The sequence below is a fragment of the Eublepharis macularius genome, chromosome 14 (assembly GCF_028583425.1).
Source record: "Eublepharis macularius isolate TG4126 chromosome 14, MPM_Emac_v1.0, whole genome shotgun sequence".
Taxonomy (NCBI): domain Eukaryota; kingdom Metazoa; phylum Chordata; class Lepidosauria; order Squamata; family Eublepharidae; genus Eublepharis; species Eublepharis macularius.
In genome coordinates, this window is record NC_072803.1 from 3,382,112 (window position 1) to 3,443,059 (window position 60,948).

Below are 60,948 nucleotides of genomic sequence, written 5' to 3' on the forward strand. Positions count from 1 at the left end.
CTCTGAGCCTCCTTCGTGGGGAGAAAGGACTACAAATCCAATAAATGAAATGAAATGAATGCTTGTCTGGGAATTGGATTCTGTGCACCCACCCTTGGTCTTCCAGTGAGGCATTGGGCTCAGGCAGAAATCTCACAAGTGCAGCTTCTCCAAACACTGCCTCAATTAAACAGCCTTCTCACCAAATGAATGTGGTTTCAATGTATTTCACCCTGAGGGAACCCAGTACACAGTTAGATGTGCCATTGAAGCCAAATCTACTAAATCAGGAGCACAAAGTCCTATCAAACTACTCTGTACCCTTGGAAAAGGGCAGAGTAACTCCAGAAGTAACTCAGAGACTTAACCTGCTGCACAGAATCGGGAGTCAAAACTGGACGTTTCCATGGGGACAGCGATGCTCAATGGAGTTAATGATGGTGCTAAAAATAGGCCTAATAAAGATCAATTGTAGGCTGTGGTGCAATATGATTTCAGGCTCCCTGCCCACCTGTGCCCATTGTGGCTCCCATGAAGGAACATGATGCTTCTGGGCTCTATTCCAACAAGAAGAACTGTGGAAACGAACGACATGTCGGCTAATGCTGGGGAGGACAGAGACGGAGCTCATCATGAGCAGCTGCGTATATTTCTTTCTGCACCCTAGAATCCTTGCAATCGAGAAAGACGTCTCAAATTCAACTGTCATGGCGCTAAATAGACAGACTTTAAAATAGCAATGTCATTGAAGATAACGCCCATCCTAGATTACGCAGGGAACAGATTGTGCTTCAAACCTGCAAATCGTTTTTGAATATTGATTTACTTAATCCAACATTCACATTCCTATCCGTATCCTTGGAAGATTTTGAGAAACTTTCTAAATTTGAGAACCTTGTGAACTTTCCATTTGTTTCGATGGGGCTTCAGAGTGCCCTAAAGAAAGGTCCCTGGAAGTGTGCCAGGGCATGCAGGGTGGAGTCGGACAGCTCAGGCAGGGTCCCACTCCATCAATTAGCAGGAGTATCTCTAGCCTGTGTCAGTCATCATGCTCAACAATGCATGTGAGGAGAACAAGTTGCACACAATCTTCCTGATACATGCAATTGCCATTTTGTCTGAAAAGCAGGGCCGGATCTAGGGTTGCTGGCGCCCAGGGCAACCCAAGTTTGTTCCCTTGCGCGTGCTCCCGGCGCTGCGTGATGATATCACTTCTGTGATGTCATCACGCAGGGCGGAGCATGCTACCCGTACGGCAAGCTGGATGCCCTGGCGCGCCGCGGAGTTGGCGGAGGCAGCACGGGGGGCTGGGAAGCCGCCCGCATCATTCACCTGCCCTGCAGCCCCCTGTCCTGCAGGGCAGGCGAATGGCACGGGCGGCCTCCCAGCCCCCGCGCTGCCTTTCGCCTGCCCTGCAGGACAGGGGTCGCGTGGCAAGCTGACCGCCCCCTGTCCTGCGGGGCAGGCGAAAGGCAGCGTGAGAGGCTGGGAGGCTGCCCATGCTGCCACCCGCACACTCCCGGCAGCTGGCAGCTGTGCCTGGTGCCCCCTCCTTGGTGGCGCTGGGGGCAGACTACCCCCTGACCCCCCCTTCAATCCAGCCCTGCTGAAAAGGGCAACATGTGTGTTTTCCAGCTTTGGAACTTGCACACCAAAAACCTCATATTCCACAACTGTGATACACATGTACCGAGGCTGAGTGTATGCACATTGTCTCTTTCAGACAAAAAGGAGGGGACATGTGCAGCCTGTTCTCTCCATACACATGATTGCAGGCTTTCGATAGGTGTGACCAAAAGGACTTCTGAGTGTGTTCTGTTAAAGAAATCTTAGCTTCACAAGTTGTTGAATTCTGTGTCTAATACTAGATGCCTCTGTTTCTTTGCACTTGCCCAGACTTATGGGTTACACACACAGCCTATTACACCCCCAGTGGGTATCCCTTCTTGAATGGTACGAACCATCTGTACTCTGTACCTAATATAATAATATAAACTGCTGTGGGAATTTATATTAGCTAAAAGTCAGAGTGTCAATATTTTAAATAAATTAAATTAAACAATGCTCAAGCAGCTTAAGAACACAAAGAATGTATTTATTTTGGGCGCAACTAGACATGATGACGGCACATCCAAGAATGGATCTCCTGTTGAAACGGTAAATAACCGTTAAGGGGAGGTGGGTGATTTAGATTGATGCATTGGAAAGTGGTCTTTAATCCTTTCCTCCATAGCAGGTTAATGAGCATAATGTCCTTTCCGGAATGCCTCCCTGGAACAATTGAAATTGCAACAATGGCCTAAGGAAAAGGTTAGATGTTCTGTGCCATCGTCCTGGTTCAAAGCACGGGCGCCCACGGGCTCTCCTGTAATCTAGTTGGCCTTTAATGACAGCAACGTCAAGTGCAAGCAAACAGCCAACATGAATACCAGGGAGAGAGTTTTCATACCAGCTTAAGTAACACATGTTCTGCTGAAAGTCAAACTAACAGGCATGTGTAAATCTGTCCAACTGTCTTACCTTTCCCTCTTCTCTTTTGGATGTCTCTCCTATTGTTGAAATTCCATTATAAACTCTCCAGGCCAAAGACTTGCCTCTTCCCTCTGCAAAGTGCCAGTAGATAGATGATGCTGTGTAAATAGTAATATCTGAACTCTTACCTGAAATAAAAATGAGAAGTGATTTTAGCATAGCTGCCAACTGATCACTTATGGAATCTGAATTTGTCCAGAAGAGGATCGCTTATCTGGCATCTTGTCAAACAAGGTAATTCTCAAGAGGGCAATGCCCCCCTTCCTTCCTCCCTGTTTCTCTGTTATACAGTGTGACTCTCTTGAAATGTCCAACACTGTCTGCAGCAAGAACATCCACCATTCTCTAAACACTGCTGAGCTCCCGCGAGATCTAATGCCAACAGATTGTAGATAGCGTGGCTTTTTTTCTGGGAAAAGAGGTGGTGGAACTCAGTGGGTTGCCAGCATAGGGGGCAACTCTTGGCAGGAGGTGGTGCCCCTGGTACCACATGCACATGCACAAAGTGCGCGCACGCTCCCAGGACCGCACAATGATGTCACTTTGGGTCATCTGGAACAAGGGGGGAGTTTTTTAAAGTTTACATTGCCCTCGGCGAAAATGGTCACATGGCTGGTGGCCCCGCCCCCTGATCTCCAGACAGAGGGGAGTTTAGATTGCCCTCTGCATCACTCAGCAGCATGGCAGGCAATCTAAACTCTCCTCTGTCTGGAGATCAGGGGGCGGGGCTACCGGCCATGTGACCATTTTTAAGGCTGCTGGAACTCCATTCCACCATGTTCCAGCTGAGAAAAAGCCCTGCTACATAGGGTTTTAATTTCACTGATGTGTTAAGTAGCTAATGGACTTCAAGGTAATAGCTCTGGGGATGGAAGGTTGTGTTGGTGGGCAGGATAATATGATTTCCTTTGGCACTTTTACTTGAAAGACCAGACTTCTTATATTCTCACATTATGATATTTGGAATAATATTTACAACGCAAATGGATTCTGTCAGTCATTAAGAGATGCTAACCATACTCTCTCATATTACTTTGGGTAACAGAAACTTTCAGTTGTCTAATGGAGGACAATCACCAGCAGTGTATGTCAGAAATGCCTGTTAGAAGATTCAGCCGGCACGGTCATTTTTCTGTCTCTACTCCCTTTAATTAAAAGGTATGTCATGCCATGATTAATGGCAGTGCTCTGGTAGGCTGTGCCTTGGCACATTTCAGAAGGGAAACGAAACAGCCCCCTTTCCAGTATGAATATTCTAATGGACCTATCCATTACTAGATTGAAGACACTGGGGGGCAGCTACTTTTTAAACAGAGAACACACTTTGGACGGAGCAAAAATTGGCAGACTGAGCAAAAATTGACGGCTTTACCAACTCTCCCTCATGCAGAACAACAACTAGACAGAGATTCAATCAGGGCTTTTTTTCAGCTGGAACGTGGTGGAACAGAGTTCCAGCACCTCTTGAAAATGGTCACATGGCTGGTGGCCCCACCCCCTGATCTCCAGACAGAGCGGAGTTTAGATTGCCCTCTGTGCCAATGGCGCGGAGGGCAATCTAAACTCCCCTCTGTCTGGAGATCAGGGGGTGGGGCCACTGGCCATGTGACCATTTTCGCCAAGGGCAATTTAAGCTTTACAAAACTCCCCCCTTGTTCCAGCTGACCTAAAGTGACATCATTATGCAGTCTTGAGTTCCACCACTGAGTTACACCACCTCTTTTCCCAGAAAAAAAGCCCTGGACTCGATAACTTCTTTACACTTCTGCAAACAGCAACAGAGGCCTTGAGAGAGAACCTTGTGGCCAATCATTTTACTGATGGATCTGAGCCACAGCCAAGGGTGAAATGGCAAGTGAGAAGGGGAGAATTCTGTCCAAGCCTATCCAGAGAAGAAGGGCTTGCTGAAGAGGCTTTTGACTGCCTTATCTTTCACAAAAGAAAGAATCTGAGGAACTTAATAAAAGGTGGGGCATGTTGTTGGTTCTGAGGAATATATGGGGGGGGCAGATGGGAAGCTATGTGAATTAGACTGATGCCTTATCAGTTGCCCAGTCCTATACAAGGCATTTGGTGAGCATTTCAGAGAATTATAATTTGTGTCAAAACCTGTCCAAAGGGAATATTGCCCAGGGACTAGCATCCAACTGCATGATCAGGTTGAATCATAGGGCCTGGCTGTTTGAAAGAAGCTGAGCTTGGCAACTGAAGAACCCATTCTGGTTCTGAACTGTAGCCTGCCATAATTCTATATAATTCTGGCACATGCTTGTATTGTTCTTACTAAGGCTCACCATCAACAATGCTGCAAGGTCCATTAACAAAGAGAGAGGATCTAGGAAATTGGTTTGATGAATCCAAGAAGCTGGCTAAGCTCGTAACAGGGTGAGATGTACAGAATGAGGTGGCCGAATTGGTCCCAAATGGCAAGGCATTGATTGGCTTGCTTGTGGAATTGGGCGCTGATGTTTGAGCCATTTCTGCTCAAAACATAGACCAAGAGAAGCTAAATGGAGCAACTGGTCCCAGTTACAAAAAATAGAAATGAGTGTGCAAAAATAAATATTTAATTGTCAAGTCAAGTTTATTATTACAGTCTGCGACCAACACATATAAAATCATTTGCAAATCAGTTTAAAAACAGTTGAGACTGGATACAGGAGAAGAACGATGAATAAATGTAAGAATAGAAAAATAAGATCATCATAAATTAATTGTTTAAAAGGTTAAAATACATTCAGTCTGCCTTATGCGATTTACGTTGCTTGTAGACCTGGGCACAGAATCTTGCTACTTGACGTGTTGTCTGGTGATTCCGATCAGACAAAAGTTAATCAAGTTTGATTTTATTTGAACTTCCAGGGAATCTTTCTACTAATGGACTGTTGGTTTCCACTCTAATTTTACTGTGACTTGGGCAGTTAAAGAAGATGTGCTCCATTGAGTCAATTTCTCTTAGGGGACAGGAGCAAAGCCTGTCCCCTAAGAGAATTGACTCAATATTTAATTGAAATTCAGATCTGGCATGTGAAATTTTAGATCTGAAATTGTACATTTTCTTCACAGGATTATAAGTGTTCTGGGATACATCTTTCAGAGCATCAACATGTCGTGGGCTGAGACAAGAAGTCATGTTGCATTTGGGATTTGAACTCAGGTCTTTGAAAGAGAGGTCTTTGTTTGTTGGTTTCTGTCATTTATAGTCCACTTTTTTCACTGAGACTCAAGGTGGATTACACAGTGTTAAGATTAGTACAGTCAATATTAGGAACATTACCACAAACAATGTCATAGGGTAAATAGATACAAGTTCACAAAGACTTTAGCAGGAATCCAATACAAAACAGTGGTGAAGCCTATAATGGTGAAAATCTGACTATTATTATCCGCCCTGAGCCCACTTGGTTGGGGAGGGCGGACTATAAATCTAAGTAAATAAATAAATAATAAATAAATATTTTTGATTTGTTCAGCTGGCAACGGTAATTGTAGGCAGATAAAAGCCTCATCCAAATCTTAGAAGTTGGTGAAAGATTGACATTAAATCAAAGGCTGAAATTAAATCAAAAAAGTTTTCAGTTAAATATCAGAAAGAGCTTCCTGATAGTTAGAGTGGTCCCTCAGTAGAACAGGCTTCCTCGGGAGGTGGTGGGCTCTCATCCTTTGGAGGTTTTAAAGCAGAGGCTGGATGGCCATCTGACAGCACTGCTGATTCTGTGGACCTGGGCAGATCACGAGAGGGAGGGCAGGAAGGGTTGCATCAGTGCTTAGTTCTTGTGGCCCCTTCTTATATGCCCAGGGCAAGGCTGATCGCCACTTTGGCGTCAGGAAGCAATTTTCCCCAGGCCAGTTTGGTTAGGGATCCTGATGGTGTTTTGCCATCTTCTGGGCCTGGAGCAGGGGTCACTGGATGTGTGTGTGTGTGTGTGGGGGGGGGAAGTAGTTGTGAATTCCCTGCACTGTGCAGGGGGTTGGACTAGATAATCCTAGAGGTCCCTTCCAACCCTATGATTCTATGAGTTGGTGCTATTGGGAGCATGAGTAGATCTGGGATGATTCCTTCCCACCCCTTCTAGAATCTTGTCAGTTAAAGTCCCTGGGGCTCAGGCATGGATAGTACCGTCCCTCTTTCCCACTCCTCTTGTCTGTGCTCTGCTGCAGCCCACCCCCAACACAGAAATATAGCCATGGCCCCTCCAGAATGGTCGTCTGAATTATCGGGATGGTGAAAGGTTTATTATGCAAACATAATAAATGTAATAAGGGACGTGTTTATTATGCAAACAGCAACTGAGTTATGTGTCCTTTAAGACTACTAAATAGTTTTTAATTACTGCTATATCAGTAAATCCCATAAATATGCAAATGCAATTAGTTCACAAAATAGGCCCTAAATATCTTTATTCCTCTCCAACAAAGTTCTTTGAAGTTAATCGCCAGCTTCTTTTGTTCACTCCCTTGGCAGTAGAGCCGAAAATGATTGGAATTATGACAGATGTACAAATTCAGGGGGAGAAGCAGGATTTCCCCCCCCCTCATCCAAGCACCACATCTGGAGAGGCAAAGATGTGGTGTGTAGGAGGGAAAGAGGAATCCCAAATGAAGCACCTCCTCCTCCCAAATATCAAGCTGTATTGTTTTGCCTCCAACAACAACCAGTGTGCTTTGTGGCTGTACATGACAAACATATCAAAGGGTCTTTTTCTCATAATTTATAGCTTGGGTTCTGTGGACATTTGGATTTTAAAAAAAGTTCTCGGTAGAGTGCTCCACTACTGGGTTAGGACAGGTTGAACAAAGACAAAATATACTCAGTGGGTCAGGCCATGCTCCTTAGTAGATGATTTTAAAAGCGCCGTTCAGAAGGTAGATGGTGTTGCCAGACTTTGCATTCTCTCCAAAGAACCACCAGGAGAAGCTTCTTTGGGAATTTAATTTGGTCCACTCTATGAAGATGTGTTCTCTTGTTCCCATCAGCAGGAGAGAGATAAGGCTTATCACAGCTCACAGAATCTGGGATGTCTTCAAGGAATTCTACAACACTAGCTATAAGGGAATGCCTTTTTATTTCCTTTATTTATTTATTTATTTATTTATTTATTTATTTATTTATTTATTTATTTATTTATTTATTTATTTATTTATTTATTACCCATCTGATCTTAGTGCTATCAAAATAGCACCACTTCACTTGGAAAGAAAAAATGTTTACACTGTCAGGGAGAAGGGCTAGGATACAAAAAAAAAAGAGGCTTGGGAACTTGTGCATGGAAGGGGACAGTTGCTTAAATGTTGACAGAAAAATTAACGGTAAATGATTCTTTACCATCCAGTCTTGTAAACATTTCATAATTCACTGTGACACTGAGAGATCTCTGCCTTTTGGTGCTACACCTCTGAAGATGCCAGCCACAGCTGCTGGCGAAACGTCAGGAACTACAATGCCAAGACCACGGCTATACAGCCCAGAAAACCCACAACAACCATCGTTCTCCGGCCGTGAAAGCCTTCGACAATACATCACACAGGAAAGTTTGACGTTGTCTACTCTTATATTTAAATCAAGTCTGATAGGAAGCCAAAAGACATTTTTCTCCTTTTTGCATCTCAGTTGCTCAATTCCATTCACACTGTGAGTCTCTGAGCAGCTGTGTAAAGAGAGAATTCTACCGAAATATGTGTTGACACCGGAAAGGAGGAAGATAAAAGAACATCCTCTGCATATAAACCATGATATGGCCTTTTTAGAACTTGATCAGTTCGAAATAAGTTCAAAATCCTGTTTGCATCTGGTAACTGGAAAGCTCTCACAAACTTTTTGTAAAAGTGTGGCTATAGCATGCATCTTATATGGTCAGAGTGCCACCTGGGGGCCAATGCAGATATTCTCGACTAGATAGAATTCTGATCAATGTTGAAGGAAAACATTATGGTTCCTTTAATATAATGCTGTTAGCAATTGGGTTTGGACATAATTTCAGGCTGCGTTTCTATGCATTGGCTGGGGTGTCAAAGGTGCATCTGTGACCCAACAAGAGAATGCTGAGAAGATTCATGCAAGATGAGCAAGATGATAGGTGGGCAGCCCTAGGCCTGGCAGTCAAAAACTGTGTCATGTTCTCCCTTTGACGGATCGCAACATTTTGGCAAATTGAGCCAAATTTATTTTGTGGTCAGCTCAGGATGTCTCGGCAGAACTAATGCAGGTTTGGGTGGTGCCGGAGTTGCAAAAATTCACAGGTTGCATTGCACACTAGGGTTGCCAGCTCCAGGGTGGGAAATTCCCAGAGATTTTGGGGGTAGATTTGGGGGGCATTCTTGATAGCCAAAGCTTCCATAAGCCAGAGAACCCCCTGACTGAGGACTGAGGCCTCCCAGGAGTTTGTCACTATGAATGGACTTGACAGCTCAGTTGATTCAAAGTATTTCTGCACTGATTTTTTTGTTTCAAAGCACTTTGCGCTGCCGAAATATAAAGGGTGAGGGTTGCACTGCTGGATTAGGATGAGGGAGACCAGAGGACAGATTCTTGCCTGCCATTTGGGTCCAAGTGTTCTTTCTTAGCCTAGCCTACTTCACAGGGTTGCTGCAAGGATAAAATGGAGGGAAAACCAGGTAAGTTGTCCTGAGCTCCTTGGGGGAAAGGGAGGGATAGAAACACACCAAATAAATACTAGAAGCTTTTATAAAGAGTCCTTTGGACTATAAAGCAAAAAAGGTCTCTTTCAGCACAATCCTAAGCAGAATTACTCCAGTCTAAGCACTCTGAAATCAATGTGCTTTTATGGGAGTACCTCTGTTTAGGATGCCACTGTTTGTCTGCTAGTGGCTCTCTCTCATATATCCAGGTGCCTCGTCCACTAAATAGGTTTGTTGTTGAAGATCCTATAAGATACTTTATCATCCCTTCCATTTAGCAACCAAGTGGATCACAAAAAGGCATAATGTTGTATGTATGCACATAAAACCACATTGAAAAGGTGTGAGGAGAACACGGGGTGAACCTTGTGAGCCATCCTCCAGTCCTGGGATGACGCCCCCCAGAATGAAATGATGACCTGTGGGACCAGAGAACCTGCTCTTGGGGCCACCATCTTACTCCCCAGCGCCAAGATCCCCAAAGTCCACCCCAGCCTCCACAAAGAGCAAACGGGAGAGGTGTCTGGCCTTGAAGAGGAAGAACTTCTGAGATCCCACAGCCTTGCTCCATATTCCACTCCCCACATGTAGTGGACTTCTGCCTGGTTTATCAGATGCCAGAAGAGCTGTCGGAGAGTGCAAGTCCTCTATGGAACCTGCAAACCAGTAGACACACACAAGTGACGCTCCAGGTCCCACCCTGCTGCCTGCCGTGAACTTGAAGGAGGGAGGGAAGCTGGCAAGGGCCGTAGCCTCCAAGATTCCATTGGGCACCTGCTCCTTTGGGCAGCAGAGCCACACAAAGGCACGGAGTCACCTGGAGCCTCCTCAGAACCACCCCACCTGTCGCAGAGTCAGAGACCATTCACATAGCCACAGCACAGGCCCTGTTGGGAGTACAATTTAGGGTAAATAAACACAAGTTTACAAAGAGGTAACATTATCAAGAATCCAATAGAGAGTTGAAGAAATGCTGAAACAGAACATAAGTAATTCTAGCAATACATCGTTGAAGAACATGCTGGAGAAAAACTACAGTAAAGTTCATGCAGAATTATTTAGAATACATAAGTATCACTAAGTATCATGTGCTCTAAACTATATTTCTGTGACGCCCTCCCTTGAGGGTGTGTGAACTTAAGTATTTTGGAAAATATAAAAGTGAAACAAAATATAAATGCATTGCACAATGTGTGAGTGTACATATACAAACTTTAAAAATTGTATTGGATAATACTGCAAAGCATGAGTACAGAGAAAGCTGCTTTCACTGCTATCATTGCGGAGAGCTGCTTGTAGGTCAAAACAACCTGGCAGGCTGTCTTCATGCAGAGCGCACCTGATTCCCTTGGCTTTCGATTCTGCTTTCGTTCAGTATGGATGAATCCACGTGTCAGCAGTGAGTATATGTATCACTCCTCTCCGAATAGTCAGTAAGATCTTACTGTAATACAAACATTTTAAATGCTTGGAGCCACGCTTCTGTTATGGGTTCAAGACTTCTCTGGGAAACTGATCTTCCAAGGCTAAAACTTAATTACAAAGTCAAAACAAGAGAAAATGTTTACAGTTGAACTTTCTCACCTCACTGCAGTTTAGGCCGTTTTCACACAACTGTAAACGCCTCAGGAAAATTATGCAAAACTCGTGGCATAGCGCGATTTCCCGTTTAATGGCACGATGACATCAGAAATCGCGCCATTAAATGGGAAACTGCGCTATGAAGATGCCGTTGTGCCACAAGTTTTGCGCAATTTTCCAGAGGTTTTAGGCATGTGAAAATGACCTTAATCTCTCAAGTGAGGGAGAGAGGGAATCTGCCTAACAGGCAAATTTGCCTCTTGTATGGGTGTCTTGAGAGAATGAATGCTCACATATGGGATTTTTGAGGAGGGTCTCTAAAAAACCTTTAACAGATGCCCCCCTTTGAGCATCATTCGAGCTCATAAAGTATAAAGGTCATGATCCCCTGGAACTTCCAAAGTCAGAAACATCTCTGCAATTTTCTACACAACGTAGATGAACAACAAATGAAACACCGAAGACCCTTAAGGCAGGCCATGGCTCACCTAGGAAGATCAGGAAGCCATGATCAAAGCAAATTATCCCATGTTGGATTTTCTCCATTGTCAGTGTGTGTAGTGGAAATCATGTGTTTGGTGTCATTTCCCACTAACTCACTAGTGTCGTCAACATGGACACAGCATTCGGATCCAAGCAAAGCACGTACACCCCCTTTGCAGCTAGAATAAAGTCTACGGCAAGCTGATTCTGGTACACCATTAGTCTTATCTGAGAGCGGTATTGATTTAATTGGTATCCCAGGCTTTAATGCTTCCCACTGTTTTTTGCGGTACTAGCATTTCTTTAGTGCCTGTTCCGTGGTGTTCTGGGATCGTTCTGGCAGGGAAAACGTTAATAAAAGCATGATATTTCCATGTTTTCTTTTCTAAAAACTTGTTCTCCCATGTCTTTAACACACCCCTCTACTTTCCGATACAACTATTTGTTTAATGTCTGTTCTGGCCCGTTCCAGCTTTTGCCCTGTCCCATCTTGAAAGTGCCACACGACACTGGGAGGTTATTTGGGAGGCTCCCCTTCTAGGGTTCGTCTGCATTTTTATTTTATTTTATTTCTCACTGAGAGATCCCCCTCAATCCCATCCCGCCTGCCTCGCCTCGCGCTGGGTGACCTTGGGTCAGTCGCAGACTTTCAACCTGGCCTGCCTCACAGGGTGGTTGTGTGAGGATCAAGTGGAGTAGCAGAGAATGGTGTAAACCTCTTTAGAAAGATGGGAATGAAGTAAAACAAATGTAACATGTTTTTATTAATAAAGTGAGATTTAAAATAGTGGGTCTTATTAACTGGTCTGGACGTGACTTTGTGTTTGGACCATCATCAAAAGGTGCCACACAACACTCTGGTTATTTGGGAGGCTCCCCTTCTAGGGTGCGAGCTTTTGTGAGCCACAGCTCACTTCTTCAGATACCAGTATCTGAAGGAGGGAGCTGTGGCTCAGGAAAGCTCAGGCCCCGGCACACATTTTATGGCTTATAGGTGCTCCTGGACTCTTGCCCTTTTCTCTTGGTCCATCTCCCTCGGGTTTGTCTGCGCGCTGGTCTCATTTCTCACTGAGCGCCCACCCTCGCCTGCCTCCCTCAGGCGGGCTCCGGGCAGGGCGGAGGAAAACACGCTCCCCTCAGAGCGCGCGCCAAACACCCGCGCGGGGAGGGGCGAGAGAAACAGGTGGGCGGGGCGGGGCGCGCGATTGCATTTAACGGCCGCCCGCCCGCTCGCGTGGCGCGCGTGATCGGCGGAAAGCCGCCGGGGCTGCGAGGGGGCGTGGCGAAGCGAGACAGGCGGGGGGCGTGGTGCCGCTGCGGCCCTCGTGCGGTGGGCGGGGCCTCGCGGGCGGCCGTTGAGGGGCCTCGGGCGGGCGGTCGCCGAGCGGGACGGGGCGCCATGACGGCCGAGCTGCAGCAGCAGGCCCAGGAGGGGGGCGCCGCCGCCAGCGCCGCCGCCGAGAGCCGGGCGAGGGTGAGGGACCAGGGCGGGGCCTTGACTGCGCTCCCCTGCTTGTGGGGAGGGGTCCTTTGGGGGAGGGGCCGGAGGAGTCGAGACCCCTCGTCCGCTTTTGCCCCTCTTTCCCGGAGGGGGGGGGTCCTGAAGTCTCTCCTAAAAAGGGGGGGGACTCTCCCCTACAACAGCAAAAAAAGACCCTCTTTCGTCTTTTGCCAGAGGCTTGCCAACTCCAGGTTGGGAAATTCCTGTAGATTTGTGGGTAGAGGCGGGGGGGCAGGCTTGGGGAGGGGAGAGACGTTACGTGAGTATCATGTCAAACTGCTCCTCACTCCCCCCCCCCCGCAGAGCTGCCATTAGTCTGGGAATAATGTTCAATTCCGGGAGATCTCCAGCCACCACCTGGAGGTTGGCAACTGTGGCGAGAGTGAGCTTTCGGGCCTCTGAGGTTCAGAAGATTTATCTCGGCGAAACTCTTTGGAGCCCTTAAAGCACTCTGAGATTTTTGCAGCAGCTGACTCAACAGAGCTGGGATGTTTCTTGGATTGGGGGGTGGGGGTGAGGAGTACACAGCGGATTCTGCCACCTTTTTATAAAGGCCCCTTTTAACGGTTCTCTGCGCCCCCGCCCAAAGCAGGGCCCCACTTCATGGCAGTGCCCCCTCACAGTTCTGCCCCGGTCTTTAGGGGTAGATTCTGACCTGCTGCTTTCCATGTGGAGGGTGTGAGTTAAACAGAAAAGAAGTACCTTTTTGTGCGAGTGCGTGTTTCGGCTTGGTTTGGTGTAGTGGTTAACAGCACTGGACTCTGATCTGGAGAACTGGGTTTGATTCCTCACTTCTCCACTTGAAGCCAGCTGGGTGACCTTGGGGCAGTCACAGCTTCTAGCTCTCTCATACTTTGTAAATCGCTCTGAGTGGCTGTTAAGTCATCCTGAAGGACGGTGTATAAATCAAATGTTATTATTATTATTTCAGGAAGGGGGGGCGTGATGCTGTTACTTCCCGGATACATCTGTGCCTCTTGGTTTTGTTAGAACATGTGTCGGATGTGAACATGCAAAAACTTTGTCGTTCAAGAGCTCTTTCCCTCTCTGTGATGCCAGTGCAGTTTTCTGTTGGGTTTGAGGAAGGTCATAGGTTATGAAATCTTTTTTGGTTTGGGCAGTTATTGATGGCTTCTGCCTTTTGGGCAACAGGGCATGAGAGGCAGTGAGTTAATTTCACGGAGGTGATGTAATCTGAGTCCAGGTTGTACTCCTACAGCGAGAGGGAAAAACAGGACTTTCCTGGATTTTGGGAATATTCACTTTAAAATCTTGCTGTCATTTTGCAACTCCTATCCTTCTGTCTGTCGTGTGTGTGTGTGGGGGGGGGGGGGCTGCACAGATCCATACAGGGAAACTTTATTCTAAGTCTGTATGGTGTCGTGGTTACGAGCACGGGACTCTAATCTGAAGAGCTGGGTTTGATTCCCCACTCCTCCTCTTGAAGCCAGCTTGGGCTAGTCACAGCTCTCTGGAGCTCTCTTAGCCCCACCCACCTCACAGGGTGTTTTGTTGTGGGGATAATGATAACATACTTGGTAAACCACTCTGAGTAGGCATTAAGTTGTCCTGAAGGGCGATATATAAGTCGAATGTTGTTATTATATGTGACAATTGGGCTTGCTCTCCTTGTCTCTTAGGTTTCACATTTCTTTCATGCATTTGACCATGTAGACAGCCTCAGCAGGTTGTGGACCCACCAGTTGTTTGTTGTGGTCCAGAGTCCCCCCTTCTCTTTCCTGCAATGCTGAAACCATTTCTATGCTGTAGGGATGTATTGAACTGCATATGCTAATTTCAGCTGTCTTGTTTTAAGTCCTAGGACGTGAAACTAGGGAAACGGGGGGGGGGGGGGCTTTGTTTTTCTGAGTTGTAAGTGCACTGCAAATCTATCCTTCCTGATTTTTAGTTTCAGTGAATCTATTGGCAAAATAACATCCTCTATTTGTACACTGAATGCACTTCTGATTTTAGCAGTCTTGTTTTTAAGAAACATTTTATTTCAGAATGTAGCAAAATGTGCAAATTGTATTTCCTTAACTATGCTCAGTCCAGCCCTCTCTTACCCCTCAACTTTGTTTAAGCACTTGCATGTCTAAAACAGCCAAGAGAAGGTGCGAAGTGTGGAACAGTTTTTAATCTCCTGTGCATTCTGCAAATCTTAATTAATTGACCTAAGAGGTAACAAGGCAATTAGCCTAAGGCACCAACCCAGCAAAAGAGAGATTCTGTTCTTCCCACTAGTAATTATTGAGGTACTTCTGGTACTGTGGTAAAACTAAGCCTACTTGGATCAGAATGTTTGCAACTGGTGTTGCTCATCCTCAACATCTTTTGGGGGGAGGGGTTGCCCTGAGCACCTGTATTCACCTGGATGGTTCTGATAAGCAAGAATCCTTTCCAGGCGAATAGGCAGAAAAGTGCCATCTGGGAAACAGCTGGTTTGTTGATGGCTTCTTGCAGTTGGTTCCCCACACTGTGCTCTGGCAGCTGCAGCACTCTTACTCAGTGCAAAAAAAGTGAATTAGCCGCTTCTAATAGGGGCAAAACTACTACCATGAGTAGATTGATTCCCTGAGTGAAACTGCAAAAGAGTGGGGCTCAGATGAACTACAGTTAATAGTTGAAGATGTCCATGAAGCATAAGGTGGTGGTGTGGGTTGTGGTGGTGCTTTGGGTGGTCTGTTCTTTGATAAAATGTCATCAGATTGAACTGTTTCCAGAGAACTGTCTTCCTGTGTGGTGACCTCCCTGTCCATTAAGATGAGCAGGTTTCTTGTTCCCTCTACTCAGAAGTAGAATTGGTATCCTACTATATATGATTCCCTTAGTGTCTTTCCGATGACGCACATTTATGCTGGTGTGCCTGCGCGGGCGCACCAGGATAAAAGGGTGCCGTGGAACACCACTTCCAGAGGGCGCCGCTAGCAGTGGAGGGCCGGGCGAATGGGCCAGTTGGAGGCGAGTGGGGGAGAAGCACCCACGGCTTGCCACTCTCTAACCCCCGCTGGAGCCAAGTTGCGCTGCTTTCGGCAGGGATGGGGCGAGGGTGAAGCGCTTGCTGCCACGTCAGCCCTGCCAGAGCCGGGCGCTCTGCTCTCCACGGACCCAGGGCGAGGGGGCGCGAGTGGAGCACCGCTGCCCTACGAGGCCCGCTGGAGCAGCAGCGCGCCGCTCTCCATGGACCCAGGGCAAGGGGGCGCAAGCCAAAGAGCGAGCCCGCCAGCCCGCCCTCCCTGGCTCCACACCCCGCCTGCCAGCCATCCCCACACACCCCTTGACCCCCACCTGCCAGCCACCCCAGACCCCTCCTGCCTCTCCACCCTCCCTAAACCTGCATTGCCTCCCTACCTGCCATCCCTCCCCAGACCCCTCCTGCCTCTCAGCCCTTCCAAGACCCCCCTTCCCCCTCTACCTGCCAATCCCATGCCAGCCCTACCCCCCCCCCCCAGCCCTCTCCAGCCCCAGCTTTCTAGATCCTGTTGTATTTATTTGCACAATGGGCACTGTTTCTAGTAGATCATGAGCTGGTTCTTTCTTGATGGTAGAAACCCACTTGTGGAACTGGCATTAAAAAGTCTGTCCGAGAAATGAACATAAAGACATTTTTTGGAGAAATAATGCATAACTGAAAGCTTTTTAAAAATGAACTGATGTTATGGGTTTGAGGTACTTGGGTGGGAAACATGTTTATAAAAGGGAAGTGCATAATGTGTTAAGTATGAGCCTTTTATGTTCTGAACATCGTGATCTGGTTTTCATGTACGCATCACTTTTTAAAAAAATGACTTGCCACACTATTTCTGTGTTGTGACCAGCCAGTAATGAAGTTCTTTGAATGGTTCTGTATACCCAATTATGTGTCACTTTTAATCTTATTTAAGATGACTAATATCATGCCATACCACTGTATAGTGAAAATCCATTTTGACTGGCTTGTTTCTGTGAGTGGTAAGCATGGTCCAGTACTAATTTTAAATATGCCATTCAAGATGAGATCAAATGATTTCCTGAGGAGCGGAAAACTTTTTGGCAGATCGAAAGCATCATTGAGGAATGATTGTGTTCCTATTATTATGGAAATGCATACAGGTTATGATGATACTTACATGTTGCTTTTGGTGTCAGACTCCCATAATTCTGTTTAGATTTGTGAAGGGAAAAAGGGGTTCCCTCCTTTATTTTTCCAACATGAACAGATTGAAAATTAGGGAGAGTGATGAAGAACAAAACAAAAACTTTTAATAAGTGCTGGTATGGGGGTGCTTAACTTTTAATAAGCCATCTGGGGACGGCTGGTAGGTGGGGGGAAGGGGTGTTTGGGGACGGCTGGCAGCGGGATGTGGAGCCAGGGAGGCCGGGCAGGTGGGTCGCTTTTCCTGCCGCATCTCCAGCTCCCGCGGGCCTCGCAGGGCGGCAGGCGCATCGCTTGAGCCCCCTCATCCCCTGTCTGCGGAGAGCGGCGTACCTGGCTCCGGTGGGGCTGACGCGGCAGTGAGCGCTTCGCCTTTGCCCTGTCACCCCATCTCTGCCAAAAGCAGCGCAGCTCAGCTCTGGCGGGGGTCAGAGGACAGTGGGCCGCGGGTGCTTCTCCCCCGCTGCAGCTCCCCCAGGACTTGCAGGTGTGCCACCCTTCCTGCACTGCTGCCACTGCCGCCGCCCTCCTCCTCCTCCAGCTGGGCTATGAAACCCGGCGCCAGCAGGCTGGGCCTACTCACCTGGTCCTCTGCCGCTAGCGGCGCCCTCCGTAAGCAGCGTTCCACGGCGCCCTTTTATCCTGGTGCGCCGTGCAGGCGCACCAGCATAAATGTAAATCGTCAGAAGGGAATTATATATAGTAAGGGAATTATATATAGTAGGATATGTAGTATGAATTTTTTAATGTAAGACAATCTGCAGCATTTGATAATGCTAATTCCTTTGGATATAGTATAGATGTGTAAATTTTAGCAACCATTAATATGTTATAATGTGCTTAATGGAAATACATTATTAAAGAGTTCAATGTTTATATGAGGCTGCTAAGTGAGAGTTTCAGGGCTCGGTGTCATCAATAAGCAGGCTACACTAAGCTCTATATATCATTATCCAAGCCTCTAGATGTACCTGTCTTGGCTGTGAATGGGTGCTTTGAGGCTGTAGCTGAAGCAGGACAAGCTGAAACTGAATCCAGATGAATCGGGGGTGATGCTGGTCAGGAAGGCTGACATTTTAGAGGGACTGGACCTAGTAGTGGCTGGAGCAGAGTAGGCATTTGCAGAGCAGGTTAAGTGCTGGTATGGGGGTGCTTATGGACCCAGCCTTGCTATTTGTGAGCTGCCTCCTGGTCCATGCTTCTGTAACCTCTCAGCTGGGTTACTTCAATGTGCTTTGGGCGGCCCTTGAAGACCACCGAGAATCAGCAGCTTGTTCAGAATGCAGCAGCCTGATCATTTTCAGACACTAGCTGATGCGATCTCGTTCATACATTCTTGCTCACTGTGAAACAGCTAGATGCAGTTCCAATTCAGGGCCCTGCTTTTGGCCTTCAAAGGCCTTTACAGTCTAGGACCTACATAATCTAAGGAACCATCGACCATGTGCATTGTTCAAGCTGCTTGTCAGTGGCTATCCCCCAGCTTAAGGTAGACCACTTCGCATTAACCAGAGCTCAGACTGTCTCCACTGTCGCTACCACAAGGTTCCTGTGTATGGGAGGGGAGCGCTGTCCGTTTTCAAGAGGCAGTGCAATCTTGTTTTATTTGCTGGAGTTTTTAATGGGGTATAAAGCACAGGCATTTTTTCAGGGGCATTATTTAGGATTTTGTTGGTATTAAATTATGTCTTAAGTATGATTTGTAAGCTGCCTTCAGCCATGAGGAAAAGTGAAGACATTACACTATATGCTTTCTTCATTTTTCTAAAAACAATTGTTGGCCATTCTCTTTTTAAAACCTTGGGAATTAATGGGACCTAGTTGCTGCCCTGAGGGGAACTTTATGCATAAATGGAATAAAATCTTGGTAGCAGCTGCTTGAAATAAGTTTTCATGTTTGTTGCAAAATGGCTTTGATTCTGCTGTACCATAAAACTCCCCTTTCTGTCTACTTTGTGGAATTGTAAAATGATCACAAAAAGACAATCATAGTGACACTAACCAGGTGGTTGTCAGGCCGCTTGGTGGAGTTGGTTGGGAGTGCTGTGCATATCTAGCACCTTGTTGTAAGTGAGAAATGACAAACTGAGATGGCATGTGCCGTCCGCTTAAAATAGCTCTTCTTCAAGCCCCTGCAAATTCCATGAGCTCCTTATATGTCTTATTGCATGTGCTGCTGCTCCTGGGTGAAAATAAACACACGGGTCGCTAGCCTGCTGCCCTTACTCCCTTTAGCTTTAGCAGTGTGGCATTTGAAATATTCTGTCTCAGGCTTGGCCCAGCTTTTCTCTTTAAAGAGTGCTCAGTACTGTTAGAATATTGTTAGTTGGGTAAAAGTGAGAGTCACAAGGCCCAGCATGGAACACGTGGGATTTTTAAAAATCATCTTTACGTGCTGAAGCATACAAGCTTTTGAGCTGGGCGGAACTCTTGGTCCAGAGGAGGTGTATAGTGTTCATGCGGACAGCATGGCCATGAGGACATGTGTGCTTGGCAACTCTCACACTCTCAATAAACTTTTAGGACTGAGGTGGGGAGACAGTGGAGTATAGCTCTGGTGGAGCTCCTACACTTCCAAATTCCTACATGCCACATTGTAAGGAGGACTTTTTTATTTTAAAAGTTCATTTGTACAAGAGATCCTTTGTAGGCATTTGCCTGAACATGGTATTTCTTGTCGATTGGGAGTGGGATGGTGTGGTTGTGTACAACAGTGGGTGAATAGGACAGAAATAAAATGCACAATGCTGAGCAGCACTTACTGAGAGTTAGTAGCTTTAATGTGGACTTGTAATAAAGGAGAACTTTTTCATTTAAACATATGAAATGCGACCCCCCCTCCCCCATTCTTCTGAAACTTAAACAAAAATTAGGAGTTATAAGAGGCCAACAGCAACATGATCTTTATTAGGTCTTGTTTCACTATTGAGCTGTTCATATTATCTTTTTGACATGTTCTTCTTTATGTGTTCCTGTTCTGCCGTAGTGTGCCAGTGTGCTTTTAAACCAGCTGAGAGAGATCACAGGAATTCAAGATCCTGCAGTTCTCCATGCAACCCTGAAGGTGAGTATTCTGCTGATGTGCATGTTAGTTACTGGGATAGAAACAACCTTGTGTAGTCACAAATAAGTCGGACTGCCAACTTGTTTGGATATCACATTATACTTTATAACAATAAAAACAATTGACTCTTTAATGTATCATCAGACCCATTATGACTTCTTTTTTAAATGGATTTTTAAGGGCTTGTTTTTATACTGTAGTTTTTAATTGGAAGCTACCTCAAGCAGTACTCTGAAGAGGTGGCATAGAAATATTCTGAATAAATTATAGCACATTAATTGCTACCAAAATTATTTACATATCAACAATAAACATTCAAACCCATCATAGGAATAATTATTGAATGCTGTAGGTTGTTTTGCGTAAATTTCTTCATGTTACTCGTCTTGAGTGTAAATAAATATTCAGCTGAACAGCTGATGTGCTGTAACCTGAAATACATGTTGTATGGCATGGTACAGATATTTTATTATTTTAGGGATGTAAATTATGAAAGATGTATTGTCGAAGGCTTTCACGGCCGGAGAACGATGGTTGTTGTGGGTTTTCCGGGCTGTATTGCCGTGGTCTTGGCATTGTAGTTCCTGACGTTTCGCCAGCAGCTGTGGCTGGCATCTTCAGAGGTGTAGCACCGAAAGACAGAGATCTCTCAGTGTCACAGTGAATTATGAAACGTTTACAAGACTGGATGGTAAAGAATCATTTACCGTTAATTTTTCTGTCAACATTTAAGCAACTGTCCCCTTCCATGCACAACCTGTGAGTGCCATGGAAATGGACAGCGGCATTGCCCAGCAGGTCACCTCACTGGCTTGGATTCCCAGGTTGATCTCTGTGGCAGGAGCTGCAGCTGCGGTGGAGGATCTCCAGCATGAGCTGGCAGCCTGTTCCTCCTTGGACATATTACCCCCTCTCAGGTTCCTGCTCCACCTTTGGCTCTGCCCTGAAATATTTCTCTGGGCCATCCTGTTCCCCTGCTGGCGTAAAGGAAAGCCTCTTGTCTCCCTGCAGCATGCCCGGGTGGCTGCTAGGAGGAGAGTGAGGTGGCCGAGGCGGAGACTAGGCCCCCTCCAGCAGCCTCCCTTGGACCATGGCACGGGAAGGGGGGAGGGAACGCCTTCACTTTCTTCGGGCTCCGTAGGCAAGTGAGCTGGGAGGTCCGCCGTCACTGCCATCACTCTCCACTGAGCTTAACTTGTTCTCGGTGAAACACCAGGATGGTTCTTTTTTTCCTTTTATGTTTATTTCTGAATAAATTAAGACATACAACTCTCGTTTCTCTGTGAATCAAGCAGATTATAAACAAATGAATCGATTCTGTGTACAATTCAGTGAGAAGTTGTCTGTTAATGAAACTGTACATTACATTTAAAAGATTCAGCAAGACAAGCTGACTATAAATGTATACCAAATAATTGAGCAATATACGCACTCAAAGATTTGCTCTCTTTGAATCATACCAAAGATGGTAGAATGATTATATTCAAAGAAGAGCTAAACAGCATCAGCCTTACATACGGTTTGCCTTTTGCATTTTATTTTATCAGGATGCTTCTCCCTGAATTTTGTCAAGATGCTTCTCCCTTTCTAAACAATGCTTACTTTCCTAATTTGTTCCTTCTGTCATTAGGCTGCTGATGGTGACTTAATGCAGGCTGTTGAAATTCTCACTGAGAGTCATGCGGAAGAGTCAGGCCAGGAACCATCTGACTGTGCTGCAGAACCATCTGACTGTGAAGGGAGTGCTGTTGGTAAAGAGCAGACAACTAGTGGGCAGGGTGGATAAAAACCAATGATTTTTTTTAAAAAAAATTAAAAATCATTTTTTTAAAATTCAAATCTAATTTTTTAAATTTAAATCGGATCTTTTAAAATAAAATGTTTTTGAGGAAAAATCTAAAGATAGTTTTCTATTTAAGATACATTATAGTTCATCATGAAAGAAGGATTAGTATTTAATTATGTAGCATGAGGCTATATATTCATGCAGTGTTTAAATTTGTTGGTAAATGCAGGTATTTTTTTCTGGGGAAAAAGGTGGTGGATCTCTCTATTATCACATGTCCGTACGCAAAGTGCGTGTGCGCTGCCGGAAACACACAACGTCACTTCTGGGAAGTGATGTCACTTCCCGGAAGCGAGGTCGTCGCGCAGGGCGCAGCCACCCCCCAAAACAATGTCTACTTTGTGACATTGACTTCTTGACTCTGATATGATAATACCGCTTGGCTAAGTAAGAAATATTTTCCAAGTGTATGTGCAGGCCCACTTCAATAGCACTCATAATAATGAAAAATTACAAAATTCCTTAAGAGTTCCCCCCTTTGAGGGTCTGTTGACGCTCTCAGGCAAAGATGTCACGGTCCCATGGAGCACCCAGTGATCGCGGGGAGCAGCTGTGCAGAATCCCATATAAGAAACGAGAACAGCTAATAAGAAAACAAAACCCCAGAGAAAGAAGTAATAGGCAGCCACTGATAACTAGGCCCTTTAGACAGACCCGGGCCCAGGCAGAAAAGTCAGGCAACCAGGACCAAAGCAGTTCATCCCAACTGGGCCTAATTCCATTAGCTGAATGAGAAGTGGTGGTCGTCATGCGTTTTGCCAGATTTTTTTGTTATCCCATCGGTGTCAGTAACATGCGCACAGCATTCTGATCCAACCAAAGCGCACGCACACACACCCCTTTTCAGCTAGGATGAAATCTAAAGCATAACGGTGCTGTTGGACCATCAGTCGGATCTGTGACTGTTCTGAGCACAGGGCCAGTAATGCAGCAGCAGAATCATTTGTGACAATTTCAAAAATGGCTTGGAGCCTCAAAAGGAAAAGGCCAGGGAAGAGGCCAGTTAAGCAGGCAGCCTGGGAGAAGCTCCACCCAGAGAGATAACCCATGGGTCTTTGGGTACTGGGGGCATTGCCACCAGTCACGTGATCCTTTTTCAGAGGTTGCCCATATATAAATGATTAACCTATTAAACTGGAGATAGATAATTATGAAATTATTGCAAGGTGAACTATCTGTGATGTGTTTCTAATAGTATAATCAAATCAGTAATTTTTTGATACAACTGTAAAACTAATCTGAAGTTATTCTAAAGATGAAACCTTCATCTGGTTGTAAATATTAAGATTATACGAGCAAGAATGAGTCTTTATGTAGAAAACCATGATTTAAATCTACTCTTACTGACTGGTGATTTAAATCGATCTGATTTAAATCAAATCCACCCTGCCAGTAGGTGACCATCTTTTCTGGGCTTCTTTTTTATCTTTCACCTGGAGTGTTTTTATCATTGTTAGCTGCATTTTTTCCTGGAAGGTTAGATGCAGGTTGTAAAAACCCATAATCAGAGACTCGGTTCTGTTATGCAAAGAGAGGACTCTGGAGTTAATTGAAAACAAATAAAGATCTATATATTGTTTCTGAAATGATTAATGGATTATTTGTATTGCCTTACACTGTGTAATCCTTGAATCTCAGTGCGAAATAACATAAACAGACACAAGTGTAATATTGGCAAAGAACCTCAGAATTGCCATATTTTGTCATACAGTCATGTGGACCAAAGGAGTTGTATTAAATGAGGAAATGACCTTTCATGTGCATGAATACACGTTAGTTACTTTATTAGCTGCACTCAAGGTTCCAGTCCAACAGTCCAGACATTCAAGCATGCCCACGGGCTTCCCAAGAGCTTCCCTTGGCTAATTTTGTGAGAGAGCGGAGCAGCTTGGAAAGAGTTATAGAGCAAATTGTTGTTCAACTGCAGTTTCCCTCTATGAAAATCAATGCTAGGGAAAGGGTGTGTTTGCTTTGAAAGAGCGCCTTTATTCCCCCTAGATTCTGATAGTTGCATTTGTTTCCAGGTACGATTGATTCAATACCACATAACAAAGCTGATCTGCAGAAAGCCATCCCATTGAGAATCGAGGAGTTTCCATCTGTTCAAGCCATGCAGAAAGATCCTAACACAACAGTGAATGTGTATGCTGTATTTTTTTATTATCTCCATACACTTCAGTGAAGGCCCTTCAGATTATAGACCAATTATATTTACTGTCTGGACAAATCATCTTCTTTTTCCCAAGTTATGTTTGTGTCAACAGTCTGTTCACTTCTAATGTATCTTCTATACAACCTGGTCTTAGAACAGCTAACTCTACCCCTTTACATGTAATAATTGCACATTACTGCAACAGATACTTTCCAGTGAGTACATACAATGGGTGACCCAAGCAGAGTGAACACGGATGCTTTTCTCCCCACTTTCCCCTCACATACTCATTCAGACTTTGGCAGCCTGAGAGCTTAACATAGTTGGTTTCCTGTCCTAAGTGCAGGAAGTAGAGGGAGCTATTTTTACCAGAGATGCTCCTGCATTTCCAGATATTTGGCAACATCCTTTAAAGAGCAAGGGAAGCAAACTGAGTTCGGACCCCTTGCTAATGCAGTACAATTTCTTTGTTTTGTTGTGCGGTGTTTCCTGCAGAGCTCATGAGTCAAGTGTAGCAGAAAGTAAAAATCGCACCAAAAGAAAACGATGTGAAGTTTGGGGGGAAAACGTCGGCCAAAATGGGTGGAGGAGAACTGATGAATGGCCTGTAGGGATGAAGAACATTGGAAATACTTGCTGGTTCAGTGCCGTCATACAGGTATATTTGCACTAAGGTTTTGGGGGAGTTTATGGGTTTGTAGCAATATTTAGCCTGTGCTTTTTAAATTTCTCTTTGAGTGTTTCTGTTAGAGTGAATAGAAGTGTGTAAAAATAGTACCTGGTATTATGGCTCCTAGTTACAATTTGCGTATGAGCTCCATATGTCACCCATATATAATAAATAAGGGCCAGTGTTGAAAAGTTCTGTCCAGACTTTAGCACCAGCCAAAGTATCATTAATATTAATAAGAGATTTGAGCATCTGAGTGATATACTCTGAGTTTTCATGCTTGTCGTACATAAGTTCTTTCTGGTTAGGAAATGTATAACATCTGAAATAGCAAAGAGAATTGACAGTTTCAAAGGGCAGCATCTGTGCTGAACTGAGATCCAATTATGAACTTCCTTTGATCAGATAAGGCAATGGTTTGATTTTAGTTTTTTGTCAGTCTCTCTTCCAGTTACCAGAATTCCGACGCCTGGTCCTTGGCTACTCACTTCCGCAAAGTGTACTTGAAAATTGTCAAAGCCGCAGCGTAAGTGCTCTCTGAGTAATGGTAGGGTGCTTTTCTTCGTAGATCTTGTGGTGCTGTTGTCTTTGTGTAAAACTGGATTGCAGGTGACTAGATCTTGCTGGCATATGTTGGTGGCGCTACAGAAAGTATAACAGTTGAAGTTGGGTACAGTCTTATCTCTGAGGATGGCTTGGAGTAGTGGAAGAGGACTGAGTTGTCAAGTGTAACTTTCATATGCAAAGGCTGTGTACTTTAGACAGCCACTTGCTTGGGATTCATAGTGGGAGCAGCTAAGCCCTTTGTGTGTTGTTTGTTGGTTTTTCAAAAACATCTGGTTGGGCACTGGAGAAAAATGGAATGCTGGAATAGATGGGTGACAAAGTCATAGTTCACTTGGGTGCTAAAAAATACCTTGGGCCAGCCCTGCATGGGTCACCATTAGGGCTGTGCACGTCGGTATTCACTTCGGGTAAAAATACCCGAAGTGGAGCTGATCTGGAAAGATTCTGGATATCCAAATCGGGGCCAGCATGCTGAGGTATATTTAAAAATTGAACTAAAAGACAATTGGTACTTTATCTAGCAACACTCAAACTGAAATTGTAAACGTATCCCATAAATGGTTGATAACATGAATACATCTAGGTACTCAAGACGATGCCCTAATGAGAATATCAGCTGTGAGGATCAAAGGAATTTACTCAGTCAGTGGCTCTAATCCCAGACGGAGCATCTCACAGATTCTCCAGCAAACCTCACTTCTCAACAGCTTTGCTGATAGCTGATTTTGTAAACTCGCCATCCTGTCATAACATGGACGTTTGCTCATTGTCTCCACAGGCTTGCTCTGCCTGTCCATTCTCTACAATGGATTGTGTTTTTTTTCTTGCAGAAAAAGAGGAACATTGCATTCATGCAGGAGCTTCAGTGTCTCTTTGCTTTAATGTTGGGGACAGTTCATAAATATGTAGACCCTACAAGAGCACTAGAACTTCTAAAGGGTGCATTCAGATCTCCTGATGAGCAGCAGGTAAACCATCACCGCTTTGCTTGGCTGCATGCTCCTATATTGCCCTTGGTTGTCCCACATCCTTGTTTTCTCAAGGTGCAATTACTTATGGCTATGTCTCCATCGTATCTGCTCTGTGCCAGTTCTCTATGAAACAGAGGTGGGAGGGACTCTCCTATGCATTTCTGCCAGATACTCATTTTTAACCTTCTCCCCAGAGGTTACTTCCAGTCTCCAAACTCTGCTAGAAGGAAAAAAAATGGTTCAACAGAAGGGCTCAGCTCCCTTTTTCTGTTTGTGCACTGCCTTTCATTGTATGCCACTTTATAGGGCATCTTGTACTCCAGTTAGCTGCCACCCCGTGTCTGTTTTGGCCCTTGGTGTTTGTACAGCAAACTTGCCACACAATAGAAACTGGCACACCATTGAACAGGGAGCAACCATTAGCTTGAGCAGGCATAAGCTGTAAAACATCAGGATCCTGTGCACTTGCACTATACTAGATCTTTTTGGGGTTGTGCAAAATCTCCCAGCCTTCATTACCTGTACTTGGGGGTATTTTTATTGGCCTCTTATTTATTTTTTATTTATTTATGTCATTTATAGTCCGCCTTTCTTACTGAGACTCAAGGCGAATTACAAAATATGAGGTTAATACAATCAGTATCAAGTAAATACATTTTAGTACAATACCATAAGGTAAACACATACAAGTTTAAAGACAGCATTAGCAAGGATCCAAGACATAGTAGAGATACTGAAGCAAAACATAATAAATTCTAGGACTAACATTAGACAGCATGGAGCAATGGTTGTACATAGCAGTACATATTTAAAGCAGCAGATAATATATAAAGCAAAAATAGTGATGAAGTCCATGATCCCCAACTCATTAGTGAAGCATCTGAGACCCCATCCCCACAATGCAGCCCTCCCATTTGAGTAAAAAGCCTTTTTGAATAGTTCGGTTTTGCATCATTTATGGAAAGCCAGGAGAGTGGGGGCTCTTCTGACTTCCCCAGACACAAGCTTTTATCTCTTCCCATTGGCTAGCAAATCTTGCAGTGTTCCCCCCTGTTCGTTCTCATTCCTCTTCGGGTGGTATTTGACTCTCTGATCCTTGCTTCATTTTAGCAAGATGTGAGCGAGTTCACCCACAAACTCCTGGACTGGCTGGAGGATGCTTTCCAGTTGGCTGTGAACGTCAAGTGAGTCCCAAGATGCTGCTTGCACAATTTGCTGGATGGCAGGGCACTAAATTGCCAGCTTCGTCTTTTCGTCGGGCAGGGCAGGTCCTTCTGCCATAACTTGCATTGCATTATCTCATCAAGGAAGTGTCTTTTTTTAATGCTGTAGTGGTTTTTTTGTATTTGGACCACTTACTGGCTGCATCTCTGGCAATCTCCTCACTTTGGAAGCTTATTTTCCAGGGGAAATGTGGGCATTTTCTAAACTTAATTATGTGCCCATATTGAATGCTTCCTGTTCCTCTAATTTACCAAGTGCTAATGGGTTGGATCCTCATTTCTGTTCTTCTAACGGTGGTGCCTTCTTCCAGTATGGGTTTCCTTCCTTGTTAGTGGCACAGAGTCTTGGGAACCCAACTCACAATGACTCCATGGGTTCCAGTGTTGTCCAGCTTTCTGACCAGAGTGCTTGACAAATTTCTAAAGTTAAGCATTCGGGATCTCATTGGAGGGTCACTGTAGCTGGGCTGTGTCACTTGAGAGGCCGAATCAGATGAGGCACTAGAAGATCAGCAAATGGCCCACCAGTGTGCTTGTATGGTTGAACAGCAGATGTGAGAAGATCTGATTGGAGGGGTTAACATTTTGCCCCACCTTAAACTGTTTTTTGCCCTATTAGGAGGGGAAGGATACTAATTACCATGTTGCCTCTGCACTTTCCTAACAGGGCAAATGGCAGCTCCAGGGAAACTTGGGAGGTCTAGAAACTATAGGGGAGAGATCAGAGCTCTCAACAGCTACTCTTTGACAATTAAAAACTTGCTGGGGAAGATTTCATAGATCTTCTAGTGTCTTGCCTTGTGTCATGAGGAGCTGCTTCCTTGCTGTCCAAAGGACAGCCTAGACACAGGCTTACAATCTTAGTGGGCATTTTAAGCCTTTATCTTTCTTATAAACGGAGAAGTCTAACTTAAGTATGTCTCTCCTAACGTGTCTAACGTCACTGTGACATTCCTAGTTGTATTTGCAAATGGACTCCAGAATACTATTTTTAATATGCCTTCAAAATCTTAATTGTAAAATATTTATTTTTGCTTAACTTGAGCTTATGTCTTCAACAGTAGCCCCCAAGACAAGTCTGAAAATCCAATGGTTCAACTTTTTTATGGGACTTTTTTAACTGAAGGGATTCATGAAGGTAAGCTTGAGCAATATGTTAATTAAAATCTCCTTTGCGTGTTTCACTGCTGACCTGAAAACAGATCTCTGAAAACATCAAACGGTGTGTAGAAATCATTGATGCCATAGTTGCCATCATTATATTAGATACTAAATGCTTGCTTGCATTTCATTAATACGATGCGGGGAGAGGGGAGGACCAGTGTGTTCCTGTGTGTCTTCTCAGACTTCCTAACTGGGTTTTAATGGAGTTCCTGTTTCATCTTCCATTTTGGATCTCCTTTGTTAAGCGTGTCTCCATTTAGAAGCGGTAATGTGTTCTGCTCAGCAGGAAGAAAATTTTGCAGACTTAACCTTCATAAGGACAAGTGGCTTATAACAAGCATAAGTGTGATCAAGAGTAGACCTGTGCTGTGTGGATCAGTGTTCTGTAAGATTGCTGCACCTTCCAGAGGAGCAACTGTCTTAGTCTGGTATTTGGGTTGCAGCCCAGAGTCTTGTGTGTCTTCAAGGCTAGCAAAAATATATTGTGATGTTAAGCTTTCGTCTGATGAAGTGGGCTGTGGCCCACAAACAGCAAATGCCACAATATATTTGTTAGACTTGAAAGTCCACCAAGACTTTGTTATTTTAGCTGCAGTTTCAGGTGTTCCTAAGAGGCACTTGATCAGTTCATGTCTCTTTAGCCTCAACTGCATGATAAATAAGGAGGAATTAAGGGAGCAAGAAATGGTCCTGAAGGCTTGTATAAAAATACTCCTTTTCACAGCTTGCTTGGAAGAAGCCTCGTTTGGTTTAGCTCTAATTTTTAAAAAACAACTGCTGCAGTACCTAAATACCTTTAAAAAGTTCATTGGAAACTATCTTATGACTGTCTTTCCCTCTGTTTAGGCAAGACCTTTTCCAAAATTGAGACTTTTGGCCAGTATCCCCTGCAGGTAAACGGTTATAAGAACTTGAACGAGTGTTTGGAAGGAGCCCTGGTAGAGGGGGAGACTGAATCGCCGCCTTCTAATCAGTCAGTGAAATACGGGCAAGAGGTCAGTTGTACATATCGCTGGCTTTTTTGATCAGCAGTGTCAAATTAAGGCAAACTTGGGCTTCACAAATGTGAAAGCCCACATAGATGAGGTGTCATGAAATCCATTACGAGTACATTGCTTTGAAATCCACTGTTGAAATGGTATGTAAAGCTATCGTGCTTCAGTTGTAAAATCACTAATGCCAAATTCAACCTGCATTGGAAGCTTTCCTTGTAAAGGTGTCTGTGTTTTTACATGTGATAAAGTCTCTCTCTTTTTATTGAAGCCTACCCGTACCCGAGTAGGGGAGATCTACTGCCTCCATATTTTCGGAGGGTAAAAGTACAGTGCTTAGCTTTATGGTATGCCTTTTTCATAATTTATATGTTCCCTCTTAGTGTATGCTTCACTTTTGTTCTCACTTTTTTATTCTCTGATCTTCCTTTCTCATTTTAAATTATGCCCCAATCACCTTCTGCTTTTCTCTGATGTATTTGAAGCGATGATAAACTGGATTTTGTAAATGTTCAGCGAAGTGTGTGATAGGAAGACTGAAAATGTTATTCCCTCACCACCACCAAGTCCTTTCTTGGTCATGCACCTAACAAAAGGTTGAGAGTGTTTTCACACGTGAGATCTTTGAATGGGGAATTTTAAGTAGAGGAAATAATATTAGGCTCCTTTACAGCTCTTGAGGCCTTTCTGTTTAGTGCTCATTGCTTCTTTGTTCTTACCCAGAGTTGGTTGGGCCTTGTGTGTTTTGGAAAAAGCTGAGTAGCTAAAGAGATGGGAAGGTTACTAGTTGTCCTTGTCATTGTCTTGATTGATCAATCTTGTGGTTTAATCCCACTCTTCCTCCAGAGCAGCATACTTAGATTCCCCCTTCCTCCATTATCCTTGCAACAGCCCTGTGAGGTAAGTTAGGGAGAGAGTGACTGACCCAAGGTTACCTGGCAGGCTTCATAGCGTGACAGAGATTTGAACCCAAGTCTCCCTCATTTCAGTCTAACCACTGCACCACACCGTTTTTCATAGGCACCAGGAAGCCTCCCCTGTATGTGTAGAGAGAGTTCTGCTTTTGAGATCTATTTTGTAGAAATAGAATATTGCAGAAAATACCTAAAGGACTAGCAAAGGATCTAACTTGACAGAATCCCAGACGAGGGAAGGTGAATTTTAAGCTATCCCCACAATGTTGGGAACTTGAACACAGGTAGAGGTCCTGGAGCTTGACCGTTGTTAGAGTTAGTCAGAGTTAGCTCTGTTTCCTCTAATCTTATATACAACACCATTTTTGGTATGATTTTCTTAAGACAATGTATTTAAGAGGTCTGTGAAATGTGGACTATTAACCATTTCTCAAAATATGCTGCATTTTTGTAGTGAGATAAAACCCAGGGCAATTTTATAAAATCATAGAGTTGGAAGGGGCCATACAGACCATCTAGTCCAACCCCCTGCCCAGTCCAGGATCAGCCTAAAGCATCTCTGACAAATATCATCCAGCCTCTTCTTGAAAACTGCCGGTGAGGGGGAGCTCACCACCTCCCTAGGCAGCTGATTCCACTTTTGAACTACTCTGACCGTGAAAAAGTTTTTCCTAATGTCCAGCTGGTACCTTTGTGCATGTAATTTAAGCCCATTGCTTTGGGTCCTACCTTCTGCTGCCAACTGGAACAGCTTCTTGCCCTCCTCCAAATGATAGCCTTTCAAATATTTAAAGAGAGTAATCATGTCCCCCCTCAATCTCCTCCAAACTAAACATTCCCAAGGCCCTCAGGCTTTCCTTGTAGGGCTCAGTCTCTAGACCCCTGATCATCCTCGTTGCTCTCCTCTGCACCCTCTGGATTTTGTCCACATCCTTTTTGAAGTGAGGCCTCCAGAACTGCACACAATACTCCAGGTGCGGCCTGACCAAGGCAGTATAGAGAGGGGCTATGACCTCCTGCGATTTCGACGCTATGGCCCCTTTGATACAACCCAGGATTGAATTGGCCTTTTTTGCCACCGCATCACACTGACTGCTCATATTCAGTTTACAGTCCACTCTTACCCCAAGATCTCTTTCACATATACCACTGCCCAGAAGTGTATCCCCCATCCGGTATTTGTGCTTCCCATTTTTGTGGCCCAGATGTAATACTGTGCACTTGTCTTTGTTGAATTGCATTCTATTCACAGCTGCCCACTTCTCCAGAGTATTCAGGTCTTGTTGAATTTTAATTCTATCTTCTTGGGTGTTTGCTACCCCTCCCAATTTGGTATCATCAGCAAATTTAATGAGCAGCCCTTCCACTTCTTCATCCAGATCATTGATAAAAATATTGAGAAGTACAGGGCCCAAAACTGAGCCCTGCGGCACCCCACTGGACACCTCCCTCCCTCCAATTTCTGGCATTGAGGATTTTTTTTGCCCATTCTCAGACAAAGAATGTACTGATCAATTGTTGGGTTCAAATACACCCCAAACTCAGTCACAGAAATCAAACAAACAAACAAAAGACTTGGTTTCATTGAGCATGACGCCAACTGCAAAGTGAGCATCAAACACCACAGAGCAATTGACATCATTACGGCTGAGGAACAGTAAAAGTCTGATAAGAAAGTCTCCCCTGTTCTCCAGATGAATTTGACCCCACTTCTCAGTCTAGTTTTCAAAACCACAGTGGGCCAGCTGGCTGCAAGTAGATCCCAAAGGAGGGTGTGTTCTGTCGTCATGCAAGGCTTTCCTGGCAGTTGATGGTGGAAGTCTATTAAAAGCCAGGAAGACCGAAATGTCGGCAGGGTTTCTCTAGCAGGGCTTCTAGAGCAGCTGTTGAAAGACTTTCCGAGTAGGTGGCAGTGATTATTGGGGGCAATACGGCTTGCAGGTGGTGGCTGTGGGAAGTAACGTTTTAAGCCTTCAGTGCACACATACCAATGGTAGATCAAATCTACTCTGATATAAGGACTTGCTGATACACTAACTGGCTCTCTAGATGTGATAACATTGATTTTTTCCCCCCTCTGGGGACTGGGCATTACTTTCTGAGATGCATATTTCGAATAGATATAGATGTTTCCTGTATCTGCATGTGTGTATGTGTACTGTATCAAGGGTTTGTAATTTTCCAGCGTTCTGTCTTCTCACAGCCCTTTTATATCTGTTTGCATTCCAGCGCTGGTTCACAAAACTCCCTCCGGTGCTCACCTTTGAACTTTCCCGGTTTGAGTTCAATCAGTCACTTGGACAGCCAGAGAAGATACATAGCAAGTTGGAATTCTCACGAGTAATTTATATGGACAGGTAAGTGGTGGTATCCTATGTAAAATGGCTACCGAGGCCCTTTTTCTTACCGTTGAAAATGAAGGGTTATCTTCTGCTTGGGGCTGGAAAAGATGGCAGGAGTCGCTGCTGCAGAACTGAGGTGTGAGGGAGGCACTGAGGAGGGGTCCTTCCTCTCCCTCTGTGCGTACTTCATACAGTAGATATTCCTTCTTTAGGTTCTTGTACAGCAACAAAGAACTTATTCAGTCCAAAAGAGAAGAAATCAAGAAACTGAAGGGTCAGATAGCACTTCTGCAGCAGAAATTGGAAAGGTAAGGAGCAAGTTTTCCAAATATAGTTTTCACACAAAGCACAGTATTTATATCTCTGGGGAGCAGCTGTTGACCTAGAATATCAACATCTCTTGTTCTTTATGCTCATTTTTGTAATATCCCACTTTTCTCCCTAAGTGGGACTAAAAGCAACTTATCACCTCATTCCCTTTTTCTCCAGCTTATCCTCAAACAGCAGTAGGAACATGATTGTGATGGGCCCGAGTTTACCTGTTGAGCTTTGTGGCAGAGTGGGGATTAAAATCAAGTTTTCACAGGTCCTCCTAATCCATCACTCTTGCCACTGCACCTCACCTATTCTTATTCTCTCCACTGAGGAGCATGTGTGACCTATTGAAGTTGGCCTGATGGCCCCTGGATGGTGCTCTATGAAAGTATAGAATAGGAATCTCCACTTCTGTACGGTCTCTTTGATATCGGGCAGCATAAAGGACTGGGAGACGCCTGCTGTTCACGTTCTTTTGGAGAATAACACTGGCATACCCATCTGACACCGAGGGAGAGGGTGCTGCTCCAGGTCACTGCCTCCATTTCCAGCCCAGCAGCAGTGGGCTTACCTATTGGCAGATTCCAGCCTACAAGCTGGAAATGGGTTAGGGCCATGTCGCTTGGCTGCAGTGTCCATTTTTGGAGAGGGTGCTCTTGTCCTGCATTGTATGGACAGTAAGCAGCAGAGCAAAGATTGCGGAGGTGCTTAGGATGAAACAGCCCACGGATCCTGACTTCCCAGTCGAGCCCATTCACATTTTTACCCCCAAAGTTTTATGCATTATCACTGACAGTTTGGGAGATGCAGATGCAATGCTGCCTTTTTCTTTCAGGTCCGCTTGTTTCATTTTGTGCCATTGGTACCCTAATTGATAGATTTGATTTCGCCACGCCTCACAGATTGAAGCTCCCCTCTTCGGAGCACTTACCTGAGGTTCTAAAAGGCAGCTGTTTCGCGATGGTTCACTGTGATGCTTGTTAGCATCTTCTCGTGCCAAACAGACAAATCATGCAGAGACAGGCTGTAAAGCAATCTCAGCCCTTGGTATGCGACTAACAAAGCATATGCACTTAAGGATATGCCGAAGGTATAAAGGAAATTAGTCACTAACTAAACTTCATTTGTTCCTGTTAACCTAATTTCAAGCATATAGGGATTCACTTGAATCTCTCATGCTCTTTTTAGATACATGAAATACGGTTCTGGTGCAGATCGTTTCCCCTTGGCGGACATGCTGCTGTATGTTCTTCAGTTTGCAAGTACAAAGCCTGCTGTTGCTTCATGTGCTCAGTCCTTGGTGACACCAGAACCCCAGGCCAAAGGCAGCCCTCCAGTGCATAGCAGGTAAAAATGGGTTTGTTTGAAGGGCACGAGGCCTATTTCACCAGGTCTTCGGCGCCTTATTTCTGTTTATTTTGATTTATAGTCTGCCTTTCTCACTGAGACCCAAGATAGATTACAAGCATCATCAAAACTTTTCAGTCAGAGTAGTCTCTTTCTCCCACCCCACCCTGAAATATTTTTAGAAAGTCGTACAATGCCATAAAACTGTGGCGATTTCACTATTCACGTTGATGATTAACTTAGTACAGTTTAAAAAGTGCTGCCTAACTTGGTTGTAACGGATAACATCAGTTGCCCCTGCCTATCTGTTTTACAGGGGGGAAGTAACACAAGCTACAGAGAATGTTCAGGATGCTGTGGAAGATGCTGCAGCCATCTCCCACCCAGAGCTGGTGAGCAGACCTCTCCAGTTGCCCTGGGATCCTGTGGAGACGACAGACTATCCGGCTCCTCATGTGGTCTCAGAGGATGAAATAAGCCTTGTTATGACCTGTCTGCAACGATGGAAGGATGAGGTTGAACAAGACATACAAGGTCCGTGTCTTTCATATAACAAATTTCTGCTTATGGATTTAGTATATGCAATCATGGCAGTCCAAACTCTATCCCAAGAAATTGCCAAACAAACTTACATCAATACAGTGTATATGAACTGTATGCAATGTGATGTTGCCTGTTCCAGTGTATGGGAACAGGCAATACCACATTGCCCACATGCCCCTGGCAGGAGGAGTGTGTGCGCAGACCCCTGCACGCACGTTCAGATTGTAATCAGGCATAGAATTTTCAGAAGTGTGTTAGAGGAGGGGTGCAGCAGCATCAGATATGAGTACTGAAAACTGTGTTTTGGCTGGTAGGCCTGCGGAACTCCATTGCCCTGCTGGCCCAGTCCGTTGAACTGATGTACGCCGATCCTTCCCTCCATCAGGTAGGTGGTCTGACTTCTGCTCCCGGTGAGGAGTCTTCTGTATCCTTGTGCTGACCCTAATTGACTTCTTGAAAGAAAAATTCTGCAAGTGCATGCATGGGTGAGTAACTGCAGCGGTTTCAGCCAAAATCTATTTGTATGATTTTATATGCTGCATTCTGGTCCAGAAGGACCCTGTAAGTGGCTTACGCAGAATGACAAAATACAGTCAGATAGGGTATTGCTGTCCCTTCTAACCTAGAGGTCTTCTTGGTTCTCTTGGCTGTCAAATAGAATTAAAGGAATTGTAGCTAAGTGGCCACCCCCAAAGTCCTGAGCAGTGGCAGCAGTCTTGACAGTTGCCCAGTTGCTTGTTCCTGGCTGATCAGTCAACTCTTGTGCCCAAGCAGTTTGCATAGTGTCCTCCAGGCAAAATTAGGGGTGGGGTTGTGTGTTTAAAGGCAAGGCTGTGCACTTACACATGAAGCTGCCCTTGACTGACTCAGACTGTTGGCCCCTCAAGATCAGACTGGCAGCAGCTCTCCAGGGTCCCAGGCAAAGGTCTTTCCCGTCCCCAGTTGCCTGGTCCTTTCGACTGGAGGCGCTGAGGGTTTGACCTGGGTCCTTCTGCATGCAAAGCAGAGGCTCTGCCACTGAGCCATGGCCCCGCCACAGTTAATTAGAATTCCAGATGCCGTATAATACCCTGCAAATGATAGAAGTATTGCTTTGCAATATGATTGCTGAAGGCATTGGATAGCCTAAATTTCACATAACATCCTCTAACACAAGCATCCACTGCTTTCTAATAATATGCTTTGTACTAATTCCCATTCTTGCCAATAGTATCATTACTCTTCTCTCTTCTCAGAATTAATCTGCCGGGGCCCTGCCTGTTAGTTGAAAGACACACAACTTGGGCCTCCTGGTCTTTCCCTGAGGGGGTTCCATCCTTTCCCTCTCCTATGTTCAGAGTCATATGCTGAGTGCATTCTGGACTGTACAGAGCCTGCCTCTTGGCTGCTCTTCACAGGAATGCTGCAGTCTAGAGTGGTTATATTTGTGAAGTCCTGTGACTTTTCCTTTCCACTGATTGATTTATATTTGATTCCAGTTAGTTAAATGTCTCTCGTTTGATACTCACATTTGTGCTGTTGCAGTAACTTTGAAATGCTGATTGCAGTTATCTCAAGGCATGTTGCTACAACAGGAAAAAAATCTGCCTGCCTGTCAAACCATGGCTATGAATGGGGAGTTGTTATGGGGGGACAGCTGGGAATGTCTGACGGAATAACCGTCTGTAATTAGTGCTGCCAAGTGACCCGCTTTGCCCAACAACAAAAACACTGGAGCCAAGACGTTGTGATAAAGTGCAGATGGTGTATTATACAAGTCCATATAATACAGGTGCAAAAGTGCTCAGCATACATACAGAGAGAGCAAAACCAGAGTCCAGTCCTTAGGTCAGTTACCAGAGTTATCCAAGATTGTTCTGAGCGACAAAGGTTTGCACCAGGCATCAAGCTGAGCAGATCAGCGATGCACAAACCTTTGGCTGGACTTTTAAGTGTCCACTAGCCTATAGGGTGAGTTGGAGTCAGCCAACCAGCACACGGCTGATGCAATCTTGCCGCAATCCCAGCTTAATTGATCAGGTGTGAACTGTCAGAGAAATTGCTGACTCACCCTATGCTCTATGTTAAAGGGCACAACAGCCTTTACACATGTGCAAGTGAGTTTATATTCTGACACTCCTGCTAAACTCCTTGCCACATGTCACATATCATTTATATATATTATACACAGCTGACCTTACATATTTACACCATCAAACAACCGTTCAGTGAATATGTTATGTTTTATCACATCCAACCCTTTGGTAAACATGTCAGCTATGTTTTGTTCAGTGTTGCTGTATTGCAGGTCCACCAACCCTTTTTCAACAGCTGCTTTTACGTTTTGATACCTGATCCCTATGTGCTTGGAGCGACTTTTAAAGTTCTGCTCCCTAGCTAACTGAATAGCAGCCGTGTTGTCACAGTGTATAATGACCTTGTTTTGGGCTATACCAAAATCATGGCATAGCGAAGTAAACCACTCCACTTCTGTGACACAGGAACTTAAAGCACCAAATTCTGCTTCTGCGGAACTTAGGGATATAAACGTTTGTTTTACTGCCTTCCACTGAACCAGGGCACCACCCAAATAAATAGCTATACCAGTGGTGGATTTCCTTTGCTCCCTGTCCCCCCAACTGGAGTCTGAAAAAGCAAACAGGTTTGTATGGCTGGCTGCCAGAGTTAGTTTCCTGTTGCTTGTGCCCTTGAGAAACCTCAAGACTCGCTTGGCTGCCACCCAGTCAGATTGCCTGGGACTGGCATTCCTCTGGCAAAGACGGTGTACAGCATAAGCGATGTCAGGCCGAACCCAGGAGGACAGATATAGGAGAGATCCCACCAGTGATTGATATAATGTTGTGTGAGGAAAAAGCTCACCTTCTTCATCACAGCTATTTGTAATTATGGGAGTGTTAACTGGCTTGGCTTCTGCCATGCCAAATTTGTCCAGGAGCTGCAGGATTTTTCCCTCTTGGGACAAAACATAGGTTCCATTTGAGTGCCTGGTCACTTCCACCCCTAGGTAGTGTCTTAAGGGGCCCAGGTACTTTAGTTGGAACCTTTCCTGCAGCTTGCCCTGGAACCATGTTAGGTGCTCCTCATGCTCTGTTATGAGACATAGATCATCTACATAAACCAGTAAATGCACCCATTTACCTGCCCTTTGTAAGGTATACAGACATGAGTCAGCGTTGCTCTGCTTAAAACCCAGAGCTTTTAATGCCTGATCCAGGCATTGGTTCCATTGCCGGGCACTCTGTTTCAGCCCATACAAAGCCTTGTGCAGTTTTAAATGCATACCTTTTTCTCCCATGGGGAAACCTGGGATTTGATCCAGGTATAGACTTTCTTCAAGGTCTGCATTGAGGTAGGCAGTTTTTACGTCAAAATGGAAAGCTTTCCACCCTTTGAAACCTGCTACAGCCAATGCAGTCCTAAAAGTCTCGGTTTTTACTGTTGGTGAAAAAACTTGGTCGTAGTGTATCTGATTTACCTGTGAGAATCCCCTAGCGACCAGTCTTGCTTTGTATTTGACAGAACCATCCTCCAGTGGTTTCTTTTTGAAAATCCACCGGCACCCAATTACCTTTTCACCCTTGGGTAGCCACATTGGTGACACAACCTTATGGGTAATGAGGGACTGGTATTCTTCTTGCATAGCAGCCTTCCAGCCCTCTTGCTCTTTTTGTGGCAGTTGTTGAACCTGCCAAAAATCCTCTGGCTCAGAGGTGTAAACATAATTTATGGCCTGTGAATAGCCCAGCCGGTCTGGCGGCACACCTTTGTTTTCCCTCTGTGACCTCCTCGGCACAGCCTGCATTTGAGCAGGGCTGGAGGAGGGAGAGGAACTGTTTGTTTCTGCAGGAGGGGGAGATCGGCTGACAGCCGACTCACCCTCCTCTTGCTTCACAGCATGCCGTTTCTTGGGGCTGGGAGTTTTTGGAGTGATGACGTTCTCCTCCTGCTGTGGAGGGGCCAGAGGCAATAGCAATTGTGAGTGGTTGCTATCACCTAGCCTCTCCCAGCGAGAATTTTCCTTAAACCCCGCGGACCGGCTGAAGATCACCTCATTTCTATCACCCAGGAACCTGTAGGCTTTTGAACCTGACTGATAGCCAAGAAAAACCAGCTCCCTGGCTTTCTTGGACAGGGTCCGTCTCTTACCCAAAGGGACGTTTACAAAGGCTTTACTCCCAAAGACCCTGAGGTGATTTATGTTGGGGTACTTCTTATACAGGGCATGGTATGGAATGTCCTGTATGGAAGAAGTCCAAGTCCTGTTGGCCAAATAGCTGGCAACCTTCATAGCTTCAGCCCAGAAGTGTTTCTTCAGACCACTATCAGCCAAAAGGGCTTGCATTTTAGTTTTGAGAGTCTGTATCCACCTCTCAGCCACACCATTCTCCTGAGGAGACATAGTGTTGGCAAGCCTCTGTTCAACCCCTTGCTTTTGCAACCATGCCTTTAATTGGTTTGAACAGAACTCGCCCCCCCTATCTGACTGGATAGATACCACAGCAGTGTCCAGCTGTCTCTGAACTCTGCTCATCCAGTACTTGAGTGTACTAAAAACCTCTGACTTATGTTTCATGGGATACACCCAACAAAACCTTGTACAGTCATCCACTATTACAAGCACATATTGGTTCTTAGACACACTTTGAGGAAAGGGGCCAGCCACATCCATATGAACCAGCTGAAGAGGCTTGGCTGACTGCCTCTGGCTGTGTTTGGCTACTGGGGCTGCCTTGCTTTTTACTTCCTTGCAGATATTGCAGTCTAGGAAAGCATTGCAAGGCTTTACCTTTACCCCTAGCAGTCCCAAAGTTTTCTCCAAAGCCCCAAAAGAAGCATGCCCAAACCTGCGATGGAGAAAGTGTATACACCCATCGTGGTAAGGGCGGTTACTCACATGGCTAATGGTAGGAGAGTTCTTAACCATGTAAACATTGTTAGTTCGTGGTCCAGACAGCAGCTCCACTCCGTCCCTGGAAATTGTACACTCTCCGTTAGCAAAGCAAACAGCAAAGCCTGCTTTGTCAAGGTCAGCTACAGAGAGTAAGTTATTTTGCAGGGATGGGACACAAAGCACCCCCTCCAGGGAGTGCTTCAATGCAGGAAAATAAATCTCCCCTTGACAGAGCGTTGAAGCAGCTTTGCCGTCTGCAAGGGAGACATGGCTGAGCCTGGGCTCTGTTTCAGTGACCAACAAGTCACGCTCACAACAAAAAGATTGTGTAGCACCCGAATCGACTAGCCAGATACTCCCACCAGACACAGAGGGTCCAGCAGACACCAGTGCTGTTTGAGTACGCTGGGTCACACCACTGCTTGCGACTCCTGCTGACTTCTGCTGCTTTTTCTTCCTCCGGCTGGATGGGCAGGCATTCTTTAGATGCTGTGTAGAACCGCAGGCAAAGCAATGACGGACACGCAGTGCAGTTTCCTCGCTGGAAGCTTTCTCCGGCAGGTGCTGGGACACTCCTCCGCATTGTTTGTTGATTGCAGAGCTCTTGAAGGTCGTAGCAGTTTTCGCTTCTTGCTGCCTTGATTCCTCCTCAAGCAGCAACCCAGAGACGAGGCCCATCGTTAAACTGTCCACGTCTCTTGCCTCCAAGGCTGTAATGAGGCTATCAAACCTGGCATCCAGAGAGCTGAGCAGGGCGAAGACTTTGTCCTGTTCAGGCAGGATTTTTCCTCTCTGAGCCAGCTGTTGGAAAAAGCCCTCCATCCGAGTCAAGTGAAAAGACATCGACTCCCCCGGCTGTAGATAGCACCGGTAAAGCCTTCTTGTCAGAGTAATGAGTGAGCCCGCTCCTTGCCTCACATGTAGCCTTCTCAAAGCGTCCCATGCAGCTTTGGCAGAAGCAGCACCCATCACATGGACAAGCTGAGTCTTATCCACACTCAAAACGATGGTGGCCAGGGCTTTTTCAATGTTAGTCTGATCTGCAGGTGTGGGAGCAGCGGGAGGGTTGCTTACAGCAGTCCACAGCCCTTCCCTTTTTAGATAATGTTCCATCCATACTGCCCACGTAAAATAGTTATCGGCTCCCAGCCTTTCAGCCGGCATGAGAGCCATTTGTGCCATGGTTGTTATCTTGCACTCTGCAGGACTCCCACGCACTCACCGCACTCACAGCTGCCTTAACGGGTCCAGGCACCGGCTTGTAACCAGTCAGTGTCTGTTCCAACCCTTGAGCTGCCACACAACGATCCAGACGACGCTCCAGCAAACCAACAGGTTCAGTTGCAGGCGGCAGGTACACTGGCGCAGCGGAAGCGTGCTGGGCCCATAACCCTGACGGAATAACCGTCTGTAATTAGTGCTGCCAAGTGACCCGCTTTGCCCAACAACAAAAACACTGGAGCCAAGACGTTGTGATAAAGTGCAGATGGTGTATTATACAAGTCCATATAATACAGGTGCAAAAGTGCTCAGCATACATACAGAGAGAGCAAAACCAGAGTCCAGTCCTTAGGTCAGTTACCAGAGTTATCCAAGATTGTTCTGAGCGACAAAGGTTTGCACCAGGCATCAAGCTGAGCAGATCAGCGATGCACAAACCTTTGGCTGGACTTTTAAGTGTCCACTAGCCTATAGGGTGAGTTGGAGTCAGCCAACCAGCACACGGCTGATGCAATCTTGCCGCAATCCCAGCTTAATTGATCAGGTGTGAACTGTCAGAGAAATTGCTGACTCACCCTATGCTCTATGTTAAAGGGCACAACAGCCTTTACACATGTGCAAGTGAGTTTATATTCTGACAATGTCTCGGTTGGATTTGTCCCTTAGGTCGTATTACTTCACTTGCTAAAAATGAGCCTGAAAGCCTATTTGTGAGTGCGTGGGTGTGGTTGCCTTGTCTTCTGCAGGTCCCTTATCATTTGCATGCTGTCCTTGTCCACGAAGGCCAGGCCAACGCCGGCCACTACTGGGCCTATATCTACAACCAGCCCCGAAAAAGCTGGCTCAAGTATAATGACATCTCTGTGACGGAGGCCTCCTGGGAAGAAGTGGAAAGGGACTCGTTTGGAGGCCTGAAGAATGCGAGCGCCTACTGTCTGATGTACATTAGCGAAGCGCTCTTCCACCTTGCTGCAGGTAAGGGCACTGAAACACGTAGATGAGCAGTCTCTGGCTCTTGGCTCAGTCAGCAGCATTCAGCAAGGTACCTGGTTTCGGCTGGTGGCATAGGGACCATCTTGGCTGCCTGGTAATAGCTTGTCATGCCTGTACTGGAGGGTTGGACTAGGTGATCTCTTGAAACTCTCTAGCTCTGTGATTCTGGCACTTGGATTCTAATGAGATGGCTCCAGATTAGTGGGAAGGATGCATGAATCTAAAGGGAGGTCTCTCAATGCAGAGGCCTCCCTTCTCCTGTATAGTACACGTGTAGTGCCCTCCTCCTGGGAACAAGGTATGGCGTGTGTAAACAAAAGTTGCAAAGTGGCTTTTGTGGCTGCTGGTGAGCACTACCCAAGCTGCCCAAGTAACCGGAGAGAGCGCTAGGCACCGATAATGAAAGCGAAACTTGTTGACTACTTTTTGTGACGAGAGTCTTTGGTCTCTGCTGAGCCAGGTGAAGGGAGTTACCAAATGTGGGGGGCGAGAGCAGACGAGTCCCTTCTAGCTGCCTGTTTTCCCCAGCAGACGAGGACAGCAGCGAGCATTTCCAGCAGGAAGTGGAAGCTCTGAGTATGGATCTGCAGCACTATGTTCAAGAGAGCAACTGGCGGCTCGAACGTGAAGTGGCGGAGTGGGAGGAGGAGCAGTCCTGCAAGATGGCTCAGATGGAGCAGTCGGAGTCGTCTGTCGAGTCTCAAGATCTGTCTTCGGACTCTGGGCAGGGTGAGAGGCACCCACTCCTGGGACTGTCGCTTTCTAACCTCCCCCTCAATCTTTTAGGCGGCTGGCCAGACATGGCAAGGTGCCAGCACCTCATTCCAGGTTTTCGCGTACCCTCCTCCAGTCTTCCTGAAATCTAATAAGAGACCTCATCTTTTTCTCTCTCCTCAGAGCTGTCTTCACCCTGTGGACATGGGGCATGCCCTCTCTCTTCTGAGCATGCCATGATCACCAAGGACCAGACCGCTCAAGCCATTGCCAATACAGCTGATGCGTATGAGAAGAATGGGGTGGAGGCAGCCCTCAAGGAGGTGAGGACTGCCTATCAGCAGTGGCTGGTCCTTCTGAGCTTGCTTGTGCCTCTGCTCCTGTCACTTCAGATTTCAACTTTCCTGTTTTGCTTGGTTTTTTCCCTTCTGTTGGATTTCTTACTCCCTGCCCCCCTTTCCATCTGTGCTGCCACAGTCCAAGGAGGCAGAACCAGCAAAGGACTTCCTGGGAGAAGCCAACCTCATAGCTCAGGCAGATGAGCAGCAGGACGCTATGGGGCTGGCACCTCCAGCCCAGCCTAGCTCTCAGGTCTCGGAAGTGGAGATCCCCAGTGTGGGCAAGATTCTAGTTAGATCGGATGCAGATGGCTATAATGAGGAGGTAGGCAGCAGAGTGCAGCCAGCACCTCAGTGCATGTTGTGCAGCACACAGCATTCGGGCCCAGCTGCTTTGGCGCGTTTGTGTGCTGTGTTGAATGGGGGAGGAGGAGGAGGTGAGGGCATCATTGCATTCCCTGGAGCCGCTCTGAATTTCTTCTGCATCCTCTTTCTGTGCAGGAGCCAGTGCTGTGGCTAGGACTCACAGTGCATGGGAAAGTCACCCACTAACTTTGTGTGACAGTGAATGGTGTGGTTCTTGCTTGCCTTACCACAGACCGAATTAACGATGCACGCACACATGGTTCTGCAGTAGTCAATAGTGTGGTGGTGGTGGTGGTGGTGCCTAAAATTGTGTGTGGAATCCCAAAATTATGCATCATGGAAATGGGTCCCCTAAATGGACCTTGGCTTTTCTGCCTGCTCTGGACAGCTTGTCTTTAAAACTCTTTAACTGTTCAACCTCCTCTTCCCCGCCCTTGGTGACTGCTAATTTCCCCCCCATCCTCCTCTTTCTGTTCTTTGTGGCAGGTGATGCTTAGTCCCGCCATGCAGGGTGTGATCCTGGCTATAGCTAAAGCCCGTCAGACCTTTGACCGGGATGGGTCTGAAGCAGGGCTAGTTAAGGTACTTGCTCTTTTGAACCTGGGCATGCAAGTCGGTCTGCGTCAGTGGGAAACTTGCAGTGCTTTCACGCCAGAGGCCAGCAAGCCATCTTCCTTGTTCTGCCCTGGGATATCTTGTTTATGCAGAACTTTGTCTGTTTGGGTCATGGGAGGACAACATCCTATGACTAGATGATGTCAAGGGGGTGGGAGTTCTGAGGTTTATGGAAGAGCCTGTTCATTTTTGCCTTACCTGGGAAAAGTAGAATTTTATGAGTTAAGTAAGTGCTAAGTGCTAATACATAAATAGTATAAATACTGTTCTACACAATAAATATCTAAATATCCTACAAAATATCTGTAATCCACAATAAATAAGCAGTCCACAATAAATACAGTCAAACTGACAGCCAAAAAAGTCCATTCGAGGTGGTGCAAGAATTTCATACAGTAGAGAATTAATAGTACATTCTTTCTTCCTTTTATATTAACAGTTAATGCAAATTGATTGTACTTACCCATTCAAACACTGTTTTCCTTCAGGAATGACTCGTTTTCATGTACCTGCAGAGAAAAAGAGCAAAAGGAAGAAAGAATGTACTATTAATTCTCTACTGTATGAAATTCTCACACCACCTTGAATGGACTTTTTTGGCCATCAGCTTGATTGTATTTATTGTGGATTGCTTATTTATTGTGGATTACGGATATTTTGTAGGATTTTTAGATGCTTATTGTGTAGAACTGTATTTATACTATTTATGTATTTGCACTTACTTAATTTGTAAAATTCTACATATTGATCACTCCCTGTGTGGGTTTCTACCTTGTTTTTGGTTTGCTTTACCGGGAGAGCTTCTTTGTCAGTTGTTTACCTGGGAAAGGTGTCAAGCCAGGCAAGTAGAAGCAATGGATGCAGTCCTGGCAGCACATGAGCATTGTTTCTCTGAACGATGGGTGCTGGTGACTGTCTCAGGGCAACTTGCCTCTCAAGGGCTGCCTCAGGCAGCAGAATGGCAGCCCTTGTAGCATCTTGTAGTTGGGAGCAATTGCCTGGACATAACAGGCCCCTGGCCAGATGTGCAGGTCATAGACTCGCTTGCTGGAAAAGAGACCTTAGCCCCCAGCAAGCTTCTAGGCTTTCTCACTGGAAGGGAAGTTCTGCTGGTGGTGTAAATGCAAACCAAGGTGAGTTTTGGCATGTAGCTAACAATTTACAGGACCACCTGGAAAGTGCAAGTGGTGGTTGCTGTGGAGGCCAAGCCTTGACCCTTGCTGGGATTTTTTCTGTCAAGTCTGTCCTAAGACCTCTGCTCTGCGTCTCTCTTAAAGGCAAGCGACAGCCATTTATTATTAGGTAAGCCAGATTTAACGCCTGTTATTGAGACACCTGCACATTGAACAGCTTTTAACGTTTTCTCCTGTAATTATATTACCCTACTCTGTACATCCAGCTGGTGCATAAACACCGGCATTCACATTTAGAGATGATTTCTAAGATCGTATTGCAACTTAAAATCCTTCATCAGGTGGATGCTACTTCTAAAAGAAAAGGTTTCAGAGTTGAGCGCCCAGTTTGTGATACTGCAGTTTACTTTTAATCAGGGCTTTGTTTCTGGGAAAAGAGGTGGTAGAACTCAGTGGGTTGCCAGCACAGGAGGCAACTCTTGGCGGGAGGTGGTGCCCCTGGTACTACATGTGCGTGCACAAAGTGCCCGCATGCTCCCAGGGCCAATGATGTCACTTTGGGTCAGCTGGAACAAGGGGGGAGTTTTTAAAAGTTTAAATCACCCTCGGAGAAAATGGTCACATGGCTGGTAGCCCTGCCCCCTGATCTCCAGACAGAGGGGAGTTTAGATTGCCTTCTGTGCCACTGGAGTGGCGTGGAGGGCAATCTAAACTCCCCTCTGTCTGGAGATCAGGGGGCAGGGCCACCAGCTATGTGACCATTTTCAAACGGTTCAGGAATTCCGTTCCTTGGTGTTCCAGCTGAAAAAAAAGCCCTGCTTTTAACTCACTTATGTTTATAGACAGATGCAGTACATGTTGCTAAAGCTTAATTCTGTTTCATAGGGCCCAGGAATTAGTCCTTTAGTCTGGTGCCAGATATTCCTACTCAGAGGAAAAAGGAACATTAGATGTGTGTAGAAACACACAAGAAGCCTTATCCAGAACAGAAGACTCTAGGCTGGTGGATTCCCTGTCTCTTGTTGAATTCCCTCGGCTAAGAATGTCTCCAAGTTGTGCCTAATTCAGGAGATCAAGCACTGATATGCAGTACATTCCAGTAATGTCAAGCTCGAAATCCGCAGATGGGACTGCAGAGTACTTTTTAAAGGGGAATCTGCATGTTAGGAGTGCTGTGTACCAGTGCCGTACTGCCCGTGCTTGGAAGCGAAGCATTCCGCCAGCTGGGGTTAGAGACGTAGCTTCTGTATCCAAGGGATCAGGTGTCCAGAAGTGGGAGACCTCCCTCCACCCCCAACATTCACTCCACAGGCAGGGCTATTTTTTTTTTTCAACTATTTTTCCATTTTTTTTTCTTGGGAAGTGATGCTGTTCCTTCAGCTTGAAGCATCCCTCAGATGGACGGTTTTAGTATAATGCCCAAAATGCAACTACTCCTGCCTGGTGTCTCTTTCTGTTGGTGATATGCATCCTCCCTCTCACAGGCTGCTGCTGTACTGTGGCACATGCAGAGAAAGATGTTGGGCTTTCTTTTTAGCCCTAGTGAAGAGGGCATCCTAATTCTCAAGTGTCAGGCCTGCACTCTGTTTGTAGACAAGAATTCCTCTCCAGCTCTCCACAAAAGCAAAACTCGGGGTTGATTTCCTATAACCATCTTTCTTTGTAAAGGTGTTTTTAAGTTCAGAGGGTTTCTTTGGCATAGCTTGGTTTTCATGGGAGATTCCAGTATGTCAGCTCAGGGGTTTAGAAGCCCCTTAAATGCTGCACTGAAATCAGTGGAAGTGTGTCCACTATTGCCCTTTCCATGTTGTCCTTTCCATGGCCAGGAAAAACTCTTACCCATAAGTAGGTCCAGCATTTGTCTGTTCTGCACATTCATCCTTCTGCATCCCAACAATTGGAGGTGCTAGAGTTCTGGCCGGAACAAAGACATCTATTGAACAGATGCCCTTCCTGATGTTTGTCCCTGGTCTGCATGCCAGAATTCCTTTGGTGCATGAGAAGGAGCTGGGAGTGCTGGCTTTGGAACATCCCTTCATGCGTCAGGAGAAGGGTCCTGTTAAAGTGATCTGCTAAGCAAGGGCCACAGGGATGGAGTACCCACATGTCAGTTTAACCATGCTTTCCTTGGATCAGTCCCTTCTGGCAGCCATTTTTCCTCATGCCAAGGGAGGGCTTTTTCAAGCTTTCAAAAAGCATTAGTAATTGACATACTGCTATAGGTTCGCTATTTATTACTTTTCTCATCTGTCTTTCTCACTGAGACTCGAAGTAGAATACAATATTTAAAAACTGCAGTAATGTGTATGACAATGCAGTGAAACTGGACTGCAGATTGAAAAGCAAACAAAACAGAATGATGCATAAAATGTAGTGAAACTAGATTACAAAGATAAGAAAACACTTTGATGAAGAACAAGATAATACACTTTTTTAAATTGCATGGGAAAAACCACCTGCAGATTTTCAGACACTAAACTACAACACTATTCCTCTATAAAACGCCTTACTGAACAGCTCCATTTTGCACGTTCTGCAGAATGGTGAAAAGAGTAGGAGCCTCCTTGACATCATCAAGGTTGCCATTTCATTGGGTGGGAGCCACGGGAGAGAATGCTTAGGGATGAGCACCTGTTCATCTTCAGGCTAGCAGTGTGACACCTTCAGAAACTGCTGCCCAGCTGAACAAAACTGTTATAACGGGGCATATTGAGAGAGGCAGTCCCTGGATATAGCCGCATTCATCTATAATGATATGAGAGTTGTATTTGGTAATTGACGTAATGCTATAACCTTAAAACTGGTAATTGACACTACTCTAGCAATATGACAGTTACCAGGTTTTTAAAAACAAAACCAAAAAAACATAATGGACTAAAGCAAATAAATGGTGCGGATGTGGGCGGAACCTGCAAAAATGCATTCCTTCCTATCCAAGTTGTGAATGTGCTTCGGCTGTGGTCTTTTCCAAAACATCACACAAAACCAGGCTTAGGGAAGATCGCAGAAAATGGACTTTTAGGTTATGATGTCATGTGGATGCTCCAGTTCAGAAACAAGACCAGGGCAAAATCTCCTTGTGGACCAGCTTCAGTCTAGCTTTGTAGGATTATGATTCTATTCTGTAACAGTCCTTGAGCTGATGGAGTGATTTTCAATGAGTGTGGTCTTTGGCGGGTTAGAGCTGCTCTCTCGTACACATACATCGACTGAGTGAGTAATTGTAGGTCCATTTCTTGGCTTCACTAGGCATTCCGTGAAGAATATTCCCGGCTGTATCAGCTTTCCCAAGAGTCCCCCACGCCTCAGAATGACCCCCGGCTTCAGCATGTTCTAGTTTACCTCTTGCAAAACGAGGCTCCCAAGCAAGTGGTAGAGCGGACTCTTCTGGAGCAGTTTGCAGACAGAAACCTCAGCTTTGATGAAAGGTTTGTTCAGCGCAAATCGAACAGTAGCCTGTCAGATAGCATATAGCATGAGTGTATAGAGAAATGGTCCATTGCAACTCTTTCCCTTGTGTCCTTGGGCACAGTTTTGGCAGCTGTGGTTAAAGAGGATGAGGGCAGGAGTCCAAAGACACATGATCAAAAAGGTACAGTAAAAATACTTACTGTTTAAGCAAACGCTTCCTTCATGTTTCCATCCAGCAAGAAAGCACAAATGTCTTAAGTTTCACATTGTAAAATCTAGCTATTGCAGTGCTTTGTGCTCTTGGGCGTAACAAGTTAAACATCTAAACGATTGCCTCATTTAGGTTCTCTCGCTCTCCGCAATCACTCGGTCATGTACTCTCTCCCCTTGCTTGTCCTGTGAACAGGTCGATTCGCATTATGAAAGTCGCACGAGCCAAGCTGAAGGACATTGGTCCTGATGAAGTGAACATGGATGAGTACAAGGTAAAAGGCCCTCCTGGCCTTCAGCTGTCGATGTGTTAAAATTTAATTACCATGACTATAAATGCTGCTGCTCATGGGGGACTGCACGTGCTGAGATGTTGGGAGCTGTGCCCATTTTTCAAAAAGAAAAGAGCCGCCTGTGCTCTGAGACTGGTCAGTCTGCTTTGACGCTGTGTGTGTGCGCGTGTGCCTGCATTCTCTGATGGCGAGCACTGGAGCAGATGCATTCAGTTCAACATCCAGAGCTCATGAGGAGGGCAGGGGGCCAGGATCCTTCAAGTGAGGCGAGTTCCTCCTTCCAAGTCTTCTAGCCTCTGTCTGCAGTGCAGGGCTCCTCGGAGAGAGCAGGTTGATGCTTTGCGTGGGACACAACCTCTCCTTCACGTTTTCCCTTCAAGATGGGGCTGGGCTGGGGAGGGTCACCTGGCCTGGTCTGAGATGGGCACCCGCAGTTGGCCAGGAATTGCAGCTGACTTGTAGTAGCAGCTTTGTAAAAAGAATGGCTTGTATTGAGAGAGGTCTTGACATGAATAAGAGTGACCACAAGCGGAAAGCAGCAAGATGAATACCGGGGGCGAGGAGGCGGGTTGCGGGACGACAACGTGCCATCATGATTGTGTGTTGACTGGTTCCTGTTTACCGACAGAAGTGGCATGAAGACTACAGTTTGTTTCGCAAGGTGTCTGTTTACCTGCTGACAGGCTTGGAGCTGTACCAGAATGAAAAGTAAGATTGTGCAAACTACTTCTAAAAGGGGTGCTGAAAATATTCAGGGTACTCAAGAGCTCAGTCTGTTGGGAGGCTGCGACCTTAGTCAGTGTATAGAACACTGGAGGTGAGCCTTTAATCTGGCAACCGGATTACAGTTTGAGGGGACTAGGGGCAAAGAGATGTCCCTTTGTGCTGTCTATGACTGGCTGTCTGGGTGCTAGAAAAGTTATGTTCATACAAACAGTGATAACTCTGGAAAAACTGGCACTCTTTCTCTTCCTGTAAGGTACTGTGAAGCCCTGACCTACCTAGTATATGCTTATCAGAACAACATGACCCTCCTGATGAAGGGACCCAGCAGAGGAGTAGATGAAGCTTTGATTGCTCTCTACAGAAGGAAGTGTCTCTTGGTTGGTATCAGTGGCAGTGAGGCCCTTCCCTGCCTCTTTGTGAGCAGGCTGCCCTGCCTGCGTTTCAGTTTCCTCTTCTTTGCAGATACGCATTTGTATGTTCAGGCCTGTTCTGATCTAATCTAATTGTTGCATGAAGACGCAACTTTTCCATGGTAATGCTTTAAAAATGTCTGTAAAAAGTATCACCCAACTAGTTTTTGTAGTGTTTTTTGCTTGCTTCTTTCTTCTCTTTAAGAAATAAGATTGATCATTTTTGTCGTTTTGTGAGTATCTTGACTTTATAAGGTTATATCCTATTGTTCCGTTCAACTAATGGCACTGCTTTCCCCTGACACCAGCGATAGGGTACAACCCATCATTTTTACTTATTTATAGCTTTCTCAATCTCTTGGGGCCAGAGTTCATAGCTTTTAAATAGTTGGCTGTTCAAGGCAGTTTAATCACATTTTGCCCCAATTTCCAGCATTACTTTAAAAAGTTGCAAGAGCAGTATAGCTTGTCACAAACACCAGGCTGCTGCCCTGCCCATTGGTTCCTGTTTCTCTTCTTGTTTTTCCACAGAAGTTGAATGATGCTGCAGCAACACTTTTTGAAAGCTGCCATGAAGTGCATGTGGCCGAAGGCATGAACCACTTGGATGAGCTGATCATACCTTGCATGCACCTCATCATAAGCAGTGACATCTCCAAGGATGACCTGGATGCTATCGAGGTCATGAGAAGTCGTTGGTGTTCTTACCTGGGGAAAGACATGGATGGTAGGGAGCCTCTTTGCTGCCCTGACTTCCTGATGAGTGATCTAGTGGCCCCTCCCTCCCTTCAGTCTTAATATTTCCCCCCTGTTATTGCTTGCTTCTGCATTCCCTCAATTACAAGTCTGTAGCAAAATGCCTGTTAGGGTGGGCCCTTCAGATTGCAATAGTGATGTCAGCTGCCTGAATTCAGATTAGTTTGGGAACATTTTTTTTCTTCAATTTTTAGTTATCAAAAATATTTATATCCCACCTTTTCTTGTGGCTCATGCTGGCTTTGCAACATTCTGGGCCAAGCCAAAACGTTCAGAAAGGACAAACTTCAGTGGAACCAAAATAGAGCCAGTCTGTGGCCACTTAAAATTAAGGCTGCAAAGTAGTTTTGAAGCTGTTAGGAGTAAAGGAGCCTCTGGTTTGGCAAAACTTGTGGGATAATGGTGAAAAATTGTCAGATCATCATAAGGAGGATAGCGGTATGAATAACTGCGCTCACTGCTAAGAGGGGACTGCAGATGTGCTCTTCTCTCCGCCCCACCCTTTGAAAATATTGGTGCCATGCATGTTGAAGGTGAACCTAGCTGATACTGCCTTGTTACAGACTCCCTGTTGCCTGCTTGCACCACCATCTTGGGGGCAGAGCTCTGCACACTATGCCTGCCAGAGCACAGCTTGTTTTAAAAACCTCCTCCTTTTTCCTTGTCTACTTTGTGGAAAATGCTGGTAGTCTGCTGCTGCTAGAAAAACTCGGGTTTAGATCGGTGCTGGTCTGGGCCCTGGTCACTTCTGGTCGGCCCCCCACAGTTCCCTGATGGGAATGCAACTCAAATGGGTGCTTGGGGGGGGGGTGAGGGTTGCCTTTCCCCCGCTTCCCCTTTTCTCTGGCTTAGTTTTGGCACTGCTGCAATTGGTACAGTTGTGATAAATGAGTGCATGGCCTGTAAGCAGGTTTATTCTACTCCCCAAAAGCAGAGATCCACTTTTAAAAGCTTTATTGGCTAAACTTAAAATCTAGAAAGCACAGATATTTGGGAACAATCTATATATTTATTGTCATTTGTAGCCTGCCTTTCTCATGGAGACGCAAGGCAGATTACACAGTGTGCAATAAGTACAGTCAGTATCAAGGACGTAGGCAGGTGAAATGATGCAGAACACTAGTAAAAGAGATGACAGTGCAATTGCTAGCTAGACCCACTTACGTCTAAAGGTTTCCTTCTGAGAGATGGACCTAAGTTTCATCCCATAATACTAGAACTCAAGGGGACCCAGTGAAATTGATGGGCAGAGATTCAGGACGGACAAAGGAAATGCTTTACTCAACAGTTTTAAGTAATTAAATTGAGGAGAATTCACTGCCACCAATAGCTGTGGGCCACAAGCATAGATGGCTTTAAGATGGAATTAGACACGTTGACCGAAGGAGAGGTCCATCCATGGTTACCAGCCACAGTGACTAAAAGAAATCTTAATACTCCCAGGGGCTGCATGCCAGTGCTAGGAGACGACATCAGGGGAAGTCCTTGGCCTCATCCCGTTTGGCCCTCCCCGCAGGGCAACTTGTTGGCCACTGTGTGAAGCAGCTGGCTGGACTAAATGGAACATGGGTCTAATACTGGAAGGCTGCTGTTGTGTTTAAATCGAACTGATATGAATGCTGTTCACTTTAACCAGCAGAGGATGAATTTCATCAAGCAGACAGTGTGGACAACACCCTCCATGGTTCTTCAGAATGCTGTGCCAGAAATAAGAGCTTGAGGCGTGTCTCGTAACTGCTGCTAGCCCTAATGTTAATAGTTACAGGTTGTGTCTGGGTTGTGGTATCTGCTGCTTATTCTTCATAGGAGTTGGTCTTGACCACTGTTCGGACCTTTTAAAATTGTTGGGCCCCTTTTCTCCTTTTCAGAGGACTTGCAGTTGAAGTTGGGTGAATTATTGCCCCGTCTGCTGGATTGCTCTGCAGAGGGAGTCGTTCTGAAAGAACCACCCAAGATCCGTCCCAACTCACCCTACGACCTCTGCAGCCGCTTTGCAGCCGTGATGGAGTCCATCCATAGGGCTTCCACTGTGACCGTGAGCTAAGCTGTGGACTCTACAGCAGAGCACTGGAGGCTACAGACCACCAGCACGTGTGGAGCTCAGCTACTGCCCGTCTTCAGAATAGTGCAGGGAGGGAGGAGATACAACACCAAGTAGGACAACCCACATCAGGACGGAACTGACAATTTACCTAGAAAAAGGCTGAGAAGACTATGGTGCTTTTTCTCTTAAATGTGCACTAAATACGGCCAGCAGTGGCATGCACTCATGTTTCACAGCATGTGTTTGCCTAGATCAGCATTTGCCTCTTTTATTCCTACAAGAACACACTGGTACTGTGCAGATAGATTTTAAATGAAATACTGTGTGTGCAATTTTTATTTATTTGTACATCATAAGTAAGGAACTTACCCCATGAGCATTCTGCACGCTCCATATTTCAGTGAACTTGGCACATGTGCTGGTTAGTTTCGCAAGCAGTGTTTGCACAGTAACATGGTGCCTGACTGGAACACGCTTAGGTGGCATGTGAACACAGCATGCAGATGGGCCAGAGCACGTGGCGTGTGTGTTGTCAGTGAGGTGGGGCGCATGTGGACTGTGGGTACATGTCCTGTTCCTGGCTTGCCTCGCATGCATGTGGATGCTCAGTGACATCAGAGCAGGACTGTGTCTGCCTTATTTTTCTGCAAAGGTCGTAGGGTGTTAAGAAGCATTTCGTTTTAAGGTTGTTCAAACACAGTAGACAATAGATTGGAGCATTACCTGTGTTTTGTTTGGAGAGGGAACCACCAGCCTGAGTTGCAGGCATTCATGCAGATCAGTGTGTGTTTAAGCTAAATGCAAACACGATCGTGGGTGCCTCTTGCCCCAGGGGAATGGGTGATGGTGCCAGTATTGTGTGATGGCAAGAGAACTGAAGTCATTCCAGTTCAGGGGTAGAGGCGGAAAACACTGCTCAAAAGGGAGTCCTTTTCTGACACCCCCAAATATTTCCTCCAATGCCAATCACAGCCTTGAATTAGCAGGGTAGCATCTTGAGATGCACAGAGTGCTGAACTACAGGACAAAAACCTTTTTTAAACACTATGCACATTCTGAAGGAAAGCATCTTCCAGTCTCTTTTTAAATGGCCTTTGTTTTATTGGAATACTGACAAATCAGGATGTAAATGAGAGTCTAATTATTTGGTAAGTCTTTTCAATAATTAAAGTGCAATAAATTTTTTTGCCATTTTAAAACATTGTGGTTGTTTGCTTTGATTCTTTTGAGGTCTTAGCCCAGAAGTTGGCAGATGGGGTGGGGAATGAATGGACGCTGTCTCAGGTTCGAGTTAAGTCCTTTGCTTTATGAAGACTGCCAGTCGGATTGCTATACAGAAGCATTGACATGACCCGTCTGCTGTCGTAGGGACAGGTGAATCTTTTCATCCCTTGCACCTGAGAAGATGGGCCTCATGTTTTTACCAGGATGCTGGTGGCCTTCCTGTCTGTGAGGTTGATGGGTCAGCATGTGGGGGTGGGCTGTGTGGTACTCATGGCAGGGTTACTGGAGTCTGGGGCAAGAGTTGTATGCTTTTCCCAGGATGCTTCTAGCAGTCCTCATTGGGTGCTGCAGTGGTCAACCAGAAGTGTAAAATGGGATCTTGACTTTGGGTGTGTTATTGAGCATGCACTCATGCCACATTTCACACCAATGGGCTTAGAATTCATTACTTGGAAAGAAACTTAATAGGACCTCCGCCCTCAAACAACAGAACAGCCAGATGTCGTAAGATTAAGCATATGATCTGACCTTGCCTTGAAATCTGTCCAAGGAAAGAATTTACGTGTCCTGTTGATGAGCAGAGCATAGATTTGGAAGAGATTATGCTAATGTTTCTTTCTAGCTCTGGTTTCTCAGTTTTGAAAACCAGAGCTCTGATCGTCTCAGTGGCTATCTAAGGGGAACAACAGGATATCCTCTCAATTGCCGTTCAAGGCAATCGCAGTGGTGGCCGGGAGAGAAGACCCCTCTGTGGAGTTGTGATTGCAGACTGTGGGAGGTCCGTCTTCTGTTCAGCCAGGCTTAGAACTTGGACACTTATGAGATGCCTCAGGCAGCTTTCACAGTAGGGGGGCTTTGCACTAATCTGTGTCTGCAAGGGGCTGTAAGTGGAATTGAAATGAGAGTGCTACACAGTGCTTAAAACTGTTAGATTCCCCACAAAAAACCAGCCACAACTATCTTACTAGGCAAGGCTTTGCAGCATGAAACGGGAGCTTTATTTACTTCTGAGTAAACATAGAAGGTTCATTTTTGTTTAGACTGTGGAACAATTATACTCTTTGTTCTCTGCAGCCACACATGCCATTTAGGAGTCTGTTTGTTACCAGTATGATGACTGGGGGGACGGGGGCAGGGGGAATTCAGTACTGTTCTTCACTTTGTGGGTGAAACTCTTGCTCGCTTCCAGATAATTATTAAATTCAATGGTCAAGTTTGCCTTCAAAATAAAAAGCAGTACATATCAGTTCGTTGAGGGATTGATAGTTGTGCTAAAATTAACATCTGGAATTTGCTAACTTGTAATAGACGTTTATCTGGCTGCTTGACTTCCCCTTGCAGGAACTTGTCATGGTATGAAACTCAGTTTGATAATTATGACAGTTATTGCTTAATAATTGTACCAGATGAACTGGTCGTCTGTGGGAGAGAACAGGAAATAATTAGGTGGGAAACACAATAAAGGAAGACATATTTTAAAGGGACAGCAGCCTTGAGAAATCTCCATAGAACTTAGCCTGTACTGGACCATCTGGTCCTCCAGTGGGGTTTTTTGTTTTTAATTTAAAAAGTTGCCACAAATCAGATCTTGAACAAGATAGTAGGACAAGGTGGGAAACACTGGAATGCAATGGTTTACTGATGATACCTGGATTTCCAGGTTAACTTGATCTGCATACCGCTATCATTTATCATGTTAACCATCTTGATTTGTCTGCTGCTTGCTTCCCAGTAGGGAGGCCATCCTAACTCTGTTGCAACAGACAATGGTATTTTAAATTCAGTGTCACCACAAACCAGCTAGTGCAAGCTGCGGTTGACAAGCTAGCTACAAATCTAGCTTCAAACCCCAATTTGGTACCAGCCAACAGATCCTAATTTGTTGAATGGTCTGCATTCAGACATCACAACTAACTGGATTTGATCATAACAGTTTATTATGACATCTGAATGCAGCACAGAAGTAACTTTATTTTGCATCCCTTAATTGCTGTCAACATGTCTTGAGCAACAAGTTTTGATCCATTTCTTGTGAAAAGCAAACAGCAGAGTCATTTTTTTTATTTTAGTGTACTTAATCACCTTTTAAGCTCTAACAGTACCTGCTGAATTTGATACTTGGCTGTGGACATTGGATCCAGCCTTACATCCGCTCAAAATCACAGCTGAGATTCTTAACAGTGTGTGGCTGTACCCTCTTGTCACTGCTGATTTGTGTGGTAGGAATGAAAAGATACGGAAGTTGTAAAAAGGTTTGCTTACACCCACACACATCCATTCTGCTAACTGCGAACCTTTATTACGCTATTAAATTGCTGATTGTTGCAATGGCTTTTTCCTGTAGGATTCAGGTTTATGTTCCTTTGGGTGCTATGGGCAATCTTGTTAACAGCTGAAAATGCAGTATAGAAGGGCTGTCTTCTTGCTTCAGGACAGATTTTCAAACAAAAGGTCTTTTAAAACTTTCAAGGAATCAGAAGTATAGCTCAGTCAGTGAGTGAAACAGAAACTATTCCAACAATCTCTAGTCTTTGGTGCAGTGCATAGAACTCAGATGACAAGGTCTGCATTTCTGGTTGCTTTATATTGATGGCAGTTTGGCAGCCTGGGTAGGTTTGGCCTCTCTGGTTGAGGGTAGGCTGCTAATGGCTGAGGTGGTCCTTGCATCTTCTGCAAACAGGTGGAGCCAATGAAGAGAAGCCCACCGGCTACAAGGAAAAAGCCTGCAAACCAGCCCAGGAACAAAGCTTCACCAAACTCCCACCTCGGAACGATCTCTGGCACAGTTTCGTCCCAGAATTCCTGTACGGTGTTGTAGGCAACCCAAGAGACTGGCACCAGAGTGGCTATTCCAGAGAGGCAGAAGAAGATTCCCCCAGCCGCTGCAAGCCGTCTTTTCAGTCCCATGTTTTCATTCCTCGTCTTCAGGCAGTTCAACCCCCAAAGAGAGAGAGGGAAGGCAAGCAATCCCAGGCCGTTGGCAGTAACCATTAATATCCTAGCTAGCATAAACAACACGGGCAGGGCGAGCAGAGAGTCGTAGGCTTTGCATACTGCAGCACCCTCATCTTGAATGACGCAAGCGTGCCAAAGGCCCATGTTCCACACTTCGAGCTCATTTAAGTCCAGGTTCAAGTTCTTCCAGAGAGGCACAATGGTTGTAACACAAGAGGAGACCCAGCCAAAGAACGCAAGGAAGAGTCCACCCAGCTGAGCTTTGGTGCTAGGGGGCCACGCCATGTTCAGTGCCCTGGAGGGAGTCAACGGCACAACTCGTTCCTTGAGGCTTTGCTTAGAAGCAGCAGGGGAGCATGAATGTGCTGTAGGTATCAATGAAGCCACTTTGATTTGGTGCTTGCTTTCACAATAGCAGTGCAGGGGGAGGAATTGAAGCTAATAACACTAATTCCTGGGCGTGGCCAGGATCCTTTTTCGTGTTGTGTTGGTTTTTCCTTTCTTTGGACACTGAAAAGCCTGACGCAACTGAAAATCCTTTGGGTGCAAGGAGGGCACAAGTTTCTGGGCTCATCACATCGGAGCAGCTGGCTCACCCCTTCCCAGGACATGACTAGGCATGAATGTGGCAGAAATAGAAACTTCAGAAACAGATTATACATTTTGTGTAGACTACATATATATAATATCCTTGAACGTGTAATATGAAATTCCAGTATACTGATGAGGCTGGTTGCTGTCTCTTTCTAAACTCCAGCCATTCCTGTCCTCTTTTGCCCAGTGAGGATAAGAGAATCAAACCTTTTTCCAAAATGCCCCATCCAGATTTTTCTGGGTTTTTAAAACCAGTAGTTAAACTGTTCTCCACTCATTCTTCATAGTTCCCATTCAGTTCTAGGCTGCTGCAGCACTGAACAGTCCACAGTGCTGAGATCTGGTATAACAAATGATGAAGTAAAGATCTTTATGGAAGGAGATAAAAAATCATGGATGAAAAATGGGATGAGTTGGAGAGTGACGGAGGAAGGGAGAGCACAAACCAGAAGCAAACTGCTGCCGATACCTTCGTAAATGTGCAGGAAGCGGAATAGCATGGGGAGGGCGCTCTGGAAGGCAAAAACCTTAGGAGTCCCTGTGCCCATTCACAACTCTTCCAGATACCATCTGCTGGCTACTTCAGAAAATGCTTATTTTTAATTGGGCCGCTTGGAACTTACTTCATTGAGACATTTTCATCCTCTACTCTGACCAAGTTCAGTATTCATCACTTCCGAAAGGGTTTCCAAACTACTGGCCATTAGCCAGATACCACATTATCCAGATAGTCTAGAGAAAGTAGTTGCACCTGCTATTATTGCTGGTTTCCAAATGCCCACTCCGTGAGCCAAGGTGATGCCCCAGTTTGCTCAAGGTGGGGCTGGTGCAGGCTGCTCAGCAGAGGACATCTTGTGCAATTGTCAAAATGTGTAGGTAAAGCCAAGTTTCTTTGTTACATGCCACTCTCAAGTAGCTTTTGAAACTTGGTGGTGGTTGATGAATGAAACGGTGTTCTCCAGGTGGGTCACAGCAGGTTGGCGGCAGAGGCAACCATCTACCCCTTATATTATTTTTGCTTTTAGCTGGGTGGCGGCGGCGGCACACACAGAGTAAATTTTGTGATCTTTCTGCAATACCTAAAAATGGCACAACTTTTCCCTACGATTGCTTCATTCTTGGTGTGCCATAAACCACAATAATTAGGAATTTGCTGAATTGATTGGTCTACTTCATTTATTTCCTGCTTTTCTCCCCACCGAAGAGAACACCATTCCCCACTCCTCTTGTTTTATCCTCAAAACCACCCTGTGAGGTAGGTTAGGCTCTGTGGGTGGGTGGGTGGGTGGGTGGACACTACATGACACTGACTCTGGTCTCATGAATGCAGAAAGGAGAAATGTTTTTTCTCAGCCCCTCAAATTAGGAGAATGATGGTGGATTTCCTACCAGAAGAGTCTTCAGAGGCTAATTCTAATCCCCCCCACGCCCCTCATCCTCCGTGTATAATGAAGAAAACAATAGCGGGTGTTGGGAGGGCTATCTCTATTGGCGGTGATTCTCCCACTGTGCCCCCCCTACAGCAGCCTACTTGGTGAGCAAATGGCCTCTGGGTCTCCTAGTGCTGAACAAGTTCCAGCGTGTCTCCCATGTGCTTCTGAGTTTATTTTTTGTTTGTTTAAGATATTTATGACCACCTTTCTCACTGAGACTCAAGGTGGATTACATGGTGTGAGATTAGTACAGTCAGTATCAAGGACAATTTCATAAACAATGCCATAGGGTAAATAAACACAATTTTACAAAGACATCAGCAAGAATCCAATGCAGGGTTGAAGAAATGCTGAAACAGAACATGAGCAGTTCTAGGGCTGACATAGGAGCACATATATAAAGCAGCAGATAGTACATAAGGCAACCTAGTGGTGACGTCTTTGAGTGAAGTCTGTGGTCTCTAACTCATTAGTGGAGCATCTGAGACCCCTCCCTACAATACAAAAGCCTTTTTGAATAATTTGGTTTTGCATTGTTTGCAGAAAGCTAGGAGAATAAAATGTGGACTGAATCTCCTCTGCTCTGTATATATGAAGCTGCCTTCTCCTGAGTCAGGCCAATAGCCAGTCTAGCTCTGTACTTCTGGCATGCAGAGCAGGTGTTTTACCTGCAACACCAGGTAGGTGCTCTACCTGCTAGCCTCTCAGCACCTGCCTCGTAGGCCTGGCAATCAGTGGGCTCAGGAAAGTCCAGATCTGGTGTCTGGAGGTGACCTGGGACAGAGGTGCCAGAATTTTCTTCCTGGGCCAAGTGAGCTTTTCCTCTCTAGGGTGGTCTATTCCTTGGCACAAGGTTGAGTCGTTCTCTTAAAGTGGTGTTGGAGTGGTGCTGCAGAGCCGTTTAATTAAGACCAATCACTGTGAATACGGAAGCAAGGTGAGCAGGTGGCAATTCCAGTATAATCGGCTAGGAGCTCAAGAAGTCTTCCAGCAAAGAGTGTATGCTGTGAACCAGGAAGTCTTTGGGTCCAATTTCATCTCTGCTATGAGAGAAAATTGGCCTCAGGTAAACTACAAGCAAGCCGTTTTGGCTTGGCTTCCCCCCTCCGCCCCCATCTGCAACCTCACTTTAAAAAACGAACACACTGGTCCTGCAGGCAGCGGAGGCATGAAGAAAGCCTTGGAAGTACAATAGGAATGGAGACAAGAAGACCTTAATTTATTTTTATTTTATTTATGTCATTTATAGTCTGCCTTTCTCACTGAGACTCAAGGCAGATTACACAGTGTGAGATTAGTACAGTCAGTATCAAGGACAATTTCATAAACAATGCCGTAGGGTAAATAAACACAATTTTACGAAGACATTAGCAAGAATCCAATGCAGAGTTGAAGGAATGCTGAAACAGAACATAAGCAATTCTAGGGCTGACATTAGATATCAGGCAACCTAGTGGTGAAGTCTATGGTCCTTAATTCATTAGCAAAGCATCTGAGAGCCCCTCCCTGTAATACAAAAGCCTTTTTGAATAATTCAGTTTTGCAGGAAAGCCAGGAGAGTGGGGTCTCTCCTGACCTCCTCAGGCAGGCTCTTCCACAGGGTAGGGGCCACCACAGAGAAAGCCCATGTACGGGCTGCTGTTGTTTTCACCCATGTGCAG

The 60,948-nt window shown here is 45.5% G+C and overlaps 2 protein-coding genes across 8 annotated transcripts; one reads left to right on the plus strand and one right to left on the minus strand.

The window, feature by feature from the left end:
* Window positions 1-12,567: 12,567 nt before the first annotated feature.
* Window positions 12,568-54,283, plus strand: USP28 (ubiquitin specific peptidase 28). Of its 7 annotated transcripts, none has more exons than XM_054997375.1 (26): window positions 12,568-12,688; window positions 19,837-19,914; window positions 21,545-21,665; window positions 23,785-23,902; window positions 24,408-24,570; window positions 25,022-25,108; window positions 25,980-26,117; window positions 27,231-27,304; window positions 28,405-28,481; window positions 29,354-29,502; window positions 32,643-32,770; window positions 32,968-33,063; window positions 34,259-34,417; window positions 34,734-34,951; window positions 35,275-35,345; window positions 41,819-42,047; window positions 42,594-42,794; window positions 42,963-43,102; window positions 43,257-43,442; window positions 43,970-44,065; window positions 48,481-48,659; window positions 49,049-49,127; window positions 49,774-49,853; window positions 50,125-50,248; window positions 50,813-51,008; window positions 52,906-54,283. In XM_054997375.1, exons 1-26 carry the CDS (start codon window positions 12,614-12,616, stop codon window positions 53,079-53,081), a joined length of 3,438 nt encoding a protein of 1,145 aa, XP_054853350.1. In that variant the 5' UTR covers window positions 12,568-12,613; the 3' UTR covers window positions 53,082-54,283. The 7 variants fall into 7 exon arrangements, with proteins under 7 accessions (XP_054853350.1, XP_054853351.1, XP_054853352.1 ...); XM_054997376.1 differs by having other exon boundaries at window positions 42,597-42,794; XM_054997378.1 differs by lacking the exon at window positions 21,545-21,665 and having other exon boundaries at window positions 12,685-12,688.
* Window positions 54,284-56,471: 2,188 nt separating this feature from the next.
* Window positions 56,472-57,651, minus strand: CLDN25 (claudin 25). Its single transcript, XM_054998390.1, has one exon. The coding sequence runs from the start codon at window positions 57,543-57,545 to the stop codon at window positions 56,856-56,858; it is 690 nt and encodes a 229-aa protein (XP_054854365.1). The 5' UTR covers window positions 57,546-57,651; the 3' UTR covers window positions 56,472-56,855.
* Between the last annotated feature and the right edge of the window lie 3,297 nt (window positions 57,652-60,948).

What these genes read in the sequence shown, in the direction of transcription:
- USP28 (XM_054997375.1), top strand. Translation starts at nt 12,614, where the DNA reads ATGACGGCCGAGCTGCAGCAGCAGGCCCAGGAGGGGGGCGCCGCCGCC. An exon ending in GTCTTCGGACTCTGGGCAGG is followed by an intron (nt 42,795 to 42,962) that starts GTGAGAGGCACC and finishes CTCTCTCCTCAG; the next exon opens with AGCTGTCTTCACCCTGTGGA. An exon ending in TGGAGGCAGCCCTCAAGGAG is followed by an intron (nt 43,103 to 43,256) that starts GTGAGGACTGCC and finishes GTGCTGCCACAG; the next exon opens with TCCAAGGAGGCAGAACCAGC.
- CLDN25 (XM_054998390.1), bottom strand. Translation starts at nt 57,545, where the DNA reads ATGGCGTGGCCCCCTAGCACCAAAGCTCAGCTGGGTGGACTCTTCCTT.